General features: G+C 28.1%; 1 long non-coding RNA gene across 1 annotated transcript; it reads left to right on the top strand.

Annotated features, from left to right (window-relative positions):
• Positions 1–13,505: 13,505 nt before the first annotated feature.
• On the top strand, positions 13,506–40,288 carry LOC147802183 (uncharacterized). Its single transcript, XR_015429615.1, has 3 exons — positions 13,506–13,785; positions 34,601–35,425; positions 35,484–40,288. It is a non-coding gene; the product is annotated as an uncharacterized LOC147802183 (long non-coding RNA).
• Positions 40,289–72,089: the final 31,801 nt, after the last annotated feature.

Below are 72,089 nucleotides of genomic sequence, written 5' to 3'. Positions count from 1 at the left end.
CTGGTATTGCCAAATACACAGTGTTAACTCGAACTTGAAAATAAAATCAGCCGCCGATGTTAAAACATTCAAAGAAAAAAGTGAAATGTAGTATAGATAACCCTTGGGTCATGGCACATAAAGCATGTCTGTTACAAATTCCGCATTGCATCCTCTATTTGCTGCAATTATCTCAGATTCGATTCGCCCCGAGACCCGCCTAAATATCGGGGTGCCTGCAATAAGTGACATCTTGACTTATAGGCGAAGAGAGTGACTTTTGGCTCTTTCAAATTCATTGAAATTAAGCACGCCCGACCTGAAATTGTTTCTTTTACTTCGTGTTGGTTCGAGATGAGGTAGCTCACATAAAACAACGTGCAGCAAGTAGCCCACGTAGTTATCGATGAAATTATGCAATCAGTTTATCTTCCTTTGCATGCTACGATTTGCATTATCGACCTTAAATCTAATTGTTTTTTTATTGGGACGTTAACCCAATGCATGAAATGTTTATTTCATTTATAAATTCACTAGCAAAGCCGATTAGCCTTTAAAAATGTAATTAAAATTCAGTTCGAAAGTATATGCATACATGAATAATAAAATATTATTGTCAGATAAGATATTAGTAATTTCATAAACATCAAAATAACGCAGGGGAACAATTGATATGTTACCGGCAAAGTTTGAAATCCGGCATTGTATATAATAACTAAAAATAGCCTGCGATGTAGGAAATGATTTATATTTCACACATTTCATAGGCATTCTATAGAATGCCAAATGAGAAACCGGCAAAGTATGAAATCTTCTGTGGTCATGCTAGGTAAAGGTAATGAAATGGATATTTTGTGCAATATTTGTTTCTAAACTGAAAATAATTGTGACTTAAATGTGAATTTTTTATACGAAAATTTTGTTTCCCTTAATAGGAAAGGCATAAATTATGTTCTGTACAACTTTTATTTTTCTTTACGGATTTTGAATAACTTTTTTTAATGGCACTCTCATTATTTTTTCAGAATAGCATTTTTATTTTTGAGAAATGAGCATCATCTACATAATAACCTCATCACTGCGTTTTTTTTCCCTACTTGCCTAAATAGCATTTGTCATTCTATAGAATGCCTAGGTATTATATACAATGCCCAGTCATTTTATGGAATGCCGGCGTTTCATACTTTGCCGTTAACAGATACAATAAATAACAATTAATAAATTAAACAAAAATAGCCTTCGTGGTTATTATTGTTATATTTTATTAATGGTAATCTAAATTTGAGATGCATAAGATTATTTCTCTTTTTAAAGAAGCTAGTTTACTTTAAAAAAAATTTAAAGATGGATGTTTGTTTTCATATTTTGATACTAGAAACCTAATATTTTTATTGTCTGCTGTGCATGTACAATAAAGAATATAGATGATAGAGGGAAGTTCCATTTAAAAAATATTGAAAATTTTGAAAGACATTATTTAAAATATTTTGATTATATATAATTCCAAATTCCTCTTAAACTACATTTTTTAAAAAAATATAATTGCAAATTTGCGCATTTTTTGCTGTCTGAACAAAACATTTGAAGTGGGAAATAATAATTTGTAAGTATAATAAATATTTGTTAAGTATAATAAATATAATAACAGAATAGTTGCAAAGTATCATAATTGGAACTTTATTGCAAAGTATAACACATTTATCGAAAATTTCGAAATTAAGGAAGCTTGGAACAAGAGTATGCTTCTTAGTGGGGAAAGAAAAAATGAGTACGATTAAATACTTAATTTTAATTTAAGAAAATTTACAAGTGGTAAAATTTTAGATTTTAAATATATGGATTGCTTTTGATCTTTACAAATTTCTGACGATGAAATCTTCAACAGTTCAGTTTTTTTTTTCCTGTTTAAAAAAAAAAAAAAAAAAAAAAAAAAAAAAAAAAAAAAAAAGCAATAAATTGCTCCAAATGCCTTATTTAACATGTTGAAATAGAACTTGATAAATTTTAAAATTTCTAACTTTTTGTTTTGCAAAAATTTGGGGCAAGAAAATTAGGCAGCTGAAGTTGTAGTTAAGTAGTTTGTTACGCTAGATTTGTTCGCTTTTAGATATTTTAAAATGTTCTTTTGTAGTTGTTTGAACTGATTGAAATCTATATGGATAGTGCCTAAAATACTTTTTTACCTAAATTATACAAAACCAGATGTATTTTTTCAAAATATAAAAGAAGAAAAATACTTAATACGGCAAATATATTTCTGCTAATACTGGTTTGCAGAATTGCATTGGTATAACTCAGATTAAGTGATTTTACACAGAGAAAAAAAATATGGTCAAATCTACCAGAATATGGTAAAATTTACGGCGTTTCTGGCTCTTTTTTAATTTTATGCTGATGACAGCCAAAAATGTCTGACTCTTCTTTGTTAATTACAGATTTTTATCGCTTTTTTCTCTCCGTCCAATGAAAACAAATGGTTAGACGACAATTATCTTTTGATGATATAACGTGATATTTTTTTTGTAAAAATATGTTTTACTAAATTTATTTATTTTGTGGATCAAGTGAAAAAAAATAATTCCCACACTTTGTACTCTGATGAAAAGTTATCAGATTTAGTGCACTTAATGTTCTGTCGCATCAAGACTTAACTTTGTCCTCTATCTTGTCACAGAAAAGTAAAAACGAATCCTCGTGACGTCACACCGTATGAATAATGATTCTCGAGGGTTTTCCAGATCTTACGTGGAGGACAGTCCTCATGTAATGACCTGAATACATACACACATGCGCTGAATAAAAAGGAAAAAGTGAAGAATAAAGAATATAAGAATGAAAAAGTGAAAGAAGATAGCAAAAATACAAAAAAACGATAGAAAAAGGGGGGGAATTCCTCGTCGGGAGCTTTGTAGTTGTGACATGACTTCTAGAGGAGTTGGATTAATGACGCAGGATCCAGTTAGAGGAGTGGCACATGAGGAGTTTTTTTTCCCCTTTTTCCCTCTTTTTTCCCCTTTAAATCCAGCTTTGCTTTCTTTTTTGACAGAAGTCTCAGCAATTGTCTTGAAAATATCCACAGCGTTTGTAAGTTTCGAATGAATTTTTTTTCCCGCTCTTTTTAGATCAGCATGGGGTTGTTTCAGAAATATCGCAGATTTTTTTAATATTTTTTTTTTCATTTCTTAGATATTTTTCTGAAAGAAAAAATTGACTTGTATTTGAGGAATGATACTTCGGAAGGAATTTCCTTTCTATCTTATTTTAGAAATTTATAATATAAGTAAACGCATAATTTTTTGCGAAACTGTCCACTTGAAACATTTGGATAAAAATTTTTATTTTGAATTTTTCAGCAACGGCAATTGGTAATTAGCAAAATCAAACTGCTTTCTTATATATCTCTTGGATAAATAAATTAGTTAAATTTTGAATAGTTTATTACTGAATATGAAGTAAAAAATGCACAAAAAAAATTTCATTATTTTTTTAAAAAAAAATCACAGTTTTGAATATCATCATTTGAAACACAATTTGAAGTCATATTTAAGAAAAAATCACAAGGAAAAATTAGACTTTTAAATAAACAGAGAAAAATAATAGTTTCTACACTCAAGTCATTGCTGATGAGTCAATAATGGTGAAAATAAGTAACCTAAATCTGTGGTTTTGAAGAACTTGAGGAGAATAAATTATCGACTTCATCTATAAAAACGTACCTCTGGATAGATGCAAGTTAACATGTCTTATATACTAGTGAATTGGTATTTAATATTTATAGTGGTAGCTACGCCACATTACTCCCCTGTGACATAACTACCACTATAAATATCGACTTTGTCAACCTTCATCTATCAAAAGGTACCTTAAGAAAGAATCAAGTTAACATGTCTTATAATGGCTATAGGTTAGCAAATGATACTACATTCTGCCTACAGAATCCCCCAGTGGCTAAAGTTAAACTTGCATTTCCATTTAGTAAACGATAGAAGAAAAAAAAGGAAGGAGTTCAAAAGCATCTTTAATTTGATTCTTTAACAAATTAATTATTTATTGAATAAAACACGGAAAATACGCATAATTTGAGGTTCGTTTTTATAAAGTAGAACTTAACACAAAACGGAAAAACTAACTTTTATCGTAGCACAATGATTTTTACTTACATTATGTTATAACGTAGACTATTTCCTATTTAATATTTGTGTGCTTTAATTAATATTTTTATTAATGTTTTTATCCGTGACTGTTCGAGAGATGAAAAATTTATAAATTTATAGATACACTAGACAATAGACAATTCTAGCTCTCATTTTCAGGGTGGAGTGCGTGTAGAACTTAAGAATAGAAAATATAAAATTTCGAGAACTATTATTAAAAATGCATAAATAAAACCCAGCGAAACAAATCATAAGAATTACCCGCGTTTCACTTCACTGTGGTTGCAATATATCACCAGTTAGGCAGGATCGGAGAAATATTAGGATGAGCATAACCACGTGTTCTTTGGTTAGCCACGTGGTCTTTTATGTAAAGCCACGAACCTCCAGAAGAAATTTATAGCCCTAATAAATACTCAAAGCACGTGATATTGAAAAGGGAGAAGAAATAAAAAGAATGTTTCCTATGAAATCTCGCCGTTGATCGTTCTTGATCATAATAGTGCTTCTTTATTAGAACATTCTATTTTTTGGCGATAAATTAGTAATACAGAATGGTTTTATGTCATTGTTTTACGAAACATTATCTTAAACGAACTAATATTACTTAGATATATTGAGTTTGAGCTGTGAATACAAGTGTTATTTGATAATTGTGATCTAATTTTAAAAAGTAATTTATTTGGATTGAATTAAAACAAACATAGTATTGGTATAAAACGAATATCTTATATTATTGAAAAAAGTAATTATTTTTTTTTCTCAAAGAAATCTATTTCTAGTTATTTTTAACCAACTCCTTTTAGTTTAAAATAGAGAATTTTTTTTTTATTTATATTGTATTACTGCAAATGCTGATTAAATTTAGTACCTTATTTAATATTGCAGCAAATTCAAAAGTTATTATCATTCGTTCTATGATTTTCAAAAGTGTGGTAGTTTTCTGATGAAAAAAAAATTTATTAATTGTTAATTTAGTTATTTGTAAAAACAACTATTAGACTTTGGTGAATTTAACATTAATTTAAGTTAAAATTAATTTAACATCAAGGAAATTAAATGGAGATGAATTTGATGTAACATGAGTTTTAAAGAGAATGAAATACTGATGGGTAAACTTCATCAAATTGTTTTATAATTTTAAAGTTATTTTGAAACACTAAACTTTGAAATAAAATACTCTTATAATAAAATTTTTTTAATCTCTTTTATCGTCATTAGAAACCTATGGAAGAAATGTTAAAAAATGCAACATACATTGATACTAGTTCATGGTTAAGTAAGTTCGTATATATCGTTCGTTCGTCTAGTAAAAGAAATATTTCAGAAATATTTTTAAAAACTTTCAATTAGTCTAAATCACGGAATATATGCAGGGAATATGAGAAATAATATTAGAACAGATACTTAGCATATTTTTAAAATTTTTGAAAAGCGGGATTCCTTTAAAACTGGCGTCATATTAAAATATGTGTGCCATATTCTCTGAAAATACCCATATACTTAGAAATATTTAAATAGCTACTAAAAACTCTTATATAGTCCAAAGCATTATAAGAAATGTGTAAAATTTAAATTAAAGTTAGAAGGGATAATTTACAGATTTTTCTTTAAATTTTTCAAATTGAAATTTCTTTGAAACTGGATAAAATATGTCATATTTTCATATCTTCTGACAATACCCATTTATGATTAGAAATATTCAAAGAGTATTTTGGAAATAGTTTTATTTAGCTCAAAATACTGAAATTCCAGGGAATATATCGCAGTGACATTAAAACGGAAGCTTACAAAAAATTTTCAAACTATTTTGAAAGCCGGATTTTTTTTAAAAATATATTTTATATCAAAATATAGGTGTCACATTCTCTGGAAATGTCTGTAAATTATTAGAAATATTTAAGGAGCGTATATATATATATATATATATATATATATATATATATATATATATATATATATATATATATATATATAATTTTTTTTTTTTTTGAAGTGTATGAAAAGGGTAATTAGTTACTTTTTCCCTTTTGACTTCTATATCTCTGTAATAAAATAGGACCTTTTTTGTAACTTTTTTATTCATACTTTTTTTTTCGTAAATTTTTCTTCAATGTAAAGAAATTTTTTAATGTGTTTATAACATAAAGTTCATCCTTGGTCATTGTTTTATAAAAAAATATCGAAACTGATAAAAATGTATATGGTTTGCAAAAATTGAAGTGTAAATTATTATTCTTTTGGAATTTTCTATTATTTATTGTTGGTTATAACAACGAATTTTCAAAAGAAATATTGGAATCCAGTTAATGGAGGGAAAGTAATACCGATATTTTATATTTAATAGCCATTGAACATTATAACTTTTGATGTACGATTTATATTAAAGACACAACAGAGACTTTTATAAACATGCAAAACAGGGGCATTATTATAAATCATAATAAATTATAGCTATAGATGGTGGCCTCAGTTTCGGAATAGGCAATGACCCCTGCAGAAGAAAAGGGGCGTAACTTACAAGCAGAGTCCGTATGTATTTTTCTTTCATTAATCATAAAAAACTAGCAACTTTTCATATTTCCTTATTTTCCTGATTTTAGGGTGGGTCTTTGCGTGAATGAAGATTCAAATAAATGTGAGTAAGGTGTGTCTAAGGGGCTAATTTTTACTTTTTCTGTCTAAATGAACTTAACATCTTCATCAGTTTTTTTTTATGAAATTCAATGGGCTTTTGTTATTGACCTTAAAAGGGAAGGAAATGAAATCTTTAAGTTGCACAGTATGATATCGTAATAGTAGCATCGCAATGTTTCGTTTGGTCCATAGGTCCACCCATTATCCATAGGTCGTAACAAATCAAGATTAACGTCGTAACAACCTTTTAATTAAGTTACATTGTTTGTGCATTGGGCATTATTTTCCTAACTCAAATTAAATTTATGCTCCATATAATTAATGCTCGCAAATTATCGGATTCGTTAATTGCTGTTATTGATAACGTTTCGATATTGAGCCGCGATGGCTCAGGGGATAGAGCATTCGCCTTCCACTGAGGTTAACCGGATACGAATCCCGGCGATGACTGGTTGATACGAACGCCGCATCCGGCTTGCACCGACCACATTGCTGACGCAAAATATCTTCAGTGGTAGACGAATCATGGGTTAGAGTTAACTTGCTATCAGGCTAACCGTGGGAGGTTCTCGTGGTCTTCCTCTCCATGTAACACAAATGCTGGTTAATTCCATTAAAAAGTCCCCCGCGAAGGTAAATTTCTCCCAAATACTTGATTCAGGAGTTTCCTTGTCTTCTGGATTGAGTTCGAAATTACAATTGTCTGTTCAACAATGGTTGTACCAAAAAAAAAAAAAATTCAATATTATTGTATTAGATACCTAATATGGACGATAATAATCGTGATCACCATAAGTAATATATTTCATTTAAACGTGAACATAAGTTTTGGAATAGGTATTTTTACGTCTTAACAAAAGCAATTAAAAATAAAATTTCACTACAATGTATACAAAAGTTATAAAGTAAAATTTAATTAGCGGGCCACTTTCGATCAATAAGTAAATGAACCGCAGAACTGAATTCATATATTGATAAATATATGTTGAATAGAAAACATTAGCAACAAAAAATGCATCTACGAAATGAAACAAATTTTGATTCATAATTTTGGAATTATGATAAATTTTTAACACACAATTTTTATAACTCTCATTTTTTCTTTTTTGTTTCAATTGTTTAATAAGTGTCATATTAATGGCAAAATTTTTTATTTTTGAAACATTTATTTAAACTTGTCATAAATATTGTTTTTAATTAGATAAAAGGAGAACTTTTCACAACAATTGATTATAATTAATGTCATTTATAAGTTCTCCTAACGATAACCAATGCATACTTTGTTTAATAAATTCTTTTCTCATCGTTAAAAAATCGATACAACATTGAACCATAATACCTGTACCTTAAACCTTAATCTAGCGCAAATCTACTGCAATGAGTATTAAACTGAACCATGCTTTAGTTCAAATTGAAACAAAGCACCGTGTAATCTAATTTAAATTGAAAATAATATGGTTTCAATTGGCACCTTATTAAAGTCGAACGACATTATAGTTCACCAAGGTTTCCACTTTTTGTTGAATTTTTAGATTTATTTATTATTTGCATTTTATTTTATATTTTATAATAATTTTTTTAAATTATATTACTCTTTATTTTGTAATACATTAAATATTTCGATTTCATTTATTTATTTTTAAAATCTACGTTACCATGTAATCTATGTTGAAGAAAAAAAGTACAGTTTGTTCATTATGTAAAATACCCATTGTAAAATTTCTAATTTATTCGCCTTCACAAAACATCCACCTAGCCCACATAAATGACAAGAATTTCAAAATAAGTTTGATATCTTTAGCCTGTTTAACTAGATGTTCGCTGTATAAACAGCCATTTTTCTTGGCGCAGCCGACACTCTTTGGCGACGATCTGGCGTTGTGCCTTGGTTTTGCCTGTGTAACCCCACACGTTGGGGGGAGCCCCCTGAAATTATTTATGCGAAAAGGCAGGAGCACACGCAAGATAGAGAGAGAACTGTATTGTGTAATGAAGGAAATGGACTTGTTATCCGATTTACATTTATGATGTTCGTAATTGAAATCATAATCGGGGGAAATGCTAAACCAATTAAGAGAAACCATTTGAAATTAAATGAATACCACAATTAATTATTTCATCACATATCTTCCTGGTAGCTTTGCTATTAGGAAATGAATGTTATGAATCACAATTGTAGATAATACATTTGTTGGCAGCGATGTTATCTGGAATAAATATTAATTTACTCACACAATTTCGCTTTTAAAAGTTTTTCAATCTTTTTAAGCACAAATAAATTTGTCACGAACTCTTTTAACAGTTAAATTTTTCACTTGAGCTTTTAATCCTTAAGATACCTAAAAAATATAAACGTTAACAAAAAATACAAATATAATATTAAGTTATTTATGATTATAAAATGATTACCTTTAATTAAAAATTGATCGAAAATGAATATATAAATATTAAATTATGATCTATTATATTAATTTTCTAATAAAAAATTAAGAAACCATTTTAAGACCTGATAAAATATGAGAAAAATCATTTCATTTCCATATAAATTACAATGAAGAACAAATTTTTGTTGCATTTTTGCAAATATGTACTTGATCTTGTACTTGATTCGGGTGAGGGGATTTCAAATTTGAAATTAGGTTTGCGTCTAAAGATACAGATTTCTTTTCTATGACTTTTTTAGGCTATTTTTTGTCGAAATATACAAGTTTAAAAACTTTATATATAGCAGAAAGTGGCGTAAACGTTGTGACTAACTTCTAAGGGAGTTAGGGCTCATAATAGGTTTAAAATTGCATAAGAACCCATGTCTGGAAATGCCTTGTACGTGGCTTGGTGCGCTTCCCTGTTATAATCTTTTATCAGTGACTGTTCAAAATAAACTAAAAATATCCTTTTTTTCTTCTTTTTCTTTAAATAAATAAAAAAAACTGTATAATGGAGGAAAAAACTGATTGCAAATTTGAAATCAGCGATACGATCCAAGATGCGTTAAAAAATCTCATGCAACAGAAGAAAAAAAAATTGCTCTCCAGTGTTATTAAGAAAGCGTTATTTTTTAAACTATTAGGAAAACATTTAAATTTCACAAAAAATTTTTAGAAAATAATTTCATTTCCTTATGAATTTTCAGGAAATAAATATTTTGCTCACAATTTCTGAATTGGAATTGTGAGCATTGTTGGGAGAAATATTGTCACGAAAAAACTTATTAAAATGAATTTGAATCTTTTTGTGACTAAATTATTTCATTGCAACCATTTTCTAGCACAGGATAATTACCTATATTAATTGAGTAACCAGTTTTATTATGCAGAATAGAAATATATACAATCTAAAATTATAATAATACTAAAATGCAATTATTTTATTTATAGATATAAATCTATTTATTTCAAATTAAAAATTTATTGTAGTTTTGTCTGTAAAATTTACTAGAAAAGTTTTAAAAATTTATTATATGTTGTTAATTATAACTTAAGAAAAGTGAGGAAAATTACAATCATGATATTATCTTTAATCAGTACCAACTTTCTTAAAATTTTTGAATTTAATTCTATTTTGATCTTTCTCCAAATAAATTATTTTGCGAAAAAGCTTTTGAATAGTTAGTGTTTTCACTTGAAAGCATCACGAATGTTAGATTTTTTACTATAATCCTTTTACTCTACAATGTTTCTAACAAAACGTTTTTAAAATATAAAATTTGGAATAATAAAAATACATAAGTAACTTACAATTATAGTTGCATTTCACACATGTTAGTGTAAACTTCATCTAAATATAAATAAAAAAATAAAACAAATAGGAAATTCCAGTGCTTTTCATCTTAAAATCCACTTTATCCGTAAAATGTTTGGGAACAAAAAATCTTATGTACCATAATATATTCTGCCATTGAGCCAACAGTTTTTTTTTTTTTTTTTTTTGGAGGTTAAAAAGTAAACGAATATCTTAAACGAATTTATATAATATTTAATTTATTTCATAAGAGAAAAATACTTTAGGTTCACTGTAGATCTAAGTATTTTTTTTAAAAGGAAATATGCTACGCTCATGTTTAGACTTGAAAATTCAAAAATTTCTAATTCGAAATGAAACGTAGCATTCCTAATACATAGCTCAATTTGATTATTTTTAATAATCGAATAATTTCGATGTTTCTCATTTCTTCTTTTTTTTATCTTCTTCATTAAAGAATAATTTCTTTTTCAAATCTTTTTAGCGAGTACAACATTTTACACAATGAATTGTCATTAGACTAGTATCCTAAAACATAAAATAATACATGACTGATATGTTAAAAATATTCAGTAAATGTTAATAAATATTTATAGATCACAAATCTGTTTATGCATCATTTTTATAATTATGTGCCCTGGAGAAATTTTTTTTTGGAAGGGTATTTATTTACCTTTACTTAAACAAAATTGATACTTTTTATGAATGAAATATTATTTATATAGCTTGTTTACATTTCCGATTTATAATGATATTGCTCATAACCAAGGATACGATATGCAGGCAGCATGGTGATTTTATGATAATTTATAGCAATAAACCTTATGTTTCTGCAGAAATTATCGATTATTTCTACAAGAAATCGGAGATGTAAACAAACTACTACACCATCGTCAGATCCAGAATCGATTATTTTCGAACATTTTTGCTGATTTCCTTCCAATTGCACTAGTGCAAACGTGTTTTCAGAAAAGGCCAGAAAAGAAAATCCTCCCAGTCTCAGGCTTTGCGTTTGAATTGTCATTTGTTTATTTGGTTTCATCCTGTCAGCAACAGAACAAGGGGTCTAAATGACCCCTAATTAAAGAGCAGCTGACATTTTAAGGCAAAAGACATCGGAAAACAATTCTTCAGGAACCCCCGCGGGGATTCAGAATAACAGAAGAATACTTTTCTGGCACATGTGATTTGAACGTTTCTGTATTCCAATACTGCACCCAATTTTTCGAAAGTATTCGAAGACGCGTGTTTATCGGGGCTTTGTTTAAATGAAATCAAAAGATCTTGGCTGAATAAATACTGCTTATTTATTTACTTTTTTATTCTGTTAAAAGAATAAAAGAAAAGATTTAAAGGCATTGAAAAGAATGTTTTGTGCATTGTGAAGTCGTTTCAAATATTATAAAATAAAGCAATGGGATGCTGTAATTTTTTTTATTTGATTGTTTTTTGTAGTATAACTTAAAAAGTGTGTCTAACGCTCTAAAAAAACGAGGTTTATAAAGAATTAAATAAAAAAAATTTAATCAATGAATTTAATATTTAAGTATTCAATCAAATTATGCTCTGAATTTATATTCAAATCATTATTTAAAGTTATGACTTGTTACTTTTTAATGAATTCATTAATAAAACAATTTATGATTGATCTCTCTCGGAAACCTTTTTGAAATCAAAAAGAAAATTTATTTGGTTAATTTGGTTGAAACTTAAATTAGTCTCTTCAAAAATCAAATTGCAATTCCTGAAAATCATCAATCAAAGTAAACGATTTGATTTATAAACATGTTGAATTGTTTTTCGAAATACTTAGTTTGAAATTCAAATTATTTATCAATTGATATGCCTAAAATATAAAAATTCTAAGTAAGTTATCAATTTTCTGGAGAAAAAAAAAATTCGTAATTCTAAAAAGAAATCTGAAAAAATGTCTCAGAAAAAAAAAGTAAACAAAGAAACAGAAAAAGAGAAATAAAAGTAAAAGCACCCCTTAGAAAAAATGGAAGGTAAAATACTTTTTATTGTTAGTATTTTTTTTTTCATTGAAAACAAAGCACTTTTTATAATTGAATTGAATGCTGTTAGAATTTTTTTTTTTAAATCTCTTATTTCCGTATTAGAAATATTGTTTATTAAAAGTCTTTTATTTCGAACATTTTCCCTGGTGGAAATAAAATATTTTCATATTTTTTATGCTTAATTCGTTTTCTTTATTCAAAGTAAAACATTTTTAACTATTATTGGCATTTGATTCTTGGTCATTGCGGAAAATAAAATCGCTTTATACTATAAGCATTTCATTCAATTTAATTATTGATACACTTCAATTTGATTATTGAAAGTACTTCTAATTATTGACATTTAATTTATATTTTTTTTGGAAATGAAAGCAGTTTATATTAGGAACATTTAATTCATTTTTAGTATCAAAAATAAAAGCATTTTATATTAAGAGCAATGAATTCATTTTCATTATTAAAAAAGTCCCTTTTTATTATTGAAATTCATTTTGTTTTTATTATTGGAAATAAAATATCTTTTTATTGTTGACATTTAATTTATTTTTATTATTTATATTAAGACATATTAAGAACTTTTTATTTTTTTTATTTTAAATCTATTACTCTTTTTTTCCGAGTCATTCATTTTTTTTTCCCTTTCTTTGCTATAATTTCGGATTTCCAAATGAATATGAAAGTATAACGCTCCCATTTTCCAACTCCATATAGCTAAAACTCAACAATTTAATATGATTGCAAAGGATTTAATAACGATTTTGTCATACGCTTATAAAATATTAATTTCCTTTAGAGCAAGATTTGAATGAAACGATTTGTTGTTTTTCCCATACAGGCCCCCTAATGCACTTCATAATCAGCTAATCATCATTTTAAAGAACTCTCTTTCCTGTTCCAGAACGATATTTTCTTTCATTTCCTGAGCTTTAAAGGGGGTCCTCAACAGATGGTTGAAATTCCTATGAAGAAAGGTAAAAAAACGTTTGTTGTGCTGGGAAAAGGGGGAGTGAGGGGAGGAAATAGAACACGCCATAAATTAAAGAAAGCTGTCTCCTTGCAAACAGAAGCACCAAAAAGGGAGAAAAGCACCAAAAAGAAAAAGAAAAGAAAAATGGGGGAAGTTTTGGCGATTCAGATGAAATGAGCCGTGTGCACCAAAAAATATTTCAGATTAGTTGTGGTTGTAGTGTGCACATATTAGAATGTGCTAAAGATCTGGTGATTCGATGTGAGGAAAAAGAAGTATTTGATTCGAGGTAAGTTGATTCCGACATTTCCTTTCTCGTTCGTTAATTGTAGCTTGTTTCCGAAATATTATTCGCAAAATTTTTAAAATAGCGATTCGTAAAAGAATTGTAATAATACTGATACAGTGTTGTTACTAATTTAGCAGTTTTTTCTTCTCTTGTTTGGGAACATACACTACGTATGTCAATACACATTGACAGTATAACGTTACGTAAAATCTGTGCTTTATTAAATTTTATAAAGGTGTATACACATTTTATTATTTTAAAATGTGTATACACACTTATACACATTATGCGTATTTTGAAAATTTAAAGTGGTGTTTTCCGAAAATGCAATTTTTACCATTCTCAAGTAGAATTACTTTTTTAACTGATTCGCTTGAAAATTTCATAACATGTGAACAATTCCTGCAGTTTTTCTAACTTTAAAAGCACTATTTCACTAAAGAATTACCTTTTATAAACAACTAATTCATTTTTCGTTTAAAGTGTATATATATATATATATATATATATATATATATATATATATATATATATATATATATATATATATATATATATATTGTATATATATATATATATATATATATATATATATATATATATATATATATATATATATATATATATATATATATATATATATATATATATATATATATATATATATATATATATATATATATATATATATATATATATATATATATATATATATATATATATTGCATCCATATTTCTTATGAGTAAATATTAATCTTAACTCTGATTGTACTGATTGTTACTATCTCTGAACACATATAATTTAATCTTCCGCCGTGATTTTGTTTGTTAAAAGAAATTTGATTTTGTTGTGATTTTGTTAAAAGAAAATTAATTTCTATAATATATATAATTTCTATATTTAATCAACTTTTTTATGTGAAAAATAAAATTAAAAACTAGAAAAAAAAACTTACATTTTGTTTTTTTATTATTATGTTTCCTTTTTACATAAAATTTTTTTAATCCGTTAACGTTAACTCTGTGTTGGGGACTTTTTCGTCAAATTGGTCATTTAAAAAAATAAGTGATAATTCAAGGTACAACGAACTTAACATAAAATTCTATTAAGTTGAGGCAAAACCATAAAAAAAAAAAAGAAGAAGAAAAAAAAATATAGACGGAGTTTTATTATTAGCAATTAAGACAGTTTGTTTCCTTCATAACTTCATTAAAAAATGTGATTGGTTTCACACAAAAAAAAAAAAAAAAACATTCTGTCAGGTTTAAAATTACAAAACTAGGCTATGAAGTTGAAAGATCAGTATGCCCCAACTCAGATATGGATCAATTCTTTAACACTTGCTTTAAAATAAGTTTCATGGCTTAAGTATGAAGTTATCAAGGCACCATGAGCAAAATCTGGTGCACTGCATACCAGTTTATGACGCTATTAACTACTACTTAATACGCCTCAAATTTTCGCCCCTTGTCAATGTAAACACACAAAAAAAATAAAAGGAAAAATTTTCTGTGGATTGTTGGGGAAATTGTTTTACCTGTAATTAAGTTCAGAAGTTTTAAAGGTGTCTAAAATTGTTTTTTTTTTTTTTTAAATCTGGTATAATTGTTCCAGTTAATAACAATTATTGCCGATCAGAATCTTTCGATTTTGGCAACTTAACAAAATAAATAAATAAATTTCGAAAAAAATAAATCGAATAAAAATTAATAAAATAAAAAATTAATAATTAAAAATAAAGAAATAAAGTAATGCTGCAATAGAAATAGAGGTGATAAATTATTTATTTTTCGTTTGGTTCAGGAATTTTCAAGGGCTTTGAAATCATATTCTGAAAATCTGGCATTGTTTTTCTAGTTTACAACACAATTAACCATTAAATAGTTATGACTCACTTTCTACCTACACCTGACGATTTACCACTTTAAAAAAGAAATACACGTGGAAGAGCGAAGTAGACAATTGCTTTACGCATCAAGAAGTTTTCAAATCACCGAAATCATTTTCTTAAAATTTGGCATGGTTGTCCTGACTTACGATACACATACAATTAACCAAGACTTATCAACACTTCTTAAATTTAGGCTAACTCTTCTCACATTTCACGATTCGATTCCAGAATATATATTTCACGAACAGAAATGTCAATGGAACATGTATAAACATTACAAATATTCCATACACACCTTCTCCCTCCTTCTAATCGTGGGCGGTGCCGAAATAGAAAAATGAGTTCGAGGGTTCGAAGATCGAACGCACGATGTCTGTAAACGTAGAATATCTCTGAAATGGGCGAAAAGCATAAATCAAAAACATTGAAAAGAAGTTTGGATAGAATGAAAGGCAAGGAAAAAAAGTTCTACCCACTGTTCGAAACGTTCTATTTTTTTTCCCTGTTTATAGATAGTGCTCAAACACTGTTCGTCCTTTCACGATGAAAGGATTGTTCATAGGCAAAGGGGGGGGGGACATAACAGACATTCATCTTGAAGTCAGTCTTTATATCGAGAAGTTTTTTTCCTTCTAAAGCTCCAAACAGATAAAAAAATTTATACTATGGAAATATATAAACATATTATATTTTCATTTAATAAAGACAAATATATTTTCGTGATTGTGAATTTTATAGTAAAAAAATTACAGGCACAATTCCTCCGCTAATAAATGTATTTTTTATATTTATTAAATATATATAATATTTAATTAACTAAATATTTAATAATATTATTTATTTTTAAAAAATATATTATATTATCATTCAATGAACATGGAATTCTGATGTGGCTGGGAATTCAATAATCAAGAATCCATCTGTTAATTTATTTTCTACTTTTGAGATTTATAAATATATTGTTGCTTCATAACTCCATAAAGACGAAATATTTTTGTGTAATTGCGAATTTCATACTTAAAAATTCAGAGATACGATTCCTCCACTGAGAAATACATTATACATATTTATTGAATGTGTATAATATTAAATTTTTTAAATATATCACAATATTATATATTTTTTAAAATATATTATAATATTATTCAATAAACATGGAATTTTGGTGTGGCCAGGAATTTAATAATAGATAAACTATATAGTAGATAATTTTCTAATTTTAAATTGCGTGAATATATTGTTACTTCATAATTTCATAAAGATGAGACGTATTTGCGCAGTTGTGAATTTAATAGTAAATTGTGGAAATGAAGGTGATGAAAAACACGAGGTGAGGAAATAGTGTCTATGAGAGGGTGCAGTGGAGTTCTGTGGTATAAAATATAAAGCCTATCAAAGACTGTAGTGCGGAAGAGAACAAAAACTTTGATAAAATTGTCATTTGTCATATTGTCATTTCATAAATAAGAGATTAGTTAAGAGTAAATAGAGTGTTAATTGGAATTTTTACAATTCTCCTGACATTATTAAAATATCTACTCCTACATCTTTTTGTTTATTGTTATTCAATAAAAGTGAAATTATGACGTAGCTGGGAATTTAATAATAAAATTCATTTGATAAAAAAATTAACATTTAAAACATACAAACAATTGTCATGTTATTAATATTGAAATAATTTGCGTCGTTTTGATCATAAAAGTAGAAAATTCAACAAATGCATTTTCCCAAATATTATTAAAATTTTAGTCATAATATGTTTCCATCTAATGTAGGCAGTATTTTGGCATATTAGTGAATTTTATAGAAGAGAATTCATTAAGTATGATTCTGCCGAAATTATTAATAAATTTTCTACTGCATCATATTGCTTTTAGGAATAATTCCTGCGAAATTAAGAGTTTAGTGATAGAAGAATCATGTGATAAAACTTTTAAACCATTAAAACACATAAATATATTATTTTAGAATGAAGTAATGAATATAAAGAAAGAATATTATTTGAGAATTAAGATGTCTACATTTCAAAAAAATTTATGTAATAAAATTTATAAATATATGTAACAGAATATAGATTGAAGGCAGTTGCACACAGGGTATTCTGTGTATTTTATGAGATTCTTTATTAGTTCTTAAAACCTGAATATCAAGTAAATAAGAGTGAAAACAATTTACTTTTAATAACAAAAATGTCACATAAATTTTCTTTTGAAGAGTCACAACAATACGAATTTATTCTAATATTGCGTCATCGTGATTATTCTACAAACACTTAAAAATATTTTCCAAATTTACTGGCATATTTAATTGGCAGCTTATAGCACTATATACATTCAAATGAAAATTTAAATTTATATATTATATGACAAGAAAAATAAGTATTAATTGATTTTCTTTATTAAGTCAAATATATTCCAACAGCTGATAAAATATTAGCCAAAATAATTTCTAATAATTACATAAAGTTCAATAATAGTTAATAAGATTATTGAACAAGAATTCAACATTAACATTTAATTTAACATGAAATCATGGAGATTTTAATTAATTATAAGTGCCAACATAAAATTAATAAGCTACTGTTATAAATCATAGCATATATAAGTAGAAGCGTTTCTAAAAGATAGAAAAATGTGCAATGTAACAAATTTCAGAAACTAATAATGACTCACAAAAATGTTACAGGAAACCTCAGAGAACTTTATTTAATAGCATGTTTTCGATCAATTGAAAAGCATTTTTCTTATTTTCATAGGTATAAAACTGAATCACTTAGATACCGTTTCAGTTTCAAAGGTTGCAAAAATATTGAGAAACTTCTTTGAAAATTACATGCACCGTAGCTGCTTCATACATTTAGAAACGTTTCGGGATTATTTTTTCAGTTTAGTCCGGAGGATTTTTATTAATGATATTTTTAATATAACAATTTTCACCAAGATTCTAAAAATTAATATAATCATAAATATTATTATCTTAAGAACTGTATTAGAATGGCATGCAAAAATATTCAATTTAGAAGATTTCCATAATTTTTATTTCAATAATCGTGATAATTAACCTTTTAAGATACAATTACAAAATTGTATCTACAAAATGAAATAAATTATTAATTTTTTTTTGTAACAGTTGAAAAAATATGTATATACATGGAATGTTTTTTTTAAATAATTTTTCAGTTGTATTATTTAAATGTTTTATTAGTATTTAATTAAATTATTGATATTGTTCTTGTCATAAATATACAATATTTCCTGAATTTGTAATTTTGACTTAATATGTGGGTAATAAATTTAGTGAATTACATACATTTAGACAATCTTTATTTAACAACTATGATTTTTTAAAAAAATATTATAGTTAATTATTACTATTTTTTTCTTGAAAAGGAAGATGAGATTTAAGAAATAATAACTTGTTAGGGCGAAAAAGAATTAGATATGTCATACAAATTACAATATTTTATTAATTATAAAAAATTAGATCATTTTAAGTTTTTATTTTTTATGACATTATATTTAGTAAATTACATTTATTATATTATAAATTATCGTATTTCATAAGTTTTGAATAAATTACAGAATTTGACAAGTGAGTTATATACATTTGATATGTAAATATGTAGTTTAATTATACTTCTCAAATAAGGAGCTAACTAGCATTTAATGACTCCTGTTTCGTGGATACCTATTTTTTTCCCCATTCGAATTCCATAGCCTTGTATAATAAAAAACACAATATTAAATTTAAATATTCTTCTAAATACATTTTTACACATGAAATATATTATTCATAAAGCATTTCAGACACACAAATCAAAAGTTATACATGTAATCAAGTATGATGATCTCTTTGCAACTAATTGAAAATCCATAAAACCTAATTATGTAACTTTCATTTTAAATAAAGGCAGAACCAACGATTTTGAATATCTGAATTTAATGTAAATACTTTAAATCATTTTCGCATACTGAAAAAGTAAATATTGTTTCTGTTATTCATTTTTTGGAATTAATTGTAATAGTTTTTCTAAATCATTTAAAATTTCGTATCAAGATATATTCATATTCAAGATATATTAGCAGAGGTTTATAAATTCTTCTGCTATTGGGAGTTTCGCAAAATAAAGGGGAGGAGAAAAAGGTGTGGAATCGGCCTCAACCTATTGGGGCTCAAAGGGTAACAAGTCAATTCACCTCGAATATTCAAGATATGATTACTGTTTACTGTATGTCGACCAATTCAAAATCAGGTAAATACTATGAAATATATTTGACTGATCTATAAACTTATCATGTTAAAAATAACTTTAATGACATGTTAAAAGGTATTTTTTGATCTTAACTAACCCTGGTAATTTGTAATTTAGTTTTAAATTTAATATGTTACTTTCATTAAACCATTAATTCGGTTCTTCATTCATTTAGGATCTAAGTTAATATTACAGTCCCTCTATTTTGTGGGTAAAAATTCCAAATCCCTTGTAAAAAAAATCCAACCTCTTATGTTACATTTTTATTCAGAGAAAGTAATTTTCTTTTTTTAATGTTTGGCTTAATTTAAAATATCCTTAGCGTCAGTTGATTAACATAATTAAGGTTTATAAACATAAAGATTGGAGGTAAGATAAATGTGATCATTACATCGAAAGTTATTCAGATATGTTACAGATTTTTTTATTTAGTGCACTACACTAACTGTCATTCATGGTTCAAAAGCGTAAAGAGAAGGAAATATAATAAGAGTGATTAGTTTATGGTTTTTTGAGAATTTCTAAACAAAAAATATTTCAACCACCTTGTTTCTTGTAAACAAAAAAAAATGTGCTTGACTTTCACAAACCAATAAACCATCATTTAAAGTTAAGAACAATTTCTTCAAATTGTAAAAAAAAAAAAAAAAAAAAAAAAAAAAAAAAAAAAAAAAATCATGTTTGCATTGGATTATTGGACAATCATTTTGCTCGCTATTTTGGTCCATTTTAAAAGAGTTTAATTTAATTATATTAATTATTGTTTAAGCATTTCATAATCTCGTATTTTGAAACATTTTTTTTTTCAAACTCTATTATTTTCCCCCTTGTGTAACAAATGTATTTTAGATGTAGTTTTTTTTTTTTTTTCTTTTTGGATAGAAAGTCAAATTATCTTAACGTAGACATTGCTCATACCCTCTCCTTTCTTCGTCAGCTTTTTTTTTTTTTTTTTTTAAATATAATACTTTTAACGCATTTACGCCTTAATGTGCGCACTGTTGATAACTCCTGTTTCTCCCCCCCCCCTCTCCCTTGTTAGCAATAATAAGCAAAACGCAGTCCTCTTATGAGGACTTATGTTTTTTTTTAAATGTATTTTCATTTCCATTCGCAATTATTTCTTTTATTTGTAAAAAGAAAGAAAAATTCTAGTCAGTTCTAGAATTTTTTCCAGTAGAGAATCATGCGTCTTAACGAAAGCAAGGATGATACCTCCTCCCCTTTCTCAACATAAATAAGCAAAATCGTAAATACTCTCGCTCCCTTCCCTTAACTTAGTTTATATTTAACTAACCCCATGTCCATAATTATTTCAATGAATTAAATTTTCTACATTTTAAAAATAGTTGATGAATAATATTCATTGATTTCAACAAAAAAAAATTTTCTTCCCAAATTAGGTATTTTGTCAAAGTGACATGAAAGTTCTTACTTCAAAACGTGCAAATTAGAATGGTATTGTATTTCGAAGTACCTATATAATAGGTACTTCAAAGTACCAATATAATAAAATTAGTAGTAAAACTAGTAGTTAGAAATCCAACTAGTGGTCAACAACTAGAACTCTTCCAACTAGTAGACAACTATTTAGACTTGAAACATTATAAAAGTAATTTTTTTTTGTAGATTTATTATTCGACAAATACAAATAAATGCTAAAATATTTTTTATTGCTACCAAACACCACCTTCCCTCCCCCTGACAGGTTTGCATTATTTCCATCTGACAAACAGGCATCCAATTTCACACCACGATGAACATTTAATGAGAAATGTGTACTTTCCTCCACTTCAACCTGCCCTGATGCATCATTTCGTCCCCGTTGCCAGATCCCTCTATCCCTTCTCTAAATAATACAAAATGCATTCATCCCACCTTTCCGAAAGCAAAGGCTTATACTCGTCTGACGAACTTTCGGAAAGGGTAATCACCGAAAACCCCTCTTTCAACTCCAGTTCGAAAACCCTCAAGTCCCGAATTTTTTTGTACCCGAACCCGTAGAGCGAGAAATGAGAAAGTGCTACAAGGCACTGCTATGTAATGATGTATGTGAGTAGACTTGGCTGCAGGGGGGGTGGGCAGAAACCCTTGTGCTTGCAGAAGGGGGGTTGGGCAGGACCTAGGAGGAGCTGTTTATCAAACCGACCCCTCACAAGACAGGATGGGGGATAAAGAGGCGAGTGACACCAGCGTCCCACAATTCATCATTCTTTATCCTCTGTAGAGAGATTCCTACGTTTTGGCATGGATATCCATGCTTCGGGGAATCCGGAGTTATGCATGAGCATGAGTGTGCCGGACTGATACCGGACCTTTCGACTGTTCTGCTATGCTTGACCAACAGCTGCATCCGTAATGCGGATAGTGATTTCTCGAGGGTTTTCGCTAAGAAACGTGTCATCGAATGTTTTGTGGGGAATAAACATATGTTGACGTCAATAAATGTCAGGTCGAATTAAAACGTACTGGTTAAATTTAGATTTAAATAATATTTAAAATAAATAGAATTTGTGACGTGAATAATAATATCAGATATGATTAACGCATCAATAATAATCAGATTGAATTAAAACATATTGGTCAATTCCAGGTCTATTTAAATATGATGCTTTTTGGATAATATTTAAAATAGAAATATCGAATGGAAAGCAAAAGTAATACCAAATAATGCAAGGTGGTTTAAAGCATAGTGATAGAATTCATATCGATTTAAATGTGATGTTTATTGATAATAATATTTTAAATCGAAATTTCAAGGGAAAAAAATCGTGGCATCTGTAAATTTCAAGTTGAATTAAAACATACTGATAAAATATTATGTATAATATTCTAAGATAAAATATTCTAAGTAGAGATTTCGAGAGAAAAAATGAACTTTGTAAGAAAAATTGAGGGATGTAGAAAATGTTAAAATGTAGAATAGTAAAAATAAAAACCAGAAATGAAATTTCGTCTTTTTTTTTCTAGCATCTGAAAGGAAATTAGGCAAATATAATTTCAGTAAGTAAAAAAAAAAACAAGAATTTTTAAAATAATTTGTTGACATGGAAATTAAGTGAAAGGAATAATTATTTATTTTAAATAAGAAAATAGGCAACTAGAAAAACCCTCCTAGATAAACAAGAAGCGTTTGAAACCTTCAGCTAATTAATTGTTTATAAAATTGTTCTTTTTTATTTTTGCTTTTTTAATTGATTTAAACAGACAGGAGAGAACGAGTCAATCAAAATGGGTTTGAAAATATTTTTATGGTATATGAAATAAGTCATCAATCTCGATTAACATTCTTTCATTGCAAAAGTTGAGCAAACACATATCTTCAAACTCGTTTATGATTTATTTTTATTAATTTACTTATTACTAGATCTTTAACAATATCACCAAACTTAATTCGAAAAAACAATTACGAATCTATGATATAGAATTAGGGGAACAAATGTATTTATGACATAAAACTAATCATCAACCAACCTCTTTTATTAATTCATTTTTAGCAGTTTTTTCCATAAAGCTAACAGTGCAAAATAGCAGGTTGATATTTATTAAATTGAAATGTGAGATACAAAAGTTATAAAAAAGAAAATGAAATATAAAAATAGATTTGTTGGGCATAAGATAAATAATTTGTCTATCTCTCTCTCTCTCTCTCTCTGTATATATATATATATATATATATATATATATATATATATATATATTACTAATTAGTATAAATATTATATAATATATAACATTAATACCATATCAATACTACATGCATAATATTAATACTATATTCATATTTATATTACTAATTTAATCAATTAATTTAATGTTTCGTAATACGCTCTTTACTTATTTTAAAACAAAAGAGAAATAATTTTATGTCCTTAAAAAATAATTTTGTTTTAATAATAAAAATCGTTTCTAAACATAAATAGATTAATAATTTCTTTAACTTCATTTAAAATTATTTGTTTTTAGAAAACTATCTATTCCTTTAAATTTAGTTATTAACTGCTCATTAAATAAAGGATAACTTAATATTGAACATATGTTATCTATGACATAAATTATTAGCTTAATAAGATTTGAAGCTTTATTAGTAGCTGTCAAATTTATTAATATGTTTGAACTAACGAATTTTTGAAGTTGACCGTGCATAATATAATTAATTTTAATTTGCATTTTAAAATTCCAAGTTTCACTTATCTAAACAAATATACTTTACTCGCATTATAATTTAGCTGGTAGTTTGAGCTATTTTGCCGTAAACTACTTTTCCCAATAAATCAATCGGAAGTTCATATTACGGGAGTCGACGTCAAGAAGACCAGTCTTGGACTAAAATTTAATTTAGACCACCCCTGCTGTCCAGAAAACCCCTTCATTCTGGGTGACAGAAGACCGAAAACCACACCAGTGTTCATCAGAATCGTTATCTATCATAAGAGCCTAAGGTCGTATTAAGGAGTGGCTAAGGCCCGTGCTTCTTAGGCTTAGGTAGATCTGATTTAACGCAATTAATGCGACAGACATTAATTAAAGTGGCGTAGCGCCGGCGTTGAGATTGCAAAAGCGTTTCCAGAATTCCTCTTGAATGGACAATCCCGCATTCTCCCGCTAACGTTGCTTTCATTGGATGGTGGTTTGGGATTTGTTCTAGAATGGAATAAATTCTCAGTGAAATGGAGGCTTCCGTTCTAGTGGTTAGATTACGGAAGAGCGATTACGGTTGATTGTGATTTAACCCCCCTTTAAATATGAAAAGAATGGAAGATCTTTTTCGAGTGTGGTCTGGGAATTTAGATTGTAACTATTATAAAACAGTTTCTTCAGCCCCTATTGTGCATTTCAAGCCTTCTGTTGTTCCTCTCAAGTCTTATGTCGAATAATCCGAAAGATAACAATTAATTTCTTTTGAAAAAAGAAATCTTTATGCTAGAATGTCTGAAAACATTTTTCAACCGCTAACACTATGCTTTAAGCATTTTATTCTTTAAATTATTTTATTGAAAGAAAAAAGTTAAGAAGTATTAATCATATACGGAAGAATTGGGGCTAAATAGTGATAAGTTCCAATTTTCCAAATGCAATCTGTTCTTTAGTTTTGTTTTCAGATATGTACCTTAATAGTTGCAGAATTTCCGCAAAACCACAGCATAATTCATAGAAAAATCATGCTGCTTGCATGGAAATGGAGGTGTTTTTCAATAGAAACTCTCTCCCGAACAACCTGAAAATAAGGCTTTTAACTGTATTATTCCAAACCTTTCATGTATTATTGATTTTATACAAAGTATTTCATTATAACGTTTTTAAAAATATTTATTTATAATTTGTATTAATGTGAAAACTGACAAATTGTCTATCATCATAAGCGAAGATTTCAGACTAAGTTTGAATGTCAAATTAAACGAAAGGATTTTCCAATAATCGCCTTTAACCTCTTTTTTTTTTCCTTCTTTTTTTTTTCTTCTTCTTTTCTCTCCTTCAGTGGTTAAAGAATTCTTTGTCCATTTAGTTTTAAATTAATTAAAAAATTAAAAAAAATTGATTTCAAAAAATTAGTTAATTTAATTTAATAATTAAATTAACCATTAAATTGATTAAGTTCGGCACATGAAATGATTAAACAAGCTAAACTTAAAGGTTATAATTTCTTAGTACATATATTTTATGTAATTTTTAGCGCAATTTTGTAAGAAAAAGTCCTGCTGGGACAACAATTTTAGTAAAAAAAATAATAAATAAGAAGAAGAAAAAAAGGAACAGATATTTTTACTGGGTAATTTTAACTAGATTTTTTTCTTTCAGAGATTTTTTTTATGCGATTTTTAAACATACATCTTGAAAATTCTGACCCTAATTTACGCTTTTTTTTTTTTTTTTTGAGGGACAGGGTTAAAATGGGAATTAAACATACATATGCAAGTGAAGTATTGTTCGATGGTAGCAATAGTTTACAATAGTTCAATAATTTCAATAGATTATTTACAACAAAATGAGCTTCCAAAAACAAAATGAGTAAATGAGTTGGTAGTTTCCGATTTAAGGTAAATGATTATAAAGATTAAATGGAGGTGTTTTAAACAATTTCCGTTTTATCTTATAATCACTTACCTTAAATTCCAAATAAAATAACGTTATTATTAATATTATTCCCCTTCAACTGAACTCTTTTAAGCTTAAAATGATTCCAAAAATGGTCTAGATCGCCAAAGAAATTTATGCTCATAAATAATTCGCCAAAAAAGAACACAAAACTAAGTAATGTCATACATTTCAATTTCTCTTGTGGGCGACAATTCGCTACATAAGACGATAAAAATAAAACAAAGAAGATATTAGGAAAGTAGAATCACACAATCTTATCTGTCAGATTGACAGAAAATGCTGGGGGGCTCTGAATGACAAGAAATCAGATAAAAATGTGACGTAACCCTGCGCGATGTCTTTTTCACTAGTTGAGCAACCTATCCGGACGCTAATAGAATGCAGGAGGACCAAAAGTAGCAATTTCTGGCAACTTAACATATTTTTTGATTAGTGTTTTCGGACGATGCTTGTAGTCAATCTTTCTATCAAAGGCGTGAGAGAGGAAAAAGTTATTAACTGTGACTGTGTTTCTGATGTCTATCGATTTGTAAGAAGGTTAGGATAATGATTTGCAGATTTATATTGTTATCATCAGATAATTTTGACCTTGATTCTGGACTTCTCCTATTTTGGATAGCGTAGCGATTTCTTTATAGAAAGATTAATAATAAAAAAAGAAGTAAAAGAGACTGTTTTATAACGCAACTTATTTTGATTCATGCTAAAATAAAGTGTAATTATTCATAAAATAATGAAATCATTTCTTGTCAAATTATTAAACAATGTCTAAATACTTTTCGTTCAATATTTAAAATTTGGATTAATTCAAAAAGAAAACAGGTTTCGATTTTGATAACTTTAAATTGTCATTTATATGCAAATCATGTATTTTCAGTGAAATCTCATTCGAAATTTAATTTCTTTGATTTTTTTAATTGAAATTTTTTATTTGAATCTCTTAAATAATTTATTTTTATTTATTTAATTTTTTAAAGCAGTATTTTAAGTGAAACCACTTTAACTTCTTTCGTATACAACTATTTATTTAACAATTAAGTAGGAGGAAAATGCACATATAAAGTTAACCTTAAAAATAATTAGAAGTGAAAAAAAAAAATTTTTTTTTCTGAGAAAACAAAAAATTTTCCGCTTTATCTCCACTCGTTATGGAACGTGGCATAATTCAAATGAATTATTTCAGCCATGCATTATTTTTCTCAGCATTGCCTTATAAAAACAGCAAACTGTTTACTATAATTTAAATTTAAATTAAATTAATATGTTGTAATCATATAAAAGAAAAACTTTTTTTTTACTTAATTTTCTTTTATGTAAGTTTCTGTTAATACAAATTAAATGGCCACTGCACGAGAATGTAGCATAATATATCACTAATCGGGAATTTGGCATCTTAGCATGGAATTTGGCTTAATACAACTGAAATTTGTCTATATATATTATACTCTATCATATAACAAATAAAGCAAAATATTTAACATGTAAATAAACGCAAAGTAACTAAGTATAGTAATAATAATTAGTGCAGTGAAAAAAAAAACTACCAGAATATTAAGAAAAAAAAACTACCAGAATATACTAGAATGTTTCTAGGCTATTTGGCAACACCAAGAAGCTGGGTAATTTTTACTGATTAATGATTTTGAAAAACAATAAAATATGATTTTATAACATGCAATAAAATTTGGTAAATGTGGTAAAACTTGATTATTTTATCATGATGCCTTAGAGCATGGCACAAAAGCCATTTATTTATTTGGTTAAATTTACTTTTCGGTTTTGCATTTTTTACTAAAAGTGTGGTATTAAGAAGCGATAATTTCGAAAACCAGAATTGTCGGTAAACAGTTACCATACAAAAGGAAAAATTAAGAAATGAATGGTTTAAATATCGTATATATTTTAGTTAATTGAATAATTTTCACAGAATTCTTTACATTTTAGTAGTTTTAATGGAATGCTGCTTAAATTTTATTAATTATTAATAATATCCATGAGTTTTCAATTTAATAACAAATGCCTCCAATGAAATATAAATGATTCAAAAAGCATGTCTAAAAAACGATGAGTGATAGAGATAAATGGTTTACATATTTTGAAATAGCAGATTTTAATTGTCTTACAAAATGTATTTTACACTAAGACATCTAATCACCTCTGGTAATTTAAGATTTAGGGAAAAAATGAGTTCAAGTAAATAGAACAAACCCTCTTAAAATAAACTATTAAATTTCAAATTCTGAAAAAACTTTTTTTAAGTATCAAAATGCAAAGAAATTACAGCAGGATTACTCCTAAAGAGCGTAATCCTGAGTAATTCTGTATTAATTTGTTAATATTTTGATATTTGAGAGAGAAAGAAAATTTTAGCATTTAGAGTAAACTTCATGGTTTACTTTAAATTCATCTGAGATTATTTTTTTCTATGCTTTAAATTTTAAATTACGTATGCAAGTGAAGCAGAAAGTATTTTTATTTTTTTATTTATTTATTTATTTTTTTTTTTGATGGCGGGCACTTGGGATGTATTGTCTCATTAGCCAGAAGTGCCAGAACTGCTACTCTCTTCTCGTTGCCCAGTAGGCACCTGTGGCGAAGCCATGGCGGTGGAACAGCGTCGCCCACGTCACACAACCACAAACCCGTTTATAGGGCGGGTCGCATTCACACAATCACACAAAGGAGAAAGGACATAGAACACAGAGAGAAAGAAACATCCATGCCCTGAGCGGGATTCGAACCCGCAACCATCGGCTCGGCAGTCAGGCACGCTAACCACTCGGCCACCTGGTCGGCAAGCAGAAAGTATATATGCATGAAAATTCCAGCTTCTAAGCCATTTAATGATAAATCCGTACATTAATATAATAAATATCTTCCATCATTAACCTAAATCTACTATCACTACTAAATCTTTTCAAGGACGGCGGGATCCCCGCATAGAATAGTAGCACCCTTCCATAGCATTCCTCTTTGAGATAAGAAATATTTATAGTGAAATATAGCTTTCTATCCTCACTTATACTAAATGAAGTTTTTAACTTTTTAAGGACGGCGGGATCCCCGTGTAGAATAGTAGCACCCTTCCATAGCATTCCTCTTTGAGATAAGAAATATTTATAGTGAAATATAGCTTTCTATCCTCACTTATACTAAATGAAGTTTTTAACTTTTTAAGGACGGCGGGATCCCCGTGTAGAATAGTAGCACCCTTCCATAGCATTCCTCTTTGAGATAAGAAATATTTATAGTGAAATATAGCTTTCTATCCTCACTTATACTAAATGAAGTTTTTAACTTTTTAAGGACGGCGGGATCCCCGTGTAGAATAGTAGCACCCTTCCATAGCATTCCTCTTTGAGATAAGAAATATTTATAGTGAAATATAGCTTTCTATCCTCACTTATACTAAATGAAGTTTTTAACTTTTTAAGGACGGCGGGATCCCCGTGTAGAATAGTAGCACCCTTCCATAGCATTCCTCTTTGAGATAAGAAATATTTATAGTGAAATATAGCTTTCTATCCTCACTTATACTAAATGAAGTTTTTAACTTTTTAAGGACGGCGGGATCCCCGTGTAGAATAGTAGCACCCTTCCATAGCATTCCTCTTTGAGATAAGAAATATTTATAGTGAAATATAGCTTTCTATCCTCACTTATACTAAATGAAGTTTTTAACTTTTTAAGGACGGCGGGATCCCCGTGTAGAATAGTAGCACCCTTCCATAGCATTCCTCTTTGAGATAAGAAATATTTATAGTGAAATATAGCTTTCTATCCTCACTTATACTAAATGAAGTTTTTAACTTTTTAAGGACGGCGGGATCCCCGTGTAGAATAGTAACACCCTTCCATAGCATTCCTCTTTGAGATAAGAAATATTTATAGTGAAATATAGCTTTCTATCCTCACTTATACTAAATGAAGTTTTTAACTTTTTAAGGACGGCGGGATCCCCGTGTAGAATAGTAGCACCCTTCCATAGCATTCCTCTTTGAGATAAGAAATATTTATAGTGAAATATAGCTTTCTATCCTCACTTATACTAAATGAAGTTTTTAACTTTTTAAGGACGGCGGGATCCCCGTGTAGAATAGTAACACCCTTCCATAGCATTCCTCTTTGAGATAAGAAATATTTATAGTGAAATATAGCTTTCTATCCTCACTTATACTAAATGAAGTTTTTAACTTTTTAAGGACGGCGGGATCCCCGTGTAGAATAGTAGCACCCTTCCATAGCATTCCTCTTTGAGATAAGAAATATTTATAGTGAAATATAGCTTTCTATCCTCACTTATACTAAATGAAGTTTTTAACTTTTTAAGGACGGCGGGATCCCCGTGTAGAATAGTAGCACCCTTCCATAGCATTCCTCTTTGAGATAAGAAATATTTATAGTAAAATATAGCTTTCTATCCTCACTTATACTAAATGAAGTTTTTAACTTTTTAAGGACGGCGGGATCCCCGTGTAGAATAGTAGCACCCTTCCATAGCATTCCTCTTTGAGATAAGAAATATTTATAGTGAAATATAGCTTTCTATCCTCACTTATACTAAATGAAGTTTTTAACTTTTTAAGGACGGCGGGATCCCCGTGTAGAATAGTAGCACCCTTCCATAGCATTCCTCTTTGAGATAAGAAATATTTATAGTGAAATATAGCTTTCTATCCTCACTTATACTAAATGAAGTTTTTAACTTTTTAAGGACGGCGGGATCCCCGTGTAGAATAGTAGCACCCTTCCATAGCATTCCTCTTTGAGATAAGAAATATTTATAGGGAAATATAGCTTTCTATCCTTACTTATACTAAATGAAGTTTTTAACTTTTTAAGGGCGGCGGGATCCCCGTGTAGAATAGTAGCACCCTTCTATAGCATTCCTCTTTGAGATAAGAAATATTTATAGTGAAATATAGCATTCTATCCTCACTTATACTAAATGAAGTTTTTAATTTTTCAAGGACGGCGGGATCCCCGCGTAGAATAGTAGCACCCTTCCATAGCATTCCTCTTTGAGATAAGAAATATTTATAGTGAAATATAGCTTTCTATCCTTACTTATACTAAATGAAGTTTTTAATTTTTCAAGGACGGCGGGATCCCCGTGTAGAATAGTAGCACCCTTCCATAGCAATCCTCTTAGAGATAAGAAATATTTATAATGAAATATAGCTTTCTGTCCCCACTTATACTAAATGAAGTTTTTAATTTTTCAAGAACGGCGGGATCCCCGTGTAGAATAGTAGCACCCTTCCACAGCATTCCTCTTTGAGAAATATTTATAATGAAATATAGCTTTCTATCCTCCCTTATACTAAATGAAGTTTTTAATTTTTCAAGGACAGCGGGATCCCCGTGTAGAATAGTAGCACCCTTCCACAGCATTCCTCTTTGAGAAATATTTATAATGAAATATAGCTTTCTATCCTCACTTATACTAAATGAAGTTTTAGTGAAACAAAATAATTAATCGCTTATAATTGTGATTTAAATTGAAAAAAAAAGAAAACGTTTACTTGAAGTAGTAAAACATTAAAAAAAAATAAGAAGATGTGAAAAATACTAGTATCCAATAAAATCTATTTGAAATGATCATTTTTCTTCCCCTTCCACTCCACTCTTTATGGAACTTGGCATAATGCAAATGAAACCTTTTCCCTATGCATTATTCTTCTCGGTATCACATCACGAAGCCAGCAAGATAACGCACCTTAACCTTAATATTATTCCAAACCCGAAGACTTCTCCCAAAAACTTTCAAACTCCAGTTCTCTAGAGCATAATTCTTTTTCTTTCCCTTTTTTATCCTTTTTTTTTTATTCTCTTTCGCTACTTTCCACTTTTTTCCGGAACAAGACGGGCAAGAGCTGCTTCTTTTTATCCTTCTCATTCTCGTTCTTTTTTTCCCCCTTTTTTTCATATATTTTTTTCCCTACTTCTCAAAATAGTGGACATATTGTTTTTATTATTATTTCCACCAAGATTCGAGATGCCTTCTTTTCGAATCTTCTTAAAAACAAACACCAAACCATCTCTGTGGCGGCGTTGTTACAAGTATTCGGAAGAGGGATAGAAGGAAAAAAGAAATAATATATGATCAGCAAAAAAGTATCTATATAAGAATGGGGAAAAAATGCTGAAACGTTGGCGTTATAGGGATTTTCAAACTTCGCTTTTCCTGCTGTGTTTTAGTTATTTTGTTTATTTCATCTTCCTTCATCTTTTCCTGTGGCTTTGTTTTCCACGAGACGGAAAAACTGGAACAAAAAAAAGTTATTTTTTTCCCCATCGAAGTCCAGTTTATTCCACTTTTCCCAGAGAAAAAAAAAGTGGAGATTTTTTGTTTGCTTTTATTTTAGCAAAAGTCAATCGCTTATAAAGGAGACAGCACATATTGTGGGCGTTTCACATTTCCTAAGACATTGCCAACGAAATGATTTCACGTTTACTAAAAAGATCCGCTTCAAAAATTGCTCATTTTTTTTATTTGGTCTTTTTCATCGAGTTTCTTCCTCTTATAGGAAAAAAAATAAATATAAAATAAGAATCAGACAAAATAGGCTCGCTGAAGAGTCTTTCAATTGTTATCCAATTTTATTAGATCGCTAGGGTATCGAAAATTTCGAATAAAGCTTTGCCAAATACTAGAAGATGTAAAAGCTGTATCTTTCATTATTTTCACCTGACGCTAAAATGTAAACAAAAGCTCCTAAAGGTTCGATATTAAAAATTAAATTTCTTTCAAATTCCTTTTTTGAAGAACATGAGTTGAAGAATTACGAAAAAGCAATAGTTAAGAACGAATGTTGTATGTTTCCAATGCTGAATTGTAATACTATTTGTAATTCAATTACTAAAAAGATCTGCTTTATTATCCGCATTAGTTATCAGGATTATTTTTATAGAAAAAATATTACATTTTTATTTAGTCTTTTTCATTTAATTTCTTCCCCTCCTAGGAAGTGAATAAACATAAAGTAAGTTGGAAAAAAAGTTCTCTCTGAAGAGTTATTCAATTGTAATCTTTTTTTTTTTTTTTAATATATCTTGGTATCGAAGATTATATACGTTAGAAATTAAATTCTTCATTCTTTTTTTTTCTTCTTTTTTTGTGAAAGAAAAAGAAAAAAGAAAAATTTATAGATAGGAATTGACACAACGGAAGCGACTCAGGATATGAAAGTTTTCAGGAATTTTTGCTGATATTTCAAGGATATTTGATTCATTTTAAAGATTTTCCGAAACTTGTTAAATTATTACGGATTATTTGGTAATATTTCGGATTATTTTAGGAATATTATAAAGATTTTAGGAATTTTTCGGGTTTAATGCTTATAATTACTTAATATAATTTATTATATTTTAATCATAAATTTTATTTTTTTAATAAAAAATGTAAAATTATTTTTATAAATAGATACATGTTTTGGTCTCGCTTATAAAAGCACAAAAAGTATAATATCTTTCATCTCTGTTGGTTATTTCCGTGAGAAAGAGTGAACATGTTACAACTTTTCTGTTTTGATATACAAGACCAATAACCATTGTCTGGTTTTAATAAAAATATTATATTTCTGAATAAGAAACTGAAATTTTTGAATAAAAATAATTAAATTACATGAATTCCTAAGTAATAAGTATATAAAGTATATCTAATAAGTATATCTAATAAAATAAAAAGTACATCTAATTACTCGGCTCATGCATGTTAAAAAATACTATTTCAAAATTGAAAATTGGTATTTTTCAGCATGCATATACTGAATTTTTCAACATGCATTGAACATGCTCTCAACATTATTTTGTTCATACTAGGGTGCATGACATGAAAAAAATATTTACATTTCCTATACATATATTTTGTATACATGAAAAAATTATTTATGCTGTAAGAAATATTTTATATTATGTATATACATACAAATAAATTATAATTCATGATAATAGCAAATAAAAATATACATTTTTAGGAATTAAATTCGCGTTCTGATTAAATCGCATTCTGATTCTAAAAACACATACATATTACTGAATTTTTCAATATGCATTTTATTTTTTTCCCTATTCAAATACTACTACTGCTGCTATATTCTACAATATGCATATAAATTAGATAAATTCATGCATATATTCATTTTGTTTAATACCTTGACAAGATTTTAAAGTTTTGCTGTTTGACTAGATTTAAAAATATGAATGATTTAAAAATATAAATAACTCAAAAATTGAATCTCGAATATTAAAACTCATACAATCAATTTCAATATAAATTTTTATTTTTATTATCATTATTATTATTTTACTGTAATTACACTTCATGGTGCAATATTCCTTTACATGCATTTACTATATATACATTTATTATTCAGATTTTTGCTCTTTAAAACATAAACTGATTTTCCAGGTATAGCTGATTTACTAGGTTCAAAAATGAATCGAAATTTCAATTCGAATTCGAAATTTCAGAATAGCATTCTGAATTGAAAAATGCATGCAACCGAATTTTACAATATACATTTTATTATTTACTTCTTATTCAAATACATTTTTATTCTTTTTGCAGAATAATTGTTGGAGTAGATGCACTTGATACAACAGTTGGTTTATTAGACAAAATCAGATGTTCCCTTTTCAAGCACAAGCAAATGGAAGAGCAACATCTCACCTCTTGCCCTTTCAAGGTAGAAGGGGACGAAGGAAAAAAGTGCGGGAACATTTTACGTCCTATCATTGGCCTATTCTGAGACAGTCATGAAGGTGACGAAGACAGATGACGATAGATTTTGTTTCCTCACTGGCTAAGTTCGTGAGGGCGTTAAACATGGTAGAGGGAAGACATTAGACCCATGAATCCTATCGTATTTTCCATGAGTTTTCATTCTATTTGGTTTAATCTTCTGAATTTCATATTGAATTTGTCTCTCCGAAATTATTAAAAAAATACTTTTTTATTTACCAAAAAAAAAGGTAAATTTCCTTGTTGTAATTGTAGATGAAATGTGCTTATTTAATGCATTAATGGCGCAACACATATGTTTTGATAATATTTGGTAAAAATAGATAAATTTTATTGCTATAATTGCCAATGAAATGTGCCAAATTAATCAATTTCCAAGTTGCATTACTTTTTTATAAATGAAACCTTGGTAAAATTTTATTGATTTAACTAATTTAATAATTAATCTCGTTTTCTTTTGTGTAAAAATAGGTGCATTTTCAACCTAAAATTGTTAAGGAATCGTGCTATTTTTTCTCATTAATATTGAATAACATTTTGGTCAAAAATAGCTGCACTTGTATAATTATAACTGTTAACAAAATGTACTAATTTAAATTATTTATGAACAAATCGCAATACCTATTAATGACATTAAATATATATATATATATATATATATATATATATATATATATATATATATATATATATATATATATATAACCACATTTTTCCAGCTATAATTGTATAAACTAAAATAAATAAAATGTGTATAGAGTGTATAAAATTTATTGCATCGTGCTAATAATTCTTTAAATTTATTTTCTAACATGAGACATAAATAAAATAAAATAAAGAATAAATAAATAATCTGGGGGTTTGAGCAAATCAATATTTCTGGTATTACTGACTAAATAATGCGTCTAGAAATACTAGCTAAATAATATAAGAATATTAGGTTAAAAATACGTCTAGGAATTATAGATAAATAATAAGTCTAAATAAGGTAGATTTTTAATAAAAATTTTGCCTATTAAATAATAAAAAATGCTAGTCAACTTTTCTTATTAGTAGAAGAAAAGGATAAATTATTCTACTTGCAACTATTATTTAAGTTCCCTAATTAAAAATATTTTATTTGGATTTTCTATTATAATAATTTGGATAATATTTTGAATGGGTACAACTAAAAGGCAATGCAAATTTCACAGCATAGTAAAAGCACGTGTTAAATGATTTTTTGAAAACAATGATATTACTGCCTTTTAAAGATTAGGAAACTATCGACTGTAAACATATCAGAAATGGTCGTCTGTAAGCACATCAAATAATTTATTGACGTTAATAAAGCATTATATATCTTGTAAACAACTTCTTGTATTTCTTTTTTTTTTTTTTTAATTCTAGAGATTTCCTAAAAATTTGACAATACCTGCAATTTCTTCCCATTTATCTCTTTAATTAAAATACAGATAACACGAGAAACTGATAATGCTCGTATCATAGTAATGAAGATGAATGATGATCATTGCCATTTCGTGATGCCATTTGCTGAACAGGAAGATGATTAGATAATATATTAAATCAAATTCAACGAGCTCACGACAAACTTTGTTTATAAGTCCTTTCACATTTTTACTTATTTCTTTATTAATAAAAGTTATATGATCAGATTACAAGATAAAATTAACTATAAGTAGGTAAGTTTTCTAAGTATGACATATTTTTTATTTAGGACAATTAGATAATTAATAATACGCAAGTTTAGTCAACACATTAAGAAAGCCGAAAGAATTAAATGTGAAGATAAACGATTTCACGGAATAATAAAGATATTTATCAATTTATTTGTTATCAATTTATTTATTATCAATTTATAACTTGATTTACTTATTGTTGTTGATATTAAATAAATATGAATGATAATGATAAATATGAATATTTATTAATCAACATAGGTTTGATAAATTACAGTCCTCATAAACTTAGCGGTTAATGTTCTCTTTTTAGTCATGAATTTAAAAACAATAAAATTTCTATGCTAAATATGAAACAATCTTTTATATTAATGGGATAAATCAAATCGTTAAATTTCTTTATTATGGTTGAGTCTGGGTGACTTATATATTACTGGTGACTCATATTTACATCAACACGAAGTAAAATAATAAAATAATATATTCAAACAATTTAATACAATTGTTGTAGAGAATGACGGTTAAAAGTAATTTAAGATTAATACTAGAGTTTTTTTTCGAAATTTTTAATTGATAATATCTAAATGCAAACACTTTTTCTAACTGCAACCATGTAACGCTTTCTCATAGAAAAAAGTTTGACTTTAAAGCTCAGATTTTTAATAGAATTGAAATTACTGCACAATCTTTTTACTTTTTTTTTTTTTTTTTACCTGTTATTCATACTTTGTCATGAAACTGCTGTTATTTCCTGAAAAAAAAAAAACAACTTTTCGAATTTGATTACCTGATATATTTTCTATTGAATTGTCTAATACGGTATTACCTTATTATTAATCTCCTCAATTTTTTTTCTTTCTTCTGTTTTTTTTTTTTTTTAGTTTAAAGACAGTTTTAGAGCTCAATCTATCACCAAAATCCACGAAAGAGACAAGGAAACAACGACTAGGCAATTTGTATATTATCCCCGGAACTTAGAAGACCACTAATTCCAACGGAAAGCAAACTTCTTGAAGGATCGAAAGCGCCCTTATGATAGACGACTGTGTATTCTGCCAGCAAGAGAGGCTGACTTTATAGAAACATAATCGCCTTTTAATACATCTCACCCCCCCCTAAGGAAGGGGGGACAGAAAAGAATGGGGGGCCTAATGAAGGAACAGAATTCGCTCGCTTCTCTCTCTATTCAACATCATTAGCTGCGAAAACTGCGTTAATTGCTTTTAAAGCGGCAACAATTTAAAGTCTTTGAAAGCGCTTACGGATCAAAGTAGGTATTTGATTTCAAGTTCCATAAAATTAAAACATCGACAATCCACCCTACCCCTCCATCTTATTCCACAGAACTAAAGCTTATTGGTCAGTGTACGCGAGAAAGATATTGATTGGCCATAAAAGGGGTCATTCTGTCGTTTCGAGATTAATGGAGGCGTTGGGTTTCAAACCCGGTTTAATCTGTTTTCAGAAATTTCATAAATGTATCTTTAATGCAAGATTTAAATTTGGGTGAAAAATTTCGGTATTTTTGTAAAAAATAAAAAATAAATTTCTTGTTTTAAGGTTTGGGAATATCATTTAATCTAAATTTAAAGGATATATTTTTTAATTCAGGTGGGCTTCTTGCGACCTTAATCAATTTGGAAGTGGTTAATTTAATTAAAAATAACTATTAACCATCGCCTAGTTTTGTGGAAGAACAAAAATGAAATTTCTTTAAAATAAAAGCAATCAAAATTAAGATTAAAGAATGAAACTGTTAAGTAACTTTTATAATAATTTGATTAAAAAAAAGGTTTTATATTTACAATATTTATACATTTAAAAATAAATCGAAAGAAATTATTTTTAGGAAAATTTAATGAAACTGATCGGTATACAAGTAGCCAGTAATAAAAGAAATTTAGTAGTATTTAAAAAAAAATTAACCGAAATGAAATAGATTGAACGAACCGGTATAGCACCCTTTAAATTATTCATTATTCTTCCACCCTTTTATTTTTTTTTAACTTTTAATATTATTAGAAAATTATAAATTTTTGCAAAATAACAAGGAGCATGAATTATAAAATGAAATACAGCAAAAGAAAATTGCCAGTATTCCATCAGCAGATGTCCAATATTTTTCACCGCAACTTGTAAAAATACGGTCCAGATCCACCGCAATTCTAAATTCTGCAATTGCTTTTAATGGGGTTTATACAAAATATTTGGGTCCAAGTTGTTCTGTTTCTTCAACTTTTAGAAGAAATACGAGAAGTGCGCAATGCTTTTCAATTTTACCTCTTTAATTTTTTGATAAAAATTTTGTGGAATGAAAGGAATTATAAGTATTTGGTTGTTGAATTATTTGAGTACCTTTCTTAGCCAGCCTGTTCTTAGCCAACTTTTCGCTGTCATGAATATCAAAATTTCCTGGAATCTAATTATTTTTTTTATCTTAAACGTACAAATTTTTCTCGGTACTAAAAATAAAGATGGTTAGATTGTATGTTACCTTAAATGACAGAAACCAAGCGAATGTCGACTTTAACCGGTGAATGTCAACAATCACATAATCGCTTTGGTGAATGTCCGAAATATTTGTTATATCCGATTTGATATTAATTTATTCATTGTTATTATTATATTTTTTCTATATTTTAATATCTGTCGAGGATAGATTAGGAGAAACATCAGTGTTCGGAGTACCGGTTAAATGCATACTAGCCATGGCTCTTTAAAAAAACATTGATGTAGGGCATACCGGGAAAATGTATACCGGCAGTGGTACTGAACCTTAAGAAAACATTGATGTAGGGCATACCGGGAAAATGTATACCGGGCAGTGGTACTGAACCTTAAAAAAGCATTGATGTAGGGCATACCGGGAAAATGTATACCGGGCAGTGGTACTGAACCTTAAAAAAACATTGATGTAGGGCATACCGAGAAAATGTATACCCGGCGGTGGCATTTAATTAACCCTAGTATATATTTGAGACATTTACCAAAGCGACAATGTTATTGTCAACATTCACCGATGGAAGTCAACAACTACCAATCTCGGTCATTCACAGTAACATATTTACCTATAAAAATGGTTGTAATTGAAATTAATATCTTTTCTTGTTTTTAATTTTTGTGCAATTTACAGAATTTTAATTAAATTTATTTAGTTTATTTTTTCATACACCAGAAAAATTCTGAATAGATAAAAAAAAAGAAGAAAGAAAAAGAAAAAAAGAATCCAATCATTTTTGAAATTTATCTTTTGTTAATAGTATTTTATCAAAATATACATTACAGCTTTGGTACAATTCCTGAAAACTATTATTTTCTTGAAGGAAAAATGGTTGTAATTGAAATTAATATCTTTTTTTGTTTTTAATTTTTGTGCAATTTACAGAATTTTAATTAAATTTATTTAGTTTACTTTTTCATACACCAGAAAAATTCTGAATTGATAAAAAAAAAAAAGAATCCAATCATGTTTGAAATTTATCTTTTGTTAATAGTATTTTATCAAAATATACATTATATTACAGCTTTGGTACAATTCCTGAAGACTATTATTTTCTTGAATGTTTTCCCAATACTTAAGTACATTTTTAGCGTGTTGTTGAGCAGTGTCAGTTGAATTTTGTTTCATTTTTTTTAATATTCTTTAAACATTGTGAAATATATACTCCCAGTTTTCTTTCATCTGATTCTGACAACCATAATATTTTAAATTCTTGCCTCACACCGAGGCATTTCTGAGAATTTTTTCTAAAGCTCTTGAATATTTTTTTGTGTCATGGAAATATGAGAATGTAAATAAATAAAAAAAAGACACAATAAATAATTCATAAAGTTTGTTGTTTGCTAGCAAATTTTTTCTCTTCGTGCTTTTGTTTGATTTTATGCTTTTAACATATTTTTTAATAAATAGGAAACAAAAATATACTTGTTTTAATAAAAAGTTAACACTTTAAAATATGTATAATTTTGTTCAGTTCAAAATAATTTGTATTATTATTTTAGATATATTATCAAAATGCTATACTGAATAAATATGCATTTTATTCAACTTAAGGATATTAAATAATTGCAATTTTCTCTCCCATATGAAACTAAAATTAATTAATTAAATTTAATTAATGAATTAATATTTAAAAAAACTGCATTAACATCAAGTGTCATCCACTACAAGTTTAAAAAAATTTATTTGAACTTGAGTGAATGAAAAAAAAGTAGTTTATTAACGATTTAAAATTTGATTAAGATATAGGGAGATTGTGAATTAATAGTAGGAATTGAAAAGAAAAAAAAAGGCTCGTGGAATCAGACTACTATAAAAGTGTAAATTTGGTGACGTGGACCACACGTGCTACTACGTAATATTCTTTTTTGAATTTATCTGTCACAGCGAGTATAAAATAATTAAACATTTTAATGTGCGCAATAAACTCTTTTTCTCTCTAGTTTAGATTTTAGAAATGGAGAATTTGGTTACACGCAATCTTCAATATGGAAGGTGTGAGAATAGATTGGTCTATCAAATCACAATCACTAAGCAATAATTACTGTAACATTACTACTGTTACATGAGTCATCACTTAAATTTTTTTTTACAACTTTTTTTATTCCTTGGAGTAACGAAAATAAATCATATGATACGAACATTTAATCCCATTAAATTTATTGGAATAGTTTCAATTCTTTCCTATTGATTCATCGATACATTGATGCTTTCTGCTGTCAAAAAGTCTGTTTAAATAATGATTGACACACCAAAATAGTCAAAATTTTTAATCAGAGTTATTGATTATATGATGTATTTAAAAATCAGTTCATTACTCTAGTCCTGCTTTATCCTTACAAAGAAAGTTCATCAAGAAAATCACATCGAAAACTTTTAAAAACGATTAGTTTTTAATAAAAGCTTAGCGCAAATACATGGCGACTTGATTCTTCTGCAGAAATCCGCGTGAAAAAAAGAAATTTTTTAATTTATCCACTAGAGTGTTCGATACACAATGTTTCTTGAGAAATCAAAGATGGTCAGATTTGAGAGAGGTACGATTTAGTCAATTTCTTTCGATAAAAAATATTTTAAATTCGAAGTAGTTTTTTAAAAAAAATTATTCAATTCAATTGTTATCTTGAGATAAATTATAGAATTGTAATACTTTAAGTAAAATAAATTGGTTAAGTATATATAAAGCTATTAACTGTTTCACTCCTATAAAAGTTTATCTGACAGCAATCTCTTATTTTTTTTCTCTGAATGTTGATAGACTGATGCATTTAGACAATACCAAGGGACTATATACACTAAGTGTCTCCCAGGAATAGCCAAAAACATGAAATTGGTTGAAAATTTATATTGGTCTAAGACCAAAAATGTAACCGTGTTAAACTCCCATTTCTATCAGCCTAAAAAATAAAAAAAAACGAAGAAAAAGATTCCTTTCTTCAATATAAACATTGAAAAGGATTTGATTCACATCAGTTTCAACATTAAAAAGAGTCAGATAGGTCCAAACATTGAAAAAAGTCCAATTCCCATTAGTCAAAGGATAAAAAATATAATAAAAAAAGAAAGATAGGGAGAGAGAAAGAGAGCGAGCTCACACTAGTCCAATCATTAAAAAAAGATCCCATTCCCTTTGGTCCAAACGTTCAAAAAAAAAAAAAAAAAAAACTCGCATTCATCTTTTTACGTTAAAAATGCATAATTTTATTGGTTCAAATATTAAAAAAAAAGGAGAAAAAACTCACAGGAGTGTTTCCCATTATCAAAAGTGTCCAAATCATACAGCATGGGGTGGAGCACTTTTGATCCGAACTCCCTTCTGTAAATAAAAACTCACAGATTTTAATTAAAATTTATGTAGACTAATTTATTGATCAAATTAAACATACTCAATACCAATCATTTCGGCGTTTTCATCAAATTTAAATTACTTAGATTTCTAATTTTGGTTGCATTATTAAAATAATAAATCAAATTGAATATATTTATCTACCTTTTATCGTTTGTTTTATAAAGTTACATCTAAAGAAAAGCAAATATTTTAACCTTGAATTAAGATTAAAATTATGTTTTTTTTTCCTGTCTTGAGCCTAATATTTCAGCCCAGCAACAACTACATCAGCATTCATGTTAGTGACACAGTTTTCATTTCATGTTTTTCGTGTGCAATTTTGTTATTTCTTTGATCCAATTCATCAAAGAATGTGCACGGAAGGACGAAAGAGAGTGGTCAACGCCCAAAACACAGAACTGCTAATCATGTATTAGAGACCGTTACTAAATAGCTCACTTAAACATTATCTTAAGCAGCTTGTTTGAGATAGGGCGAAAGAACTCATCTATTGTGGATGCGAACGGGGAATGTGGACCACGATTGATGAATGCCTCCAGAGAGAGATCCATCCTTCTGGCTCCGGAGGATTCAAGGGATCATCCGCATATTAAAAACGAGTTTCCGATAATGCAATCCGAAAATGTTACAATACAAAGATTGGGAGGAATTCACTATTCTAAACACCATCAGTTTACGATCCGTTACACCGTGCTTCTTCAGTACCTTTACTAATCTTTTTAATATTCCTGGTGCACATGGTTAGAAATTTGTATCATCTTTGCTACCTCCAAAACATATGAATTGACCCATAGGCACATAAACGCGACCTTCAGGAGATCACGACCCTGGTAACAGAATTTAGTGCACCAATCTGCAACACTCACTTACTGACTACTCTCTTGTTAAGCTAAAAGCCTTTTTCTTACTTAACAAGAGTGGTCAGAGATTTAAATTTGCCTTCCAAAGCAGACGAAAATTCATACGCTATAAAATAATAATAAAGAGAAAAAAATTCATTTAACATGCGCATTGCGTAATTTGCATGGGAATAAAATATGCATTGTAAATTTTTTTAAAATTTTATTCTGAAAATTTTCTTTATTTGGATTTGAAGATGTTTGTAGCAATATAGTATAAAATTAAATGTAAGAAATATTTAAAATATATAAGTGTTACAAAGTAAAATTAAATGTAAAATTTTTTTTCAAAGGTTTCAGTTTGAAATAAGTCACTAATTTTCTCTAGGTTATATTACCTGCAAATCGTTTCAGATAGTTTCTTCCTTAATTGAGAACAGAAAAAACCTTTATTTCATATATTTCTGTAGTATTGTAATCGAAGTTATTTGAGCAAAAATAATTACAACTATCTAGTTTTGTGACTTGACAGTTAATATAGCTTATAAAGACATAATGCCATGATTAGAATATTATATCATTAAAAAGGAAATTGTTTCATTGCTGACATATTTTTTTCCTTTACGTTAATGCGGATACCCAATATTTGAATTCATTATTTTCTCTGGAATAAAGAAGAGCTCATCATTTTTACAATATTTCCGTGTTTTTAATAAAAATATTTCAATGAATATGAAGAAAAAAAATTTCTTTGTTTTATTTTAAATAAATTTGTTGTCACAAGATTCACAATTTTTGAAATTGCTCAATCACAGATATTTCGTTTATGTGGTTATGTGGTTCGTTATTCGTTATATATATATATATATATATATATATATATATATATATATATATATATATATATATATATATATATATATATATATATATATATATATATATATATATATATATATATATATATATATATATATATATATATATATATATATATATATATATATATATATATATATATATATATATATATATATATATATATATACCGAAGAGCCAATACATTATGACCACTCTCCATTTATGACAATGGGCTCGCCTGGCTTTCATGGTTTCTCGCCCAGTAACAATGTTTTCATGGGACACATTAGGATGGTGTTTACCTACAGGATAATGCACCATGTCACTCATATATATATATATATATATATATATATATATATATATATATATATATATATATATATATATATATATATATATATAAATTGTTAACTTAGCACATCTCCCATAAAGTTGCAGACTGCACTTCACAGATTTAGATATTTACAATATATTTTACCAAAATAATTAACTATTCTAATTCTTATAAGAATGATTAAATAGATGGAAAAATCATTTCTCGTCAATTAACTTATGAAATATCATCTAAAATTAAAGTAATTTTTTTGAAATTATATTTACGAATTTTAGCGTAATACTGCAGGGAGAAAAAAAGTTTGGTTTTAAAACCCAAAATATACAGTATTTAAACCATTCTTTTTGTAATTTTTCCGTTCATATGACAACGACTTACGGGAAATTCTGGTTTTTAAAATTATAGCTCTTATTAATACCATTTAGTAAAAAATAGAAAACTGAAAAGTAAGTTTAATCGAATGTATCGTTTTTATGCCATTTTCTAAGGTGACATGGAACGTGTTTCTAAGGTGTCATGGTGTACCAAATTTGAGGACATTTACCAAATTTTATCTTACATTATAAAACCATATTTTATGGTTAATTTTATAAAAATCAATACCAATACCATAAAAATCAATACTTTAGTAAAAATTTCCAAGTTTTTAGTGTTCCCATTAAAGCCAAAAACACGGTAAATTTAGCAATATTTTGGTAGTTTTGACCATACTTTTTCTTCTCAGTATGTTTATTTATTTCTTGATATCAATTAAACTAGTTTAGTAAAAATTACTATAATTTCAGAAACAATATTTCGTTAACCATAAAATTTAATTAACTTTTATTTTGTGATATAAATATTTAAAATGATGGACATAAATATCTTGTGCATCAAGTAATTAAGAAAATAATAAGTAACGTGTTTCTTTTTTAAAAATTTATATCGCACTCAACAAGTGTTCCTTGTTCGCAAAGTTCTAACTTTTAAACGCTTTGAGTTTTTTTTTTTTTTTAAATCGAAAGCAGATGTTTACTCCATTAAGGTAAGGAAGAAAAATAGAAGTTGTCAATGATTAATAATGATGAAAAGCACTTAAAAAGATGGGTCGTTGATGAAATTTTCTGATAATTATCATTCAACAACTTATTAAGACCGCAAGTTTGTATGCTTGCATCGACCTTAATGGAGGACACCGACTGCTTAATCTAAACCACCATTAACACTACTTAAAAGTTTTGATAAAAAAATTTCCTCATTACGAATATCCAAAAAGAGTTTATACTTGAAAAGTCATCACAGAATTTTGTAATTATGTTTTAAATGATTTTACTCGAGGAAAGAAAAAATTAAAATAAAATTTGGTGAAAGTTGCTTTCTTTTCATAAAAGACCAAAATTTAGAGGATGTATATTGCTTGTTTATAATATTTAATTAATTTCGGATCTTGTTTTTCTTAAAGTTCTTTTTAATTAAAAGTTGCTTGGTGGAAGAGAGAATGGTAATAATATTTATTGCATACCTTTCATCGTAGTTGAAAAAAAATGACTCAAACAATTTTACCTTTGATAAAAAAGATTATTTTAATTTATAATTTTTCTTTAATACATTAATTTAAAATGATGCAATAGTTTACAAAACACTCAAATTTAATGTTAAATCCTTGTTGTTAAAAATATGTATAGTTTTAATACAAAAGATTATTTTTCAATGATTGCACTTATTTTATCATGTACACACTTTTTTTTAAAAAAAAATCCTTACCCTATTATTAAAATTTTTTTTTCTCAAACTAAATTAACTTTTCAAAATTGATTTCTCAAGAAAAAAAAATCGCGTTAGGAAAAAACATAATAATTTGACATATGCTTGCAAAATGACATTTACTATACTGCATATATAATAATTAGTTTTTCAGTATACAGTATGTATATAAAAGTTCATTTTTATACTTTTGTTTCTAACTTCAAGAAATCAGCATACACTATATAGTTTATTTTTATTGTTATTTTTTTCACAATTTCTTATTGCTTGAACTTGTAACTTTGCTTCTTTGATATATTAATAAAAATTTGGTTCGGATATTAGCCACTCTGAACGTCCTTCTGGAAAATCCAATTTACTACATCTCTATACAGCATGTAGCTTGCTGTCTCAAATAATTTAATAAATAGAGGACTTTAGCATTTAAAAAAAAATGAACGAAAGATTATATTTGAGTTTTAAAATAATTATTATTCATTATTATAAAAAATACTTAAAATAATAATTGAAAATTAAGGCAAATATAAAAAATGCATATGAAAAAAAGTGCAAAAAACACACACACACAAGAAAAAGAAAATACTGCTGTAATTAAAAGCATGAGATAGGTACATGGATTAAGAATTTAAGCACTAATAGCAAACATTCAAAACTGGTAAGATATTTTTCAAATTGTGTATCCTCAATATTTCACTAATTCCATAAATAAATTTCTAATACAATTAATTTAAAAATTAGTAACATAAGTTTGGTCTGAGAATTTATACCTATACATCAATTATACATTTTGGATGCCTTCTTAAAACAAATATAAAATTATACATATAAAAAGGATTATGGATCAAATGCGCCTTAAATGTATCCATTGTTTGCGTTATATACAATATACTATCCAAAGTAATCATAAATTTGCTCAGAAGTATTTTTATAAAAGCACCGCATTTCAAACAAATATTTACCTGCCTTCCAATCCTTTTGGGATGGATGATTCTCACCAAACTGAGATCATCAATTTAAATCAAAACTGAAAAAAAAAATTATAAAAACAATGAATAAAAAATCAGTTAAAAAATACCGTAGTTTGTGAATGATTACGATCTAGAACTCAAAATTCTGAATTCCGCGATCGGAAAACGAGTTATGTTTTTGAAGTAAAGCAGTAAATAAATCATACCGAGTCAGGCCTAGATTTATCTACGTTTTTACGCTTAATCGCTTTTCTGACGACTGCGGTTAAAAGATGGTTCCATCTCTAGCCCATCCCCTTAATTTGTCATATTTCTGTCATAAAAGTTCGTCCCGAAATATGACAGTGGGCGTCCGCGTTAAAGGGTTGAAGCCTTGCTTCTTCAATACAAAAATAATAATAGGCTTTTAAGGTGCATTGTAATGCCTAATAGGCTATACTTAGGTGGTCTGTTTGGGATAAATCCTACACAATAAATCATATTTTGTTTATGAGTAGTGGTGATCAGTTCTAAACAAAGTTGTGAACAAGTTGGAAATATGCTTTTGTGCTAAAAAAATTGCTCTTTTTTTTGTACCTTCTGGAAGATATATTGCTTTCTATTTGGGGTAAAAAGGGTGTTAATAGGAGTTATACTCGTCTTTTGGTGCTCAGCAGCCCATGGAACAGTGCTTGTTAAGTATTGTGCATCCATGACAACAAATCCAACCTTCTATAAACGATACAATGAAGGATGTGAAGAAACTGGTCATTATCTTTTCAATGCTTTGCTACTGAATCTTTTGTATGTGTAAGTTCCCTTGTCATGGCTTGTCTTCACTGGCAAAATATTACAGAACATAAGTATTTATTTGTGTGGGAAAAATGCGACAAAACTTACGTTTTCTCAGAAAAAAATAGACATCTATTGTCGATTTTTTGTTTGATTGTTTGCCTATAACAGCTGTTTAAATATGAAAAATGAGAATTTTGTGTGTGAAAGTGTTTAATGTAAAGTTTTGAGAGAATAGACTAATAGATTTACTTAATAGTTGAATGCTAGAGAAAAGTGATTAGAAAGAAATGTGCACAATTCTAAAGTAATATTGAAAGCCTATTTTTAAAGTCTTAAAATCAATGACCAGAAAATTTTTAAATAAAAGTAATAGAGTTATGAGCGAAAAACGACTGGAAATTTTAAAAAAAAAAAAATTTATATTCATTTTGAACAACAAAGTATTGTAATCAATTATAGTTCGCATGCCGAGAAAATTAAGTTAATTCGTGAATCGTATTAAAATGAAAGAAATTACAGAACTAATTTGCCATCTTGCAAATATAATTCGATGCATGAAGAGTAATTTCAAATCAAAGATAGTGCAATGTTTTGAATTAATAAAAAATTATTATGTTGTTACTTGTTAGAAAGAAGAAAATTCCACGCCTATTTTTGAACAGTAAAAAATGTAGAGGGTCCTATAGTTCTTGAAATAAATATAAATACGTATGTTGCGAAAGTTTTAGGTGAATTGGTAAATTGTATAAAAATTAAAGTAGTTATAGATCTCACTGCCTTAAATACAGTTCGATACATGAAGAATAATCATCATCTTCAGCATTGGCATGACAGCCCTGTGTGAGCCTGGGCCATCCTCAGAAGCTTTTCCTATTCTGTCCTTCTCCCAGCAATTGATTTCCAATTCTTTACTTTTAGGTATGAAGAACAATATTAAGACAAATATATACACTTAATACGTTTTTATTTGATACTGATTTTTTTATTTTTTATTTTATTTAAAAGTATCTTAATATATTTATTAATATGTTTTTATTTAAATATATTTTAATTATCTTTACTTCTTAAATAATATATTAATACTCCGTACACTAATTTTTAAAATTGGTAACATTGAAAGCTTCGAAAATTTTAACATCAAAGCAATACATAAGGATCCGTTTTAATATTATGCAAACGCATGAATTATTTGTTCTGGTAAGAAGGAAGAAGGGATATGAGCAATGCTTATGTTAGACCTTTTTTTTACATTATTTTCAAACTTTTTTAAAAAAAAAAAAAATTGCAATAAAAATTTTGGATAAAAATTGCGTTTAGAAGAACTTTAAATTTAAATATTAGTTAAGAGGACACCATACCGGAGGAGAGACTAATGATTGTAAATTCTATTTTACCTCCATAACTAATTTAAAATTTTAAGTATAGAAAATGTGAGTTCAGGCAAATTTAGTGTAAACCATAAAATTTCAAATGCTGAAAAAAAAACGTGAAAATATCAAAATGCAAACAAATTATTGAGGAGAACTTTTCCATTGCGTAATCCTAAGTTAATTTCTCATGATTTATATCCATTTTGATTTTTAAATAAATTTCACTTTAGTATTCGAAACTTCATGGTTTACTCCAGAATTGTTCGAACTCACTTTTTCTATACTATAAATTTTAAATTACTTATGGAGGTGAAGGAGAATTGCGATGCAAAGTTTCTCCCATGGTATAGCGTTCTCTTAAGCTTCAGGAATGAAAAACGCGGACAAAAATTTCGACCAAGAACTTCAGAGGTCAAGAGTTAATTAGAACCAATATTATTTTTAGCAAAGGTGTATTTTAAAAAAAAATGTAAGTCTAAAATTAGATTACTTCAATAAAAGTCAAAGTGAAAGGAAAAACAAGCGGCGGGGTTGTTTACATAATATTTGAATGATCCTTAAAACAAAAATAATTTGAATTTTAAGCCTCTTATTTATTTGCTACTGATTACTTTAATAGGAAAATATAAGTCAAACAAATGTTTCACGCTATTAAAAACTTCTTTTAAAACGTCTGAAATTTTTTACAATCCCTAAAAAATTCCAAGATAAAACAATCTTGTTCTATACTGTTTCAACCCAACTATTAAATAAATGGATGAAAGTTATTTTGCAATGCTTACGTAATCTAAATGACCATGATTAATGATACAGATGACCGTGACACATTAAATCATGTGCAATCAAAACATATGATTATTTATAACGCAAAAAATTAAAATAAAGCAAACAAGAATTATTTGAAGTAGAATAAAGTTAAGGAGCGAAACTAATGAACTTGGTTTTGATTTCTAAACTATAATTAGATAAATTTTTTTGCTTGCTTACTATTATTTACATAAATAAACAATGGCATAATTCAAAATAACTTGATATTTTTTATTGACTTCTCAAAAATGAATAGAAAGTTTCAACTAAAACATCGCTATGAAACTGTAAATATATTGTTTTGACCTTCCTCTACCTTGCAATTACATAAACTTGTAAACATATCAAACCAGTTTGGTAATAAGTAGGCATGATAGCAAATAAGAAAATAAACCAGCCAAAAATTTTAATTATAGTCACGTGTTACCATATTTAATGCTTAATAAAGTGTTTTATAAAATTATTCACAAATATTATTTTGGCTTATTAAACATTAGCTATGACTAAGGAATAGAGGATGGAAGTTATATGGAAAAAATGTGCACACAAAATAACGATAATATTGAAATCCACAAAACTGAAAAACTTAAACATAATCTATTTTATTTATTAAATATTCATAGTCTTTTAACTATAATACAGCATTTTCTGCCTATACTTTTTTTTCTATTCTGTTTAAAGAAATTTTATTTTATTTTATAACCGTCGTTGAACAGCCGACCCAATTTCATGGGTTTACGACTACTAATGTTCAACTCCGTAGCCTTGTAATTTTGAACCAATCCAGAAGACAAGGAAACTCCTGGATCAGTACCCCCAGAGGTATTGATTTGTTATGGGAACATGGAGGACTTTGAGACTCGACAGATTTAACGTGCATCAGTCACCATTTACTACACGGGGAGTCTTCGGCCAGCGAGGATCGAACCCATGACCTCTTGGACATGGGCCCAGCACCCTACCGACCAGGCTATCCCAGCCTTGTTTAAAGAAATTGGAATGTTTTAGGATAATGCAAACTTCGAGTCATTTGAGGAAGGCTAATGCCGAGAATATTGTTGTATTCTATTTATGTTTTTTCGCACAGTGAAGCAATATTTATAACAATGTTAGTAACAACAATAATAATTAAGTGATAAAAAAAATAAAATGAGCATTTTTTAGGACATATTTTAAAGAAAAAAATTACGAGATGAAAAAGTTGACAATAATTTATTTTTTGTTTTGTTCTGAGAACTTCACTGTCAAAATATAAAATAATTTATAGCATTAATCTCTTGCATAATGCTCATCTTGAAAGACTGGCCGATTCAAGAAAAAAAAAATTAAGCTTTTTTAATCTTAACTGAATCATACGCTCAAAAATTACGAAAGCAATTCTTCATAAAGCATATCCTTCCCCGGGTTGTCAAGAGAAGAAACCTTTAAAAAAATATCCTTAATTCTTTCGCTCTTTTGCCATGTGGCAAAAAGTCTTCCGCCTCGAAATTATTTTCATTTCTAAATCACGGAGTTCAAGGGATTTTTACAAATAAATGTAACTGCTGAGAGGCCAAGTTCCGTGCGCGACAAATGATTTCACAGATCTTTGCATTACTTTCGTCAACTGGGGGCTTGGTACTCGTCAAAAGATTCCAACTGTCGTTCGTAAACTGATGAAATGCACGTGTTTGCTCAGCATGCATTCAGAAATTCAGTTTTTTCCGTTATTTTTCTCGTACGTGCTTCTTCTCATTTCCGCTTTCTTAATTTGTATTTTGTTAAAAGCTATTCATCATTCCAAGCTAACCGGACGAAGGGTAATTTTTTTTATTTATGGAAATTGAGTTACAATTGAAATTTGAGATAGCAATTTAGTTTCTTCTAAAAGGTTAGGTTACCTCTGTTATTAATGTTTTTTCTTTTTCTTTTTTTAATGCGTTAAAGTAAAAAGGAATGTTATGGGGCTAATGACTGCTTGAGTTTTTTTAATTCATGCTATCTGACTGGCGGATATAAAAAAGCATTTTCTCAGTCTTATCTCTTTTTTTTCAATTTGTCAAAACTACTTATTTTAACTTCAAAATAAAAAAGAAGTATATTTCTTAATTTTAATTGCCTCATATTTGACAAAATATCTCTAACTGATAGGCAGAAATAAAAAAAACTATTTCCTCGAAGCAATTTGAGTTTTATTTAACTAATTCTAGCCATCTTATTAGAAATAAATAGGTATTTTTTTAATTTAGTCATCTTTTAATTATTATTCTTTATAAAGATCGTTCTATTTAAATGGCGAAAATATCACTTTCGTTATTTAATTTGTCTTTTGTTTCACAAAATTGATAATGAATAGTCATTTATAAATTTGACAAAGTCTTCATTGGCATAAATAAATTAAGATATTTTTTGATATTATCTGCTTCACGTATGAAAAAAATCTGGTAATCTGATTGGCAGAAATAAAACTTATATTATACTTACAGTTTAAGCTACACATGAAAAATTCTAATTAATTAGCAAGCAAAATAAATAAATAAATATTTTTCTGAATTTAGCATTTTTTTAAAAAAAATTTATATTTATTATTATTATTTTTTTATTGAGGAAAGTGTTTAGAACTTTTAATTTAATTGGTGAACAATAGTAACTAGACAATAACAATAGTAACTATTTTATTTAAGATAATTCTTTTAATGTTTTTAAGTTTTAATCTGTTTTTTTATTTGAACAAAATCTTTCTATTTAAATAGTTTAAATGAAAAAAGTAATTTCGAAATTTTATCAGTTTCATAGACGAAAAGATTTAACGATCTGGACGGAAGAAATTAAAATGCATTTTTCAATTACAATCTGTTTCTATTTGTAAACGTTTACTTCATTAAATGTTTTTCCATATTTTTTCAATTTTTTTATTTTTTTAAATGATAATGTAATGTGCCTTAAATATTTTAAAAACGTTTGAGAAATTTAATTATTAATAAGGCCTACGTTGTCAATTCCTTCTCATTATTATTTCTATTTAAGCAATTTCATCATGTAAAAAGTTTTTCTTTTTTTTTTTACATACATTAAATTTTTTTTTCATAAGTCATATCTTTAAAAAAAAAAAAATTGAAAAAATATGGAAAAACATTTAATGAAGTAAACGTATGTCTCTTTGCACAACTTTAAAGGTGCCTTTTTGCCATTTAACCTGTTTACAAAAAATATTAAGCGTGAAGAATTTTTTTTTTTTTATTTCTGCTAATCACGAATCAGAAATTTACAAATAAAAACAAATTTTAACTGAAAAATGCATTTTAATTTCTTCCATCCATATGAAACTGATAAAATTATATATAAAACTGATAAAATTTTGGCAGTCTTTATTCTAAAACTGTGATATTGCTACTCATAAAATTATTTTACCGCGAACACAACATTTTCATTTTTAATTTCGATGTCGTACTCAGAGAGTGAAACTTGCTCATGATTTTCAAGAAATAAAAGAAAATCGACATTTTTTTGTTCTTTTTTTTCCATCAGTGTTTGCTCACGCGGACTTATTCATGTGTGTAATTAAATTCTTTCTGCAATGGATCTTGATGGATTGCATGTTGTCTACCTTGTTCTCTTCCTCGATTGGTAGAGATGGAGTTTCCTGACTCAGCTCTTGGAGGGCTGGGGGGTCAAGTTGTTTCACCCCTCCCTGTAGCCCGCTGGGAAACAGTGCTGGTATTCGCACTTTTCTCTGATGAGGGGTCGGTATTCTAAATTTATTTTTGTACCCAGATCATTTCGATTTATTTTCGGAAAGTCACATTAAACTACATAAATCACAAAGCTCATATTTTAGGGATAAGCGGAAGAAAAACGTGATCAGTTTGTGTTAACAAAATTGCAATGGGATGAGGAATAGTCTTTCTAAGTTATGAACTTATATTAATGCATAAATGACAAATCGTAAAAATAAATAAAAAAAAGAATCAAAATGTAGAGTTTATATCAATAAAATTGTAAAGATATAAGGAATAGTCTTTCTGTATTGATATATAACTGAACTTGTGTTGATATATAAATGATAGATTTTTCGTTAAAAAAAATGAAGAAGTAATGTGACGAATTTACGTAAAGAAAATTGCTATGGGATGAGAAATAATTTTCTAAGTTATGAGCTTATATTAATGCATAAATGGTAGATCATGAAAAATAAAATAGATCATGATAATAAAATTATAAAGGAATATGGAATAGTCTTTCTATAATATGAACTTATATTGACACATGAATGATAGATTTTAAAAAAATTTTTAAAACAACGTGTCTAGTTTACATGAATGAAATTACTATGGGATGAGGAATAGTCCTTCAAAGTTACATTTATACCTATATTAATACATAAATGAGAGATCGTAATAATAAATGAATGAAGAATCAAAATGTCAAGTTTATATCAATAAAATTGTAAAGAGATAATAAGGAATAGTCTTTCTATAATATGAACTAATATTGATATATAAATGATAGACTTTTTTTTTAAAAAAAAATGAATGATGAAATAACGTAACGAATTTACGTAAAAGAATTTGCTGTGGGATGAAAAATAGTTTTTCTAAGTTATGAACTTATATTGATACATAAATGATAGATCATTAAAATAAATAAATAAATAACCAAAATGACGAGTTCAAGACAATAAAATTATAAAGGGATAAGGAATAGTCTTTCTATAATATGAACTTATACTGACTCATGAATGATAGATCTATTTAAAAAAAATAAGTCGAGTTTACATCAATGAAATTGCAATGTGCCGAGGAATAGTCTTTCGAAGTTATGTACCTATATTAATAAATAAATGAGAGATCGTATTAATAAATAAATGAAGAATCAAAATATCAAGTTTAAAAGAATAAAATTGTAAAGGGATAAGGAATAGTCTTTCCATGTTGGGAACTTTCATTGATACATTAGTGGTAGATTTTAAAAATAAATAAATGTAGAATCCTCGATTTATTGTTAATCCGAATCAAAATTTATTGATTATTGCTAATTGTTTGCTTATATTTTGATCATAAATGAAGAATCAGGGAGTCCAGTATATACTAAGTAAATTATAATAAACTCAGAAATAGTCTTGCTGTGATATGAAATTATGTTAACAAATAAAAAATTGAATTTTAAAAATAAATAAATTAAGAACTATTCTTTAATGTATTCGAAAAGTTCATTTGTAATTTATCCATATTTTAGGCCCTTCTAGTTTACATTAATGAAATTTTTAGAAATCTCAGAATAGTCCAACTATATGAAATTGTATTAATTCATAACATGGGGAATTTTGAAATTAAATAAAGAATCATTAAATTATTGTTTGTATTTTTTTTTTAGTGAAATTGAAAAGAAAATTTTTAAATAAATAAAACTAAGAAGATTTTTAGAATAATAGTTTCGCCTAATTTGCATAGAATAATATAAGACACCAGGTTCAATTATTAAATTCATAGGTTTGAGTCCTACAGTTTTCGTGTTTACTTCAGTGAGTTATTGGAACTTTCTTCCGAAATAATGTAACGTTGTCATCACATTCGTCTCAGTAGTTTCCTTGTCATTTGAGTTAGGATCAAAATTAGATTTGCTGTAGTTGTAGTAGTTCATTTACGTCGCACTAGAGCTGCACCATGCGCTATTGTCGATGGTCTGGGAAGCTTCCCTGAGGATGATCCGAAGACATGCCATCACAATTATGATCCTCTGCAGAAGGGATGGCACCCCCGCTTCGGTAACCTGACTACCTGCACGCAAAGTCGAGCACTTTACGGTAGAACAGTTTAACGAGGACCAATACCGCACACCCTCGGTCCCTACGCAGACTGATCCGATCAAAACTAGAAGATTATGGAGTATAAAGATTGAAGAAATCGAAATACTTTAAAGCTGTTTAACGTTGATGATAAAATAAATCAAAGCTCTAAATACAATTTTCTGTAAAATAGGGCTATATAGAATTTTTATTCTCATTAAATTTTATTATTTATAACATATTACATGTAGAGAACTCTAATTTTGTGAGTCAGTAAGCACTAATGCTATGCACTTTAAATTCAATAATAATTTTGCTTTTCTTGTTCAAACTGTAGGGGAGAGTGGGGTCAATTGTAACAGGGTACGATTGTAACAGAGCAAAAATTTCGAGTGTCGGGTTCTAGATTTGGTCCCTGGGTGGCGCACAATGTGTATTTAATAAATCTACATGTACACCCCTGCTGGCAACCCTTTTTAGGTACTTTTGAAAAAGTTACATCGCAAAAGATATTTTCGCGCTACGTAAGTGCTTTTTTTGGTATTAGAATATTATATTGTAACAAAGTAATTTTGTTTAAACAACTAAAAATTATTAACCGAATATGTAAGTGGACACCTTAATTAACATTTCAACAAAAAAAGATTAGTTTTGTTAATTAACTAGCATTGTTTTTAACAAATGAAGCTGAACTGGCGTCTTGGGGACGATTGTAACAATAAGTAAAGGGACGACTGTAACAGCTGAAAATAAATAATCTAAAATAAATAATAATACAAACCATTACTTAACTCTGTAAGAACCACCAATAGTTTCCTATATCATTTATATTATGTTGCATGTGCATTTTTTATTTGTCACCTTTCACAGCATAAATTAAAATTTTTAACCCCTTAAAGTTAAAAGTTTAATCCTTTAGGTCTCTGCTCATTATTATTTTTACTCCTAAAATATCACTACTATTTTGATCAATAAAAAAATATATCACAACTGTGATAATATGTATAATTAATTATGTTTTAGTCGAATTTATGAACTATTACAAATGTAAGTGGGGACAATTGTAACAATTCCACGACTGTCAAAAATTGTTAATAACTGATATAATAACATTTAAAATAAGGTATTTTTTTTTCTAGTAGAGGATAGTCTACTTTACTCGTCCGTCAATTAATACTAATAATATATTGGATTTTTTGTTAGTTAAAAATAGTTAAGTAAAAAATGTTACAATTGATCCCACTCTCCCCTATTCTTTCGAAATTAGAGGAATGTTTTCTTCATTTTTTATTTAACCTTTCACGTACTTTTTACGAAATCCCTTTTTCATTTAACCCTCAATACAGTAACCCAGTTCCAATCTGGATTTGATGGAGAATCACCCTCCAATTTTTCCCTTTTCTCCCCTGATGCATTCCGCCTCTTCAAATGAAAGGGAGGGAAGGACGACTGAATAAGTAAATAAAAATAATAACACTAAAAGGGATTTGAAAGGAGAAAAGATGAGAAAAAGGGAAAAAAAAAATTCCTGATCCTCAGGTGTCCACCGGATTACGAGACGTGCATGGAAAAATTCCTCTCATTGTCGGGAGAAACACTTCGGGATTTAGAATGTAGGGGAAAAGGGATAAGAATGAGGGGGTTGACAGATCAGGCGGGGACCTTCATTATAAAGAAGTGGTCGCTTCGATAGAGCGAATAAGATAAATAGCTTCTCACTCACTTTGGAAATTAAAACCTACCCTTATCAATCAGGTCTCTTAAGGAGTAACGATATACTGCCCGGGTAACACTACGATTTAATGCACTGCCCGTGTACAGGCACCCCCTCACACTTATTGCTGTGAGGGTTCGAAAAAATAACACTGTAAACTCCACCCCCTCTTAATACTCAGAAGTCTTTTTTTTTTTTTCTCCATCAACTTGAAGGTAAATCTTTCTAAAGAGTGAATTTAAAATTAGTTGATTTCTTTAAAAGAGTTTATTGAGTTTTTTTCAGTGAAATCTAGATTGTGACAAATGTGGGGTAGGCTGAAAACTAAAAACAAGTAAATTACTGTCGATCAAGTATCTCTAATTTATTCTGAATGGATTGATTCAGGAAAGGAGCATTTTTTACAGTTAAATGTATTGCATTCCATGTTCCCCCCTTTTTATAAGTTGCTATTCATGTTGCTGTTTCATTATTTTCCTGCGTAGAAGAAAAAAATAGAATAATTTACGTCTAATATTTGTCTTTTGGGTCAAAAAAAGGGTAATAATTTTTAAAAAAATGAGTTGGTTTACGATGAGAACACATCTGATCAGTTGGCAGCATTCCTCTTTATGAAGAAATCGTAAGCAATGCTGCTAATTTCGATTTTTAACTTTATGTTACATTTTATTCCAGCGCAAAAACTAAGGAAACTTAGGAACTTGATGTTGCATATGTGTGTTAAAAAATGATCAGGGTCTACGGTGAAAAAAAAACCCATTAAATTATAGATTTGAGAATTAGTATCAGTTAAATTTGTAGTAACAAATGCTATATGAGCCGCTCTGCAACCCTCTGAAATACATCTACAAAGTTTAAACTTGACGTGTTTAAAAGAGAAATTATTATTTATGTAAACTATTCTAAATTTATTGTAATTCTGAGTACATTTTTTAAGAATTAAATAATGATTCTTTTATCCATTGTTGTATTAACATCGTTATTTTATAAAGTTGCACTTGCGTTGATGTGAAAAACAAAACAAATAAATAAATAACTAAATAAATAAAGAGGGAAGAGAGATCAGATGTTGCCAGATCTAACTGAAATTCTTAAAAATAAAAAAAAAAAAAATTAATACGATAGAGATAAATACCATTTCCTACTTGAATTTTTATAAATCGCTTTAATGAGTAAAATTACTTCTCTAATTAAGTCACACAACCTTTATTCCTAAGATTAATTGTTTTTCTTCCAAAAGCAGCCGTTAATTTTTCAAACCCATGCTCATCTCGTCACAATTAACATGCTAACAAAATATTGTTACATAAAATTGTAATAATTATTTCTTTTATTAAGTTTGTGAACGTGGAATCTTCGAGTTCTTGGAAAAGAAAGGGGGGAAGATGGTTTACAATTACGCATCTTTTACGAACTCATCAGTTGGGTGTATTCTTGAATGATCAGGATACTAACATTTATCAGTTCTAAACAAACATCGTAAACAAACATATTTTTTTTTACAAAATTATAATTATTTTTTTCAATTTTCTTGAAGGAAAAAAAAGAGTCAATTTATAATGCTTACAATCTTTTATTACGATGATCTGGTTCTGTTTTTGAAAGGTAACTTAAATCATGCAAAAAAGGTTACACTACTGTTTACACTAATTTTTCACTGATCATTCAATATTCTTGAAGAAAAAAAGGAAAATTTTTTAGGTAAATGCAATGCGAAACGTAGTCTCACCGATAATTCTTAACTTTGATAGTAAATTACAATAGTTAACAAATTTTTTCTCTCAAACGCTCAATAAGAAGAGATTTTAGGCTTGATGTTCTTTCGGTATGACATTTTATGATAAACGGGATAGCTATAGTGTGAAATAGTTAATTGATAACTATTTTTCGATACTGATTTAGAGAGAATACCCTAAATGAGTTCTGAGATACATCTAGAACTTTAATTTCAAACGTAGACCTTTTTCTTATGTTATTTTCCATTTTTTAAATAATTTTTCTTTCTATTTATTGCTCTCAAATCATGTAAATAAAATTTAATTTTATTTTATCAGCCTGGCCTACACTTTACAAACTCACACGCAAACATCTGCTGCAAATAATTTAAAATTAACTTTTATTTTGAATTTTTCTGGGTAATAACTATTTCATATAATAAAAATCAATTAATAAAAGGACAGTTTTTTTTAACAATTAAACATTATTTTTCCTTAAATTATGACCTTTTTAACAGAAAAATACGAAATAAAAATATTTTTATTTACTTATTGTAAAAAAGAAATTAATTGAATTATAATTTCTGACACGAACTTTAAAAAAAAAATGTGGCAGTTAAGTGAGAAATTTTAATCTACACTTAATCAGAAATTTTCTGTAACATTTTTTATTTATTTATCTTTGATAAGTTGCTTTGTGGCTCTTGTGTTACAATCACTTGTTTTACAATATGACCTTCCATATATGTAAACAGGAAATTTAGGATTAACATTGCCTCAGCATTGAATAAACATTTCCTTTCAGATATAAAATGGCGATTAACGTTTTAATTTATTTATTTTAAAGGAATAAAAAAATAAATTGTATTGCATTTGCAAACTGACATGATTTTTTTCTTTCAAAACTGAAGTGACATTAAAAACGCTAAACTCATTACTACATTTATATCCTTAAAAATTTACCATCTCATTTTTTATTTATTTTTTTATTTACTTATTTTGCCGATTAATTATTGTTTCATGATCCTTGTTAACCACTGTTTCATGTTTCGTTGGTATATAATCCATGCAACCAAAATTCTCAGCTTAGACATTGTTTTAAGGTGGTATGAGAAAAAAAAAATAAGCATCTGTATCTATTTATTAAAAAAAAACGAAAGAAAGAAAGAAATTACATTACACTTTCGGTATAACTTCAATTTCTGCTATTTCCCCATTTCTTTCAGTCACGAAACGCTATAAATCTTCACTGTTACTGAATACATAGTTAAAACGAAACAGAGACAATATATTTTATGAAGTGTTGATTCAAATTCGGGATGTTTTAGATGAAGAAAAAAAAAAACACGAAAAGATTGTGACGTGAGCTTATTGCTGGGTGGCAAAATTTTTCACACACCCACGACAGAAGGGGGAAAAAATCCCGTATTTCTTTTTTCGGGAATTAATCGAGTAGGATTGGGAGATAATCTCGAATCACGTGAGTTAGGGTTTATTTCCCTTCAAGATGATGAAATGGGGAATCTTTTGGGAAAAAGAAAAGCTCTCATTACTTATACGGAAAGTGTTTCAATTTAAAACGTTTCAAGATTTAAATTAAAATGGAAAACATTTCCAACAGGATTGAATTAATAATAATAATAATAAATAAATAAAAAAAATACTCCCCTTACTTTCGTATTTGTTGCTTGTATTCCAATTTATTTTTATACCGAACTTATTCAGACTTTTATTTTAGTAATTACTTGTTATTTGATATGCACAAAAAGAAAAAAAGAAGGAGAAAGTTTTTGGTTCATATACCCATTTTGTAAATAGTAAAAATGAAACACTCCAACGGCAGCATTTCGCTTTTAAAGTCGTATTAACTGATTATTGAAGTTATTAACGATATTTTGCTTTGAACCGATTCATCAAATAATTTATACTTGACATTCGTTTTATTTTAGCATATTACTTATAAAAATAAAATGAAATGTTGCAATAAATATTGTTACAAATATTGTAATAAATATAATAATAATTTATAATGTTTCATCTTAACTAACTAAAATCACATTAAATTTGCCCAAAATTTTGATTCGAATTTGAACCGATTTCTCAAATTATTTAGATTTGAGTATACTATTTCTAATAATAGAATGGAATATTGTAATAATAATTGTAACAAATACAATAATAATTAAATAAAATTAACTGAAATACATGAATTAAGTAACAATAATAAAAAGTGAATTTTGAATATTATTTTTTAATCACAGCTCAACTTAACACTCTATTAAAGTAGCATTAAATCTGTTCTATATTTTGGTTCAAGCTTGCACGGATTACTCATATAATATATATTATTTCGGCAAATTTTTAAATTAATTCCAAATTATTAGTTTCATATTAATAATCTGTTTATAATAATTAGTATAATAATTATAATGGTGATGAAATTTTAAGATTATTTTTAAAAAAAATGTTTTTTTGTGGTTTCAAGAAAATCATATAATTAGAATTTATTTTAGCTGATTGAAATTTAAATTAATATTAAATAAAAATTTTTGTAGGCTTCAACTAGTACTTTACAGCTTTTAGTAACTAAAATATAATTACCATATAAAGTCATTCGTTCTTACTTGTTAGATACATATTACATATACTAATATATGCATATCAGTAATGTATATTGGTTTATTTTATTGAAGTAGAACAAGAGCAAAACAAGTGTTAGAATTCGTGGATGATCCAAACGTTCCATCACGCTTTATGTCTGATATTGAAGCTCCCACACGCTTAGCGTGACTAGACCAGCATTTAAAGCACGTTAAGGTATTTGAAATTTAATTTCAAAACAAAACGTAACAGCACGCCAACGAATTAATTTGGAATGATGGTGATTCCCGACGAAAAGAGGAAGAATAAAATTTGTCTCTCTCTCTCTTCAGAATAAACCTTCCAATCTTTAATCACGATCGTCAAATGAATGGCTGATTCGAAAAGTTGTTGTTTTTTTGTTTTCGTTTGGGGTCGTTAAGGTTGAATCGAAGACTGGAGTGGTTTTCTTCGCACTTTATCTTCATTAATATGCGCCGTAATTCATCAAGTGCTGAGCTCAGAAGGCGTCTTGACAGTTCTTGACGAAATAATCTTCCAGACAAGGGGTGCATCTACAAAATTAAAGAATGATTTAATGATCGAATTCAAAAAGATGAGCCTAGGGTCGTTAGACGGTAATTTATTACATTTGATAACATGCATGACTTTTTTTTCTATTATCGTTTACGCGGTAAATATCTACCTCAAGTTAAGTGGAATATAAACTAAGCGTGCATGTTCGCAAATTATTCTAAATTATTTATTGTCTGATAAAAGTGCTAAGTTGATAATGATGAATATAAGAAGTAAATATTTATTAATAAATTCAATTCAAGCATTTTCGATGGTCCTTCATTAATCTTGAGGATAAGGAAATGTTTTCAGCTCCAATTTTACATAATGTTAACAATTTCATCAAATCGTTCAAAGCTGATATGTATAAGATATGGCTGTGAGTCAGAAAGTGCTCCAGGAGCACTTTTGATTCGGCTTCAGATTTGTCTTTAGAAATAATTTAAAACTGTATAAGAAAAACCTTTCCTCAACAGCCCTTTGAAAGAGTAAGCTACTGATCCAGTTCAGTTTATATAAGACTGTTCATATAATTGTGCTTTTGCAACTTTTGTAATGTTTTTCTTTTCGCACTTTGACCACATTAATATTACCCATCAACTTATAAACTTCTGTGCTCAGATGTCGTCTTAACTATTCCTGACGAAATAATGTTCGAGACCAGGTCAGGATAGCATTAACAAAATGAAAGCATGATTCAATGATCCTATTTGAAAAGATAAGTCTTTGGTTGTTAGACGGTGCTCTACTTTGTTTGATAGCTAACATTCAAGACCCTTTTTTTTACCGTATGTTCGAAGAATATGTATCTCAAGTTAATTTGGAATACAAACTAAACGTACGTGTTCGTAAATAATTCTAAATCATTTAGTCAAGAATGAGATTTCTAAGTTGATAATGAAGAATATTAGATGTAAATAAATATTTATTAATAAATTCAAATCAAGCATTTCGATGTTTTTTTATTGTTCGTGAAAATAAGGAAATGTGGTCTGCTTCAATTAGGAGGATCAGCATTTTGAAGGGAAAGGTTTCAGGAAATTAAATTGTCTATGGTAGGAATATACTATCTATGAATCACGAAGGTGCTAATTATTAAGGTGTCATAAATATTATTGCAAAAATGAAAGAAAAAAGTGTTAAGGACAACAAAAAAAATTTCCTCCAGCAGTGCTTTAAAACAGTTGAGGCTTACTCGGAGTAACAAATTTTATCAATTTCCTTCATTTATTCAGTGTTGATGGGTAATTACAATTTCTAACAAATGTTTAAAAACCAATTTGAAGGGAATGAAAATTTGTTTAAGAAGGGAAATACAAAAATAAAAAAATTGAAGAATAAAAAAAACAGAAGAAAAAATAATTATCACATTATCACATTAATTTAGTACTTTATTAGCAATTAAAAAAAAACAATATCGTTTTCGAATTTACTTCTGGGGTAAATCAAATTTTTTATTTTTTATTATTTCTTTCGTATTCTTATATATTTTTCATAATTATTTGTGATGTAATCTTTTAAACATATTTGTCCAGATTTATTTGAGTGAAATATTTTATTTCCATTTTTATCATCTGCACCATTCAAGTGCAAAAAACAATTTTTTGTCTATCATAAATTTCGAACAGAATCTAAATAAACCTTACATTTCTTCGATTTCAGCTTTATGTTAATGTTGGACTCTAAAATGGCATTTTTGTTATATTGTTGTAATAATATTTTCATTACAATGGTAAATGTATACGTTTTGTATCTCACTGTCCTTAAATATTTTATATTTATTGTATAAAGTTATAAGGGGCATTATTAGAACCTTGTTTACTGCCATTTACTGAACCCTAAGATCGATTTGTAATAATTTTTATTTCTTCGTACGAAACAATTTTTTCCCCTTCAAAAGTTAAAAAGATTCACAAAAAATATCTTCACTAAAAGAGTCTCATCTTTTCTACCTGCATCCAAACATTTCTTTTATCTGTTAAAATCTATTTGTGAACATAAATAATTTTCCTTTGGAGTCATTTTATTAAAGTAACATTAAAAACTACAGCATTATTGACACAACAAATATTCAATTACCCGATTTTGTTTTTTATATTTCCATTTACTTTTTGGTTCCTATAAAACCTCGTTAATGATTTAGTTAGAGCTTGGCGAACAATTATTCTTTGGTATTCTTTGGCCAAGGGTTAGAGTATATCTTGTGATACATCGCCAAGTTTCTCACCACAAGAAGATATGTTGTTTTTCTTATGGCAACCTCACTCTCTAAATAAAGACAATATTTTCGGTTGCAGTATTGGCTAGCGTGTTTCTCGGATTAGGCACTGTATATGAAATCCTCCATTTTTCCTACTATTTCTGTCTGGATTTCTTTTCATTAGAAAGTCTCACTTGCTAGTCATTTTCTGTACGAATATAAAAAACCGCCAAAATAAGAGAGACACCTGATTGTTAACGTTACCGCATCCCCCCATTGGCAGCTTTTACGCAAAAACGTTGTAACTCTTATAAATTTTATGCTGATGACGACCATTGAAACTAAGGCTTCAAGTAAAAGCACTCGATCATCGTTCCTGTTACATTTTCACTGATAGCAAATCACGTGATAAACTGTTTTTTAGTATATGTGTTTAGATATATGTGTTCAGATTTGTATACTAAGTGAATTGTTTTCGTGAATTGTTTTTATTTGTAATTAGTGGTGAAATATGGACTGATAGACTCTTAAAATCTCTAATTTTACGGAATGTGCTCTTCCGTCATATAATTAAATTGATATTATAATTAGTAATATTATAGGAAAAGAAAAATGTAAAAAGGAGGGGGTCTCTATCTGAGTTGTCGTTCTATTGATACGACAGCAGAAAGTTAATCTCCATTGAAAGTTGACGCCTATCTTCATTAATTATGGATCGGTTTTCAATAAAAGCTGAAAGAGATAAAACTACTGACTCCGTTTTTAATCGATCTTCAACGTAGTTTCGATCGATAAAATACTTAGAATCGATTACATGTCTCTGGTGTGAAATTGTTTTTTGAAGTTAGTTACTCAAAACCCAACATAATCATTTTACAAGAAGAATTCTGAAATGTTTAATTAATATTATATTACTACGCGTATTGAGCTCTGTAAATAGAAATCTGTATTTTTTAAAATTAAAAACACATTTATTTCAAACATAATTTGAAATGCTTTTCAAGTTTAAAATGATTGTTATTACATATTATATTTCAAAAGGTTAAAAAAAAATATTTCTATGTCTCCAATGTATTTTATATTTTTTTTTCTCTAAAAGTAATGGATTCTTTTACAATAGGAATTTAAAACTATTTATTACAATTTTTTTGTTCAAACTTTTATTATTTCTTAATATTTTCACATTTTAAATTTCTCTGTAATAAGGCTGCAAATAAAGGTTTAAAGTAGGGGAAAGGGTAGAGGGTAGGTGTGGAGATTTTTTAGAAATTTGTCAAAAAATACCATATTTAATATAATTTTTAGCTCGTGAAGCATTTTTTTAACAATGATTTAGACGCTTACCTGTCAAAAAATGAAAAGTGAAATTTGTCAAAAAACCATATTTAAGATAATTTTTAACTCATGAAGTATTTTTTAGCAATGATTTGGATGTTTACCAGCAATCTCGTTTACATCTCGAATTGCAAAGTTAGAAAGGAATTGCAAATTTAATAAGACAAACAAAGCAACTTTTTTTAAAAAAAAGTTATTCTGTTAGTCTTACTTGCCCCAAAACATGGTGTCAGTGTGAACAAGTTATGAGACTAATGTGGATAAATTGGATAACTCATTAAATTATCTTTTATTACAACTCAGAAAGGTGTATCTAAGGTCGAAATTGAATTGATTTCAATCTAAACCTTATTCAAAAATAAATATTGACACATATTAATTAAAATACTAATTTGTAATAAAGCATTTCCCTACTCTAAGAAAGACATTTTGAATGCAAATCAATATGCTTAAAAACCACTATTTAATTTGATTTGCTTGATAAATATTTCGAAATTTATTTTTTGTTTTATCAAATTTAAGTTATACGTGTGGATGATACTGTCCTGGCAGTTCTACCTATAACTACCGTACCAGGGAGTGGTGATGGAAGTTCTTATCTTTAGATTTGAGAATTTTTTTTCTGAAGAAAAAAGAAAGATTTATGATATAAGGAACTACGTTCATCTTTTTTTTTCCCACTTAAGAATAGATCATCATAATCTCCAAATCTATATGCAATTATCGTACGGAAAAGCTATTCATGCCAAAATAGGAAAATTGATATAAAAATTAAAAATTATCATTTTAAAACTATCGTATCCACGGTCCACCCTAATGCTGATCTCATTAAGCTGATTTTAAATCTCTAAACTATAAATTTTAACTTCTTCAAATAAATAAATAAATAAGAGCCGTGGTGGCTCAGAGGATTGAGCGCTTGCCTTTCCAATTAGGTAAACCGGGTTCGAATCGCGGCAATGGCTGGTTGATACGAGTTCCGCACCCGGCTGGCCCCCCGACGACAGTGCTGATGTAAAATATCCTCAGTGGTAGACGGATTATGGACTGGAGTCCTCTTGCCATCATGCCAACCATGTGAGGTTTTTATGGTTTTCCTATCCATGTAACGCAAATGCGGGCTAGTTCCATAAAGAAAGATCTCCACGAAGGCGAATTTCACCCAATACTTGATCCAGGAGTTCTCTTGTCTTCTGGATTGGGTTTAAAATTACAAGGCTGCGGAGTTGAACATTAGTAGTCGTAAACCCCCCCCCCCCAAAAAAAAAAATTGGGTCGGCTGTTCAAGGACAGTTATAAAATGAAAAATAAAATAAAATAAGTAAATTTAAAAAAAAATTTGTAATTTCCTACACAACATCAAAAGTTACCTAATTAATACAAATAGAGAAAAATATCTTTCTACGTAATGCCCAAAACTACTTGATATTTTAAGTAGAAGTTTTAATAAACATATTTTGATTATTTTCAACTTCAGATGAAGGATAAAAATAAAAAGTAAAACATTTTTCTAAATACACATTGTAATGAAGCTTTTTCTAAATCTACATTGGTTCAAACTTTTATAAACCTTTCTTGGCATTCAACATTTTTTTCCTTGAAAAGAGAACTTTAAATTTTTGGCGTAACAATCTCGTAAAAAGTTATTAAACTAAAAGAGAAAAAAATTTAAAATCGATTATCAAATTTCAAAGCAAAAAACTGATTTTAATCTGCTTGAACGGCAAGACAGCATGTGGGGGTGGATCAGTACAGGGAGGGGGGCTTGGAAATTCGCGTGCCGAGGTGTTGAGTTGTAGAAAACAAGCGGCTAACGTCGTTATTAATACGTTATTAGGCGCAAGTCATTAGTTTGCAAGGTGCATTATTAGCTGGCGTTACACTGGGGGGAATTAGAAACGGTGGCGGGCAAGGCATTAGCTACACCTGCTGTTTGCTGCTGCCTTGGCTCTTGCTAGCAACTTGATTAAACAACTGATTCACTGACACCCCCAGGTAAGCTGATTTTATAAAAAAAAATATCTCTTTTGAAATATGAGTTATTTTTCTTGGCGTAATTAAGTATAGTTTTGCATAAGTATAAGTTTTGGATACGTTTCTTTAGTCGAACAGGCTATCAAATGTATTTTATTAAAATATTATTTAGCTCCTTTCCCCTTTAAATTTTAAATCCTTAACTCGTTATTGTGAGCTGTGCTAGGGGATTTTCCCAGTGTTGTAAAAGAAAAAAATTGAGCTTTATTTTAGGAATTTTTTACAAGAAAAATTAAACCTTCTATCTTTTCATGACTAAATATTTCTTTTATCTTTCCAAAGTCACAACTGCACAGATTGTATCACTGTTCTTCAGATAAACTCTTAGAAATCCCATTAAAAAATCATAAAATACTTTAGAGGTCAGAAGTTAATATTTAAATAATAAAAAATAAATAAATTAATTAAATTTGGGGATTATTGACAATCATTTGATTATTGAGGTCAATAATTAGAGCAAATGTATTTTTTTAAAAGATAAAAAAATAACGACCAATGAAACAAGGGCTCCAAGTGAAAGCACTTGATCACCGTTCCTGTTACATTTTCTCTAATGATGACATATGTTTAAAAAATTGAAAAAAAAATTTCTCCCTTATTTCGTTTGGAATCCCTTTTTTGTTAATACGAAGGAAAAAAAAAGTGAAGCTTAAGAATTTAATCCTTTCTTTGCACAGGCTCATTATGATAATATCAAGTCAAAAAATTTTTAAGGTTACCATCTGTAGGTTTTGATGATTTCATATCTGAAAATATTAAGGGCAGTGTTTACGGAAGAGTCAACTACTTATTTTTAAAAGAGCATAAAAAAGTAGCTACGCTTCCCAAAGTTGTTTAAAACAAAATTTTCTGGAGGATTTTAATGAAAAGATATCTTTAAATACGGAAAAGAAATGTGACTTAAGTCACTTTACACAAATCTTAACCCACCAATGAAAATAATTAAATTTTCATAATGATATAAGTTTGACGATATAAGTTTTAGCACATAAATGTCAAATTTTGCAATGATAAATTTTGTCAGACCCTTAGGTGATCTTACGTTTTAACTTTAAATGAAATGTTAAAAATTTATTTCCAATGTCATGTTCTGCCTAGATTACATTTATCGGTCTCTTAAGTGGCCTTGGTATTTCTCTTAAATTGATATGTCGTAAAGAAAAACTGAAAAAATAAAAAATTCCGAACTAAATGGAAAATATGTCAAGAAGAAGTCGCAAATCTGAGATCCTCCTAGAATTCAACAATCGAAAATTTTTAAACCGTGGTGTTTGAAGCATGTTTATCGGAAGTTGAAAATACAACCGAATTTTTGTAAAAAATAATTGCCATTCGAATACTTCTGAACAAATGTTATGCAACTAATAAAAATATGTAAAATTTTAGTTTCTCAACTTTAATGCTTAATTCTGCCTTTATTGCTTTCGTTGATCTCTTAGGTAACATTGGGTTTCTATTTAAATTGATTAATCGAATTTAAAATCAGAAAAAATCTTCCACCTGGAAGTAAGTGGGAAAAGATTTCGATAAATGTTAAGATTCACAAATCTGGAATCCTTCAAGATATTTTGCAGCCCAGATTAATCAAATCAGTGTATTTAAGACATGTTTATCCTAAGAAGTTGAAAAGGGATCCAAATGTAAGTGAAAAAATAGATCTGCAATTCGAATATCTTCAAACAAACGTTATACCTATGGGGGCAAAATGTAAAATATGAGTTTTACCAAGTTTCGCCCAGATTACTTTCGTCGGTCCCTTAGGTGACCTTGATTTTTCACTTAAATTGATGAGTCGCAATTAAAAGCTGAAAAAAAAATTATCCTCTGGGGGGTAGATGGGAAAAGATCCGGATGTATGACAAGGAGAAGCCGCAAATCTGGGATCCTCGGGGTATTTAGCGGACTGAATGAGGAAGATTCGAACACGCTAAGAATGAGCAGAGAAAGAAAGCAAGAAAAATTCTGCGATGATTGAAGAGGCAACCAGGGACGAGGGAGAAAAAAAAGATGAAAATGATGGAAAGAAAGAAATCGAGCGAGAGAAGATAGAAATAAAAAAAAAATCTTTTAGGTGGCAGAAGCGAGAGAAAAGAAATCGGTCCAAAATGTCTAGAAACTTGTCGGTCAAGAGATCCAAGTGGTTCGTGTCCCAATATTGATCTTGCGGCCTCTTTTTCTCTCGCCAAAGTTCAAGAAAGATGCATCCTGCCGTGAACGAACCTATTCAGACGATATATATTTTTTCCAAGACCCCAGACCGAGAAATATATGGAAGAGTCGAAAGATTTCTACAGAAAGGCCCGATCTGGTGGACATTGTGGCAAAGTGTATGTGCCTGAAGCAGTCATTCGGAAATCCGTGTGGCTCCTTCTTCAGAACTTTTGCGACTGAGAAGGTTGAAAAGGTTCTGCAGTATCATCTTCAGTTATTGGCGATTTTTTTTCCGTTTATTCTTTTACGAACGAATGGACATTGGGTCTCTGTTTTGTCGATATGTGTGTGTTAGGTTTTTCACTTACTTAAAAAGCTTTAAGTAGTGCTTTGAAAGTGGGGAAAAGTTTTTAAGGAACAAATATTTAGTAAAAAATAAATGTTCGATGATTTAAAAAGAAATGGTTTTTTAAAAGCACAATCAGTCGTTTCCGCATGATTCACATTGTTCAGATACAGTTTTTTTTTTTAAAAATATAGATGCTTATAAGTTACTATTACAAAATCTCTTTCGTTTTTGACGAAATTGTTTCTTGGGTATCGATCCCGACGAACATTTTGTCGAATTGAAGATTGCTACGTATTTAAGAATACGAATTTCGTCAAAGTTGAAAGCTTAAAGCTGCACATTGGACTCAGTTGGTGAGAAAATATAAATGTGAAATAAAAGTATCAGGTATGAGAGAATAATTTCTCATAAATTGTTTCAAAATAAGATAAGAAATGTTGGAGAACTCTCTGAATCCGCTGAAATAACTCTCGAGTGAAGGAACAGTTTCTTCAAAAGCCAAATGATTTTATGATAAAATGAAATAACGAAATACTGCTCAATGTGAATCGTCAAGAATGAGAATTTCAGTTCTGGGAGTTCTAATGAAGGAAAATAAGAGAGAATGACGAAGTAAAACAAATGAAGTCTGATTAAGTAAATTTATTTGTTGTTAATAATTTTTTTGCAAATTTAATTTCTTAAATCAAATTTTTGGTTTAAATCGACGAAAACCAACGAATAGAATTATCACTTGTATGGAGTTTTTGATTGTGATACTTTCGATTTACCCAATAAAAATAAAAACAAAGCATTTACAAAATAAGCAATTAATGTTTTGATACTATTTGAAAAAATTCTTTCTTTTAAGTCGATTCAATCGACTGTTTTAAAGACTGAGCAAATAAAAAAATAGCTAATAAGGCAAAGCTAATAAAACTTTAACGAGTCGACAAAAATATGTTTCACAAACACTAGATTTGACTAATTCATTTTTAAAAAAAATTCGATTTTCGACAAAAAAATAAATAAAACATATATAAATAAATAAAAGAGTGTGCACAAGCGATTCCCTAATGATTCAATGCAATTGAAAATAAATTGCTTGCATATATTTATTTCATAGCATCTATTTACTTTCGCTACTAAATTAACTAAATTAACTAAATTAACTTTACTTTCTCTTGCATAAAAAAATTAAAAAATTTTAAAATTTTAATTTAAAACAGTCTGTATTTTTAAAAATTATATAGTATATATTTTAATTCCATAAAAAACTATGGTTTTTAATACAGACAAATTGCTTCACATTTCCTTGTATTTAAAAATACAAATACCATTGCGAAGAACTTTAAAAAATGTCTGCATCAAATGTCCTGAATAAGAATAAAAAATATTTTAAAATTTGAGATCAGAACTATCTAGTAAAAGAGAAAATACGCAAAAAATGTTATTGATTATAAAAATCTCTTTTTTGTAAAAAAAAAAAAAAAAAAAAAAAAATAAGAAGCTCACAAATATTAAATTTTACGCTTTGTCTACTTTCTTAAACATAAATTTCAAGCAAAATCCATATTCTAAAATATACATATCTACAATACACATTTCAGCTATGTAAATTTACCTATACAAGCCTTTAGAGCTATGGCCTAAATAGAAAATTCTCCTACGACTTGTTGATTGCAGAGGTA

Source organism: Parasteatoda tepidariorum, chromosome 10, assembly GCF_982258835.1.
Source record: "Parasteatoda tepidariorum strain Cologne lab strain chromosome 10, Ptep-v5.0, whole genome shotgun sequence".
Lineage (NCBI taxonomy): Eukaryota > Metazoa > Arthropoda > Arachnida > Araneae > Theridiidae > Parasteatoda > Parasteatoda tepidariorum.
This window is presented reverse-complemented; position numbering and strand designations above follow the sequence as displayed.